General features: G+C 38.1%; 1 long non-coding RNA gene across 1 annotated transcript; it reads right to left on the bottom strand.

The window, feature by feature from the left end:
- Positions 1 to 3,042: 3,042 nt before the first annotated feature.
- On the bottom strand, positions 3,043 to 19,573 carry LOC137856107 (uncharacterized). Its single transcript, XR_011096202.1, has 3 exons — positions 19,206 to 19,573; positions 14,104 to 14,192; positions 3,043 to 4,129 (listed from the first exon to the last, which is right to left on the bottom strand). It is a non-coding gene; the product is annotated as an uncharacterized lncRNA (long non-coding RNA).
- Positions 19,574 to 60,948: the final 41,375 nt, after the last annotated feature.

Genomic DNA, 60,948 nt, shown 5'->3' with positions numbered 1-60,948 from the left:
TCTAGGTATTTGGCTAGCTTAGCAACCATTTGGTAAATGTCAAAGGGTGAACACCACAACTGGGTCAGCAGGGCAGATAGCTGACATGACGGAGCAGAAAACAATGTAATATTTGTAGCTTCACTCAAGTCCCCTCTACATATAGAGTTTTTTGTTTTGTATCAATTTTTTTTTTCATCAAATCCTGTAATTCCTTTGCTGTTCTTGTATTCTACCAAAGTGCATAACAGGTTGTGGTGGGGACAACTCCATTCAAAAAAATTCATTTAAAAGAAAAATATTAGCAACTTTTCATAGAGGTCACACTCTGTATGCAAAAATATGGAGCATTAAAATAATCAAAATAGAAATGCTTTTCACAAGTCAAAGTTTTCCTGTGTGTGGCTGGACACATCTGTTACAAATAAGAAGGTTCATAAATCATTGCAGACAAAAAAAAAGAAAAAAAAAAAGGAAAAAAAAAGAGCATTCTCAGATCTCTCATAACAGTCATATAATCTCTTTTCATTTAGTGAAAGATATAAATTTTCAAAATTCAGGGTCACTAACTCTGCATTGATACATGTTGTAAGGGGACAAAACCCATAGTGGTGCCTTATGCATGTCGCTTGCAAGCCTCTGTTTAGCTAATTTCACTTTAAGGAGCTAGACAACTTGGTAGAAAAATTTTAAACAAGAGGGAGGGATAATGGGACAATACTTCAGAACTGAAACAGAGGAGTCTTTCTCACATTGGTAATGCGCTGTGATCATGCTTCTACCTTTCACTTTTACAAAGCAGAAAATAAGTTTATCAACATAAGATACATACTTGAGTTTATACAAATTACACGGATTGAAAACTTGCTTATTACAATGCTTAGCTAGTTTTCAACTTAAAGAACAGTTTTGGGAGCATCTCGACCCTATATACTTAAGGGTAGTGATGCAAAAACTCTGTAATTATTTCAGTTCTTGGGTTACTTATGAGCTCTTTTCATCTCAGCAGAGCTTTTTGTTGCTGTCCTTCCCAGGACCTAGCTGTGCATAGTGAAGTGAAGCAGACAGTATTAATCCAGGATCAATTTTTTTAAGGGTACACACTAGCTGTTCCTGAAATCCCATTCTGTCTTACTATAGTGTATTAACAGCATTGCAAATGATGTGAGGACACAGGAAATTCTGCTGTAGCAGCACTGACACATTGAGTAGCTGCAATTTTGAAGGCACTAAAACCCGTGTGATCAGCTAGAAAGAAATTAAATTGATTCTCTGAAACTAATCCTAAGTGCTATTGCACATTGGTCTATGAAGGAAGACCTGCCTGAAAGCCTGCTGAGGCTGACAGAGATTGGCATTCAGCAAACTTGGATGAGGGCCGCTGAGGAAAACAGAAAATAACCACTTCTTGATTTTGCTTTGAGCCATTCTGGAGGACGTATTCCGATCTGTGAGAAAATTTTGTCTCTTCTGCAAGATATCAGGTGGTATAGGATGTCAAGCACTACAGGGGCTCCAGATGTAGTGTCCACAGGCTGCATTGCTATCATTCTCAATCCGCTTTGAAAAGACAAACTTGCCTAAAACATTGACACATTGACCTCTGTTCTAAAGGAAATGATGTACAGAGAAGGAAACTTTTGGAAAAGTTCATTACAAATTGGTTATCAGATAATTCTGGCCTGGTAGGTATACTGGTATGTTTTTTCACAACAGCTCTGAGAACGAAGCCTACAGTGTAGGCTTCAAGATACGGGAACAATTCCAGGTTTGTGGGGTATGGAAAATTCCAGGCAGTGGCATTACCTGGACACATTTATCCAAGCTCAGTAGATTATATGCCGTGCAGACCTCTAGTCCCACAGAATCTTAATGTAACATATACTTCATGCAACAAAAATTGTGCAAGAGATTTGTAGCCTTAGAGCCTGTTGACAAAAACAGGTGTTTTTGTCAGGTAAGGCTGTGGTAAGCACGTTGGAAGAGAAATCAGGAGGAATTTAATATAAGTCTTCCCTTTCCACCTAAAGAAACCAAACTGATGAAAGAATAAGATAAAGAAACAAAACTGATGGCAGAGATTGCCCCCATGTGCAATGTTGGCACTGTGTGCAAAGGCTGAAAAATATAGTCACAGCACAGGTAAGGAGTGAGCATGGTACTGGCTCTGAGGCACACATCTGAGCAAGTGAATCTGTGTTGTTTACTGCATTTTGTTTCATTTCCCTAAACTATCCTGTTGCAATACAAGTCCTACATACTTGACCCTCTATAGCTTGCTTGAATTCTGGAACTTTAAAAAACAAATTATACCATAAAACAAATTATACCATGCATCTGGAAACATGATTCAGAAATGTCAGCAATCTGCACTGAAACGTATTTATTGAATATCTTCAGTCTACCTATAAGGTATGCAGTGAATTTAATCTCAATATTTCATATTTGGTAATAGCTAAAGGTGATTTTAAAAATCATTTACTGATCACGAACTAAATATTTTCAGAAGACAGTGCCTCAGAATAAGCTCTATCTGCACTGAACACACCATCCAACGGTCCAAGTGCAACCTCTGACAAAAAGGTAGAAGTGTTCCAGAAGAGTGAACTCACTTTTTGCTGATGAATGAATAATAGTTGCTGCTGATATTTCTGTGATTTATGTGGAAGTCCTTTAGTTGTTGACTGTAACCTGTCAATACCATTCGAGAGAGAGAGACTGGAAATTATTTTAGAATTTAAGGTGCTCTTTTTAGAGAAATGTGACTAGTACAGAAAATGACAAGGTTGCCTCTGAAGTAATCAAAGCATACCAGTGCTATCTACAGGTAATTTGTCTTGCTATGACAATGAAGAATGTGTTTTTGTTACCCAAGATTCTATAACTAACCTTGATATATCTTGGTTGAGACTGAGATTTATGTAACACCAATAATATATTAGCTTATCTCTCAGATGAAGAAACAAAAATTGGCAGATAAAAATGTCTTCCTTTGTGGCCATTGGTGTCTTAAATCAAAGATTCACCAAAGTGTCTCAGTTTCCTAACTGTATAACTGAGGGAATAATCCATTACTCTGAAGACTTTTGTAAAGCTACGACAGAAACATACAAAAACGTAGGATATAGGAAGATTAACATTACATTGTTTGAATTCTCAAATGTTAGCTCTTGGACACCCATTTTTTTTTTACAAATTAATTGAAAATGAAAATGACAACCTGTCCATACTGATAACGCCTCCCATTTTTGAATTGCCCATATTGAATGATACTGCAAAAAGATGTCAGAGTAGTTATTACAGGCTATGAAATAAGATTGCTCATTTTTTTTTTCAAAGAGTTTCAGAATGCAAGGACTGCTTGACTATTAATAAAGACACTATTGACGATTAATAAAGACACTGAATATATTTGTATACTTCATTATGGCTTTATACAATAGGAATAATTCCATTGAAAACAGTTAATGCTTTGAGAGGTTCAACTTGTTTTTAACGTTTTGATGGTAGATACAACAGTTTCCAGATCTTGAACATAAGAATACACAGATTACTAGTAGCTTTAATTTTAAAAGTCATGTGGTTTACATTATTAGAGTAAAAGAGCCATTAATCTCACATTTATGTTCTGAAATATTTTCAAAGTAGATAGGAAGTTTTATGATATCTTCATAGGAAGCTGATGAGGTCAGATTCCTTAATATGTTAGGGAAGCTGGCAGAAATTAGGCAAGTGGCCAACGTCAGGTCTATGTTTGATCAAAGTGGTGTAACTGCAGGAGAGTATTATATTGGCCAATCAACAGTTTTAGGCCAGGTTGCTTGGAAAATTATTGGGAAGATAATGTTATGAAACCTGTAACTAAATACATTTTGCACAAAGTTTTTTTTGAGACATACCTAATCAGGCAGCAAATGAATTGAGACTGCTTACAGTACACAAACTACTGTCCTAAATCTGGACACCACTGCACTGTTTCCTATTCTGGTGTGGCTGGAAAGACTCAAGGAGGCATGAAGTGTACTCAGATTGTGTCCAAGCATATACACAGGATGGAAAAGCCCTGGGTTTTCTATTTTACGATCACTGTTCAGTTAATCAGACACTGGGAAAATACTCTGAAAGCAGTTCAGACCCTAGAAATGGACACCTGTGAAAGAAAAGATAGAAACGTAATTTAAAATTGCACTCATTTTATCCACTCCTTTGTCCCCTTCACTTTCAGCCCCCAAACAATCTTTTGTTTAGAAGTCTCAATGTTATTTTTAGATGCTTATGGCAAGACTTTAAAAAATGCTTTTTTCCCCCTTCAGCTAGCACATAAGAGCTCCAAGAAATTTTCTTCATGTACTATTGTCAGGCCCAGCAGGAGTCTGAATTGCTGATAAGCAATCTTCCCTATCAGACGTAATTCATCTTTTAACTACTAGAAAGAACTACTGATGGATTGACATGAGAAGAAAAAGCAAGAGCATGAACTATTAAATACTGAATTAGAAGCCTATAAGTATGAACTAACTTTGACAAATAAGTACTGAAAATTTATAAGAAAAAACAACCCGTCCTCATGAATTGTATCATAAGAGCTCACCTGCCTATGAAGATGATACATTTTTCATCGTGTTTATGAAATTTTCATAGTATTACTTTGCCAGGTCAGAACACTGCCTGAGAAACTGCCTGTAGGGCTTTAAATACACCAAACTTGCATGCAAGCCATTAGTGGAGGAAGGACAGCACTGATAATTGTATTGCAGATACATTTGGAGGCAGCCTAAGAGCCTGCTAAGGCACCTGCGAAAGTGCCTTAGGAGAGGAATGGTGAACTTGTGATACTGACTGAGAACTGATACAGAGCTCCCTGTGGTGCTTCCAGGGACAAAATAAGCACCCGCTTAAGGCAATAAGTTGGTGCTAGCCTTCCAACTATTCTGCTTTCCTGAAGCTGCGGAAAGTTATGAAGGCAGAAAGCCCTGGATCCGTGTGTGCTTGCATTTTGATGGATAAGCTTCTTGTCCATGGAAACCATAAAAGCAATTACCTCAGAGAAAAAAAAAAAAAAAGAAAAGCTGTCAGGATAGAGTCCTGCTGTAGGAAAAACTATACCAAGATTGTAGGAAGGGAAGTAAATAGAAAGGAGATGAATCACAGAATCACAGAATTTCTAGGTTGGAAGAGACCTCAAGATCATCGAGTCCAACCTCTGACCTAACACTAACAGTCCCCACTAAACCATATCCCTAAGCTCTACATCTAAACGTCTTTTGAAGACTTCCAGGGATGGTGACTCCACCACCTCCCTGGGCAGCCCGTTCCAGTACCTAACAACCCTTTCAGTAAAGAAATTCTTCCTAACATCTAACCTAAAACTCCCCTGGCGTAACTTTAGCCCATTCCCCCTCGTCCTGTCACCAGGCACATGGGAGAACAGGCCAACCCCCACCTCGCGACAGCCTCCTTTAATGTACTTATACAGAGCAATAAGGTCACCCCTGAGCCTCCTCTTCTCTAGGCTGAACAAGCCCAGCTCCTTCAGCCGCTCCTCATAGGACTTGCTCTCCAGGCCCCTCACCAGCTTCGTCGCCCTTCTTTGGACCCGCTCAAGCACCTCGATGTCCTTCTTGTAGCGAGGGGCCCAAAACTGAACACAGTACTCGAGGTGCGGCCTCACCAGAGCCGAGTACAGGGGGACGATCACCTCCCTAGCCCTGCTGGTCACAGTGTTTCTGATACAAGCCAGGATGCCGTTGGCCTTCTTGGCCACCAGAGCACACTGCTGGCTCATATTCAGCCGACTGTCCACCATCACTCCCAGGTCCTTCTCTGCCTGGCAGCTCTCCAACCATTCCTCACCCAGCCTGTAGTTCTGCTTGGGGTTATTGCGCCCCAATGAAGAATGAAAACATTTTATTTGCATGTTCTCCTCTTCTCAAACCATCTTCACCATCTTCTCCCCACCTCAAACATCACCTCAAAGTTGCCTTTCCTGATTCTTCAGTAGTGGTTTCAGCCTTACTGTCCATGACCACATAGCTAACCAGTACTGCTACTGACTTAAACGGTAAAAATGAAAGAATTAAGAGAGTAGCTTTTGTATTGAGTGTATGAGGCCTGTGAAGCAGAGCCTGTGACCCTGCCTCCTGGGCTCACACTTAGGAGGCTGCCAACAACTTTCTATTTTTCTGTCAGCTAGTTCCCAGGGTGTGGCCCACCCTTAATATAGGGCCCAGCTTTTGGATCTAAGCTCTAGGGACTGATGTAGCTCTTTTAGGCACGCATAAGGAAGAGAAAGCTTAGTTTTGTAAGATCCCAAGACTATGTTTAGATACTGAATGACTTCTGCCATCTGACAGCACATTCATTGTCTGTGAGTGATGACTGAAAAGACAGATCTGGAAATATTCATTTACTCATGGAAACACAATGTCCTTTTAAAAAAGGTGTTCTGCTGTGGTGGTGACATTTTAAGCCTTCATTGTACTCAGTAGTGGCCACAACGACACGTGTCACAAACCCTAACATGCAAAAGGCAACTTACAAACTTAATGCAATAATTCACAATTGATATAGCCGTTGAATAAATGCTTCTGTTCTTTATTCTTCATAAGCGCGTGTGAAGTAAAGGAGTTGTTAAATAGTCACTGAACAGCCATCAGAAGAGATGCTCTGGGTCTGTAATAGTGTTGTTATTCTATTCATATTAATTTCATATGTATATCCTATGGTAATTCAGCAACTTACATTAGTTTCCTTTTGTATGAGAGCAAGGAGATTTTCAATCAAATGAATCTTTTCAAACATCTTCAAACTCCATTGCTTGCCAACACAGATAAGAACTTCAGCTGATTTTTTAAAAAAATATAAACTTCAGACAAGCCATTGTAGATTAAAAATAACATGCTGAAACTTGTAGCTGATATTGAGTGTACAAATTATCAGAGTAAATTACTATTATTTGTATTAGAAGAGCTTAGTAAGAAGGACTATTCCATAAGTTCTCTTAAGCTCTTTTACTAATAACAGGAAGTGGAGACTCAAAAATCAAAATATTTCTCTGAAAAATGAATTAACATCTTTGATCTTTGATTTTGATATCTATTATCAGCTGAATTTGGCTATCAGAAGCCAGGCTGGAGAGCCAACATGAGTTCTGCTAAAAAGGATGAGAAATTTCTCATGATCATTGCAACATTTTTGTAATTGTCTCTTAAGTAACATGTGCAAAGTCATCATAGCTGCTTTATGTAATATCACAGAGGACCTAGTCTGAAAACTATATGCAATTAGAGCGGCATGAATTGAATTCCATTCTTTATTTGCCAAGCTACTAAGGTGGAATGAGAATCATCTTGTCATAAAAAGGAAACTGGGGGTAAAAACACTCATCTAACAAATAATAGTTATTAATAAAGTGAAGTAGTGGTTTCTGCTGTGACACTTTCAAAGCTATTTCTTCATGGAATTGAAACGTGTGGGCTGAACTGAGGAAAACTTCTGAATGTCTCTAATAGTTAAAAATACTGGTCTTAACACATATAAAAATGCCATGATGTTGAAGAGAATATTAAGCTTAAGGAAAAGGAAACATGTTCATTCACATCCCTCCTAAGGAAGCTGTACTATAATTGCAAATCATTACAAGAGTTGAGCTCAAAATAGTACTGACAATTGAAGTGTCCACCAGCATCACTTCTTCCCTTTAGCATGCAAAGGCTCTGAATGCCACATAAAGCAGGGCACTGAAAATAAACTTTAACCATGGGATTTTGTGAGCTTTCATCTATTCTTGTTTTCTTCCTGGCAAAACTTTAAAGAATTGACTAGTTCATGTCCACATTTATATGTGGATTAATAGGAAAAATGTGCAGGGACTTTGATAGCATAATTAAAAATAATGTGCATCTTATCAGTGAAATACTGTTTGTGCACATTTTGTGGTGGAGAAGGTACAGTGATTTCCTGCTGGTGCTTTCATTTTTTCCCAATAGCCAGTATGAAGGCTAGTTTGAGAAAGGTCAAATACTTGCTAAATCTTTGTATTCATGCACGCACATTTGGATCACCATGCATTGCACTGTTGATTTACCATATAGAATGCATAGATAAGTTCAGCTTTAATGCAGTATGTGATGTGGTTATAGCAATGTAATATTTGCACAGATCATCCTTTCCTGAAGCAATAAAAATAAATGCTTCTGAGGGCTCTCAAACATTGCTCAAAGCTTTTTTGGTGCATTCTTACAGTTGCCTTGGAAACCAACTGTATGTCATAAAATTCACCAAATCTGCTCTCTTCATTCCCTTAAATATCACTGAGTGATTGCTACTCCATTGGTACCAAGAACTGGAAGTTTCAAGTATACTTCAGTACAGAATTTATTCCTGATGTGGGCTTTCATGCCTTGGAAAACATGGATGCTTCCACTGAAAGTGGCACGAGTGTTAAGGGAGTTATCTATGAGCCAGTACTCTTGACCTTATCTCCAATGTATCTGTCAGCAAGACAGAAAGGATACTGACATTAGGAATACCCTGTTTATGTGTAAATTTGTTTCCCAAGTGGAAAAGCAAACAGGAGCAGTCTTGAAAAGGCAGGAAACAATTCATTGCTGAGAAGTACTCTGAAAAAAGAATTTAAGATCTAAACTTGAACTAACGTTCTCTGTTGCTTGCTAAAAATTAGAGGACTACAAAGGATTTTGTATTTCATTAAAAGAACTACCTGGCCCAAGAAAAACAATGAACTTCCAAAAAGCTCACGTGGACTCAAAAACATGTTTCTATTGGGTGGTATCACAGAAAAAAAAGGTCCCCAAGCAGAAATCATACATTTATAAAAGTATTTTTCTATGAAAGACTCATTTAAGAGTAGTAATAACTGTAAAACCCTTTTAATTACAGATATACCTCACTAATAAGACAGTTACCTTAAAAGTCAGAAATGATGAGCATCTGCTATTAGTTTCTCAAGTGTATTTTAAAAGGAGTGTTAAAGAGAAGTCTCTTTAAGATTCTATCTAAAAGATATTTTCATTATATATTGTAGCAAAAAAGATTTGGTTTTTAATTTGGAAGGATTTCCCTGTTCATACTAAGAAGTTCAACTCTGACCAACATGGAAGCCACCTACAGAAGTAACTGCTTAAAAATCCTATCAATATTAAAATGTCAGCAAGAACAGATTTTGCTTTTATTAGCTGTTTCAGAAAGTTATAAGATGGCTTTTCATATCAAGTCAATTAAACAGAAAAACAAGTAATTCATAAGCCTCAGCTTGTCTTTTTTTTGTAAAGATTAGACAGTAGCTTCTAAGTAGTGCAAAATACATAATAAGGCAATGCATTTCTTAGCTGTTTCAGGCCTTCTTGCACATTTCCATGACACAATGTCTGTAAGTACAATGGCATAATGCCCACTGGGGAAAAGATTGGAATGCTATTTGTTCCCAAAACCACATTTCCTTGTAAGGGAACAGTCTTAACTTGGCAAACAGTTTGCAACCTTTCACTACATTCAGATAAAATCAAGGTTGTCTTTTTTATTATTGCTACTTTTTTCCTCTTAACCAGAGGAGAAAAACATCTTTGGTTGGTAATGCTGAATATGAAATGGATTCTTCCTTTCACAGACCCTATAAAGTTCATTCATAATGGTTAACAAGCAAACCATGTAAAGAGTGTGACTTGAGTGCATCATGAACTATTTCTGTAAGCTACATTGGTACAGTGGAAGAACTGCAGCTATAAGGGAGCATACAGTCTAGTAATGGGTGTTACTCTATATACATATTTACAGGATAATATAAACGATACTTAATTGCATAGTCTGGCAAACTATTTTTGATTTGCTGCAGCTGACTAGCATTTCTTCCAAAACAGCAATTCCAGAAATAATGGACTTGCAGAAAAGGGCTGAAAAGTTGTATACTGCATTGATTGATATTGCCTCTGAATTCAGACCCAAAGCAACTGTTCAAACGTTTAATGAATGTTTGACGCTCCTTGAGCGCTATTCCCAAGGCCTAGATTAAGTCATAACATAACATGAAACATTGTCTTGTTTCTTTGGAGGTTAGGAGCTTTGGTAACTTCAACAAAATAATTTAACTAGACTTTTTTTAAACACCACCCCTTAGTCTCTTTTCATGAAGTACTCCTTTCTTCATGGAAAAGGGAATATTTCAGGATAAGATTTCAGTGAGGAGGAAAGAAAAATGATGGAAAATGCTTTGTATTATTTGATCTATTGCTTCTCAAACAACTGGAATGAGGGGAAGATTAACCCAAAAGGGAACAGTGTTAAGGAGCAGAATAAAGACCCATGAAAAAAAATATGAGATTGGAAAGCTAAAGAATAAGTTTGGGAAATAAAACTGAAGGGGAGAAAAGGCTCCCAACAGAATTGAACCGAGCAATGAAAAGCTGAAGTCTCAGCTGCCAGAAACATGGATGATGCTCCTGTGGAGTGGGAAAACAAGCCATTGAGCTCATACCTAGCCTCCTGGATCAGGTCTTACTCCTGCTGCCCATTTCTGTCCACCCTTTCTGCCCATTTCATAGGCCTACACTTTCTTAGGCTATATAAACTAAAGACTCCATTTTTACCTATTGAGAAGGCAATTAACATAAAACTCATGAAATAAAAGCCACCCAGACACAAGATTTGATATTCCATGGATTCACCTGTCTTCAATGGTGAAAGCTGAGCCTGAACACTTTTCTGCATACACTTGAGCAGTACAGTAGTGCAGTAGGCTGCAGTAATCTGTGTTCCAAGTCTGAAGTGAGTACGTACAGATTTAAAAGCTTTCTGTGGAACTGAGTTTGGATTATCTTTGTGTTGTTTCAATATCTGCCTGTATGCTAATGCACAAATTCCATCCCCATGAAGCAAGCAAAGTCTTCAAACATTTCAAGGTCTGCAAACAGTCACTCCTGTACCTTGCATGTCCTTAGTTTACAGCTGCACACACATAAAAATAGCCTCTGAGAAGTTTGCCTGATGAATCAGTTCAATGAAAGAGTAATTTACAAAGCCCCATACAAAACCTATATTATCCATTTTTTCTGAATAAAGAAAAAACAAATCTTTAGGAAACATCTGGCTTCCCAGAATCTGTAGGAAGTCTATGGTTAACTCCCTCTTCAGTAGCTTAAGTAGTATTTTGTTACTGTGAAGTAGGAGCATTTTGATAAAGCACTAGAAATCGTCTTGACCAGAAAACCTGCAGTGATGGATAAACATTTCTGGAAAAATGCCTGTGTTTACTCAGTGTGCCTAAATCTGCTGCAGTGGAGAAAATAGGGTGCTACATATATGTGATGATACCGAACAGCGTGAACTGATACTGAATGTGAAACAGGCATCAACCAGGCAAGTAGCACAAGTCACCACATCTGTTTACAGCTTAGTCTGTCAAGAGATAACATTTGAACTCAATCCTACTCAGTTATATATAATTTACACAAAATTAAGTATAGGCATATAATATGGAGGAAATAGGGTGGGGATGGAAGAGAATTTATTTCCATCCAGAAAGCAGTAGCAGCAAATAACCCATTTTAAATTTGTATTTAATGAGCTTGAGAAAACACGGGCTTCTTTGGTTAGGCCGCTGAACCATAGAAGAAGTCCCCAGAGACACCTACCGCATGGACGCCTACCTACATTTGTCAAATGTGGGACAGGCTACAGACAGAACTCAGTTCTAAGATGTTTGCTGCCACCTAGTGTCTTTATTTTGCTTCCCACCTGTAAAAATGACCATTTTAGCTGACAAATTGGTTTAGAAGATAAACTAAGGAAATATATGCACATTATTCTGCAGCAGACGCTGCAGAAGAAGATTAACTGAATGATGCTTTATATAAGTTCAGGAGCTTACTTGTTGTCACAGCAGGTCCTTTGAACGTGGTAACTGCAGGACTCTAATACTGAGTTTTGGGTTATTTCAGTGCACTAAGAAATACCATTTACTGTGGACTGGAAATGGATGTTAGAATGCAGTTTTTGTTTGTTTGTTTTCTGGTTATTTTAAACAGGGCTATTGGAAAAATATCTGTCATTTGGGAGCATCCCAAGATCTGGGGGACATGCAAATAGCAAACACCAAATATACTGCCTACTAGTTAAACTGAAATGAGGCTGTCTTGTCAGAAGACATTTTTAAATTTTAAGTTCACCTACTGTGATTAGTTTTGTTCATAAAACTCGAGGTACATCCCTCACATTCTGCTCTACAGTGTACTGTCTCTGCCTGTTGACTGACTACAAGCCATCCAGTCACACCAAAACTTTTGGAGATGGAAAATGCCTGACACCTTTCACACCATATAACCAGTTCACTATTTGGCAGCTATCAAGTCCTTTTGGACATGTATCAACATCTATTTTTGGAAAGTAAGAACAGACCACTATATGGAAGAGAACCCCTTTTACATCTAGAATAATTTTTGACTCAGGTCCCTAGCTAAAAAGATACAGTGGAGATGCTTAGCAAAACATTAAATATTTTTGTTAAAGAAAATAAAGAAATAGCCTAATTTTTAGAAGCAGTTGTCTGTCTTTTCAGAAGAGTCCATTAAATATATTTTTTCAGTTACCCTGATAGTAACAGCTTTCCTGCCACAGTAGAAGACCAGACAATGTCCATAAGTTTTAATTCCCATTATAAAGACTGGAATTATAAATCTTAAACCTTTCCAGACTCAAGTTTTGTATAAAAAGTTTTTTCTATTGGCAACTAATCTGAAGACTATAGATGTAACAATACACTTCATCACAACAGTATAAATCTAAAATATTTTGACTAAGAATTTTTCTGCAAAGTATTTTTGGTATCCAATAAAATGATTAATAATTTGGTATTACTATGCCAGAAGAGTCACTAAAGTAACCTTACTTTAAATTCAATGATTATGAAGTGAGCACAATAATCTGTCAGTACAATGGTGCTCAGGTATGTATGTGATTACCATAACTGTAACAATTCAGAACCAATCCTTCGATGTGCATCCTGGGATAAACAAACATACTTGACAAGGATGTTTGCAGCAGGAAAATGAGAGTGTCTGTGGAATATGCTACTGACAGAATAAGCATACCCTTTATTTATATTGCTATTCAAGCTCAATTAAAGATTTGAAAAAAAAAAAAATCTGCATTTGGGGAGCAGTCTTTCCTACTGAAACCTTTTCAGCTTTTATTTGTGCCTCACCAGCCATGTTGAGCCAGGGCTTGGTCTGCAAGGTAACTGAAACCATCCCTGAAAGTCTGGATCAGAGCAGACTTTAAGTTGACCAGTTGGTGCAGGCAAAGCCACATGAATGGTATTTTAAAACTGTAGCCAGAAGTCATTCTCCTGTAAACACCCATCAACTCTGTCAAAAATCACACATCTCCATATAAAGAATCTTAACAACTCAGCCCTGATGCAAGCTCCCAGCACCAAGGTGAGGCCATTTAACAGGAGAAGATGTTCTGGAGACTGGGGGATAACCCAGGTGCTAACCCAAATTAGAGGTTAGATGCTTTTTTTTTTCCTTCTTCTTGATTTATAAGTTTTGGGCCTGCCTAGCATAATTACTTGCTAAATATAGTTCATTACAAATCTCAAGCATCTGCTCCTAATCAGCTGTGAACACCAACATGCCCCTTTATGTTAGGCTCTCTTTAGGGTATTTAAGTCTGCTGAAACAAATGTGCCTTGAAAGCACAGTTACTTCTTCACATAAGAATCACTCAAATGTTGGGGAAAACAGTCTTAGTCCCCAAACCTATCAGTACTGATCTGATGACCAATAGTGATACTCAACTTCATATATTTGCTTTCAATTTCTGGTACAACTGCAGAGAGGAAAGTAATTTTTAAATCTTTCCCTGCAAAACTTTTACTTGACCCTTATTATTTGATCATAATATTACAAAATACTATTGAAAATACAAAATGCAGAGGAAGATTGAAGGTTGTAGTTTAAAAATGCAAAGCATTTAATAACCTCCCTTATCCTTTATCACTCCCGTGAGTATACATACTCATTTTCATCTCTGACCTCCTTTCTTCTAGTTATGTCCTTGTGCATACTTTCTCTGCCATCCCCTTTTCCTGTTTTTTATTTGACTCACCTCACACAGCAGAAAGCTGCATATTTGATCTGCATGTGGCTGTATTGACCCGAAGTTCATTGGTTTTGTGCTGGTCAGACACTTCACATCTGGAATGAAAAAAAAGTGGGAAGGACATCATTATATCATTATTTGTAATATTTAGCCCACCTGGCAGTTTCTCAGATGATGTCTTCTAGATTGAAAAATGCACTGAATGCCTAGTTGATTCACCCTGTTAAACTTAGTATATTCCAATATATATATATATATATATATATATTTTTTTTTTTTTGTGTGTGTGTGTGATCAACTCTTACTTAGCTTATCCAGGTGTCTGTTTTGAACTGCTCTGGAAGTACAGATTCTCTCACTTATTTTTAGGAAAACACTTGCCCTGCATTTAATAAATCTCTGCACTAGAAATATATAAGCATATAACTAACAGGATACAAGCCTGTGCTCTGCCTTGCTAACTCAACCTTAATCAGGATTTTTCATTAAAATAACCTGCAACCTCACATTTAGGAAAAAATTACTACTCTGAACATCATCCTTGAACTACAGTGTGCATCTCACTGTTAGTACTTTTGGTAGAAGAGCATTTTAACCTCTTTTGGAACGCATCACTTGCATGACAATAAGTCACCTCAGCTTTCTTTATGGTGGAAAGTATTTCAAGCATTAAAAGTGATGCCCTGGAAAAGAAAATCCATTACAAGCTGGTGGGTGGTAGTGCTGGTCGTGGCCCTGCAGGAAAGGCATATGCTCCAGGTCATCGAGACAAACCACATCCACTAGCCACAGAATGGCAGCCTTACTTTGTGGCTGCAGGTGGAGTCAGGACTGGCATCCCGTAGCTCCTAGAGCAGGTTTCTAATGAGGTCGCAGTTGTCATAGGTCATAGGTCGCAGCTAGGTTGGAAAAGACCACCCTCTCTGTGAAGAAATTGTCACTAATACCCAATCTAAACCTTACTTGGTGCAATTTGAGACCATTTCTTCCTTTCCTATCAGCTACCAACTCAGAAAAAGACTGACACCCTCCTCAGGAAGTTGATATGGCCTCCCATTAGCCCTCCTCTCCACATGAAACCACCTCAGTTCCTTCAGTCTCTTCTCACATCGTGTTTTCTAGTCCCTTCACCAGCTTTGTTGCTCTTCTCCACCCACACTGGAGCATTTCAATATCCTCTTGGAAGTGAGGGGCACAAAACCAAACACAGCATTTCTGAGAGTAGTTACTGTGGCTGGATCACAGTGACTGCAACACCAGGCAGAGGTAGATAGAGCTTCTGCGTTTTCTTTACGGTTTGGAAACCGATGCCGAGTTTAATCTGAAGTATCATGAAGAATTCAGCCTTGTTATAAGATATAAAATGGTGTCTCGTATCTTCTTGATTCCTGGTAATGGCAGCCACAGCATGTTCTCTGAGCACTGGAGGGCACTGCAGCACTGAGAAAGAAACGCACTTCTGAAGGCCTTTCCAGAAAATAATGAATGTTTGCAGATACAAGCAGGGGTTAGGGGGTCAGAAAGCAGCAGAGTACTTGATCATTCATTACCGTGCTGCTCAGTCCCCTTTCAGCTGGAAGGGTTACAGCTTTATACAGCCCTGTGAAGGTCTCAGCAAACCTCTACGTAGGCAGACTGTGTAGCTGCAAATGTGTGCTCAGTGTTTCCCTATTAAGTACACACACTTTCTTTGAATAAGCAAATGGATATTTTAAAAAAGATGTATTACAGTATGTTTGAGATTTTAGTGAATAGGCAGCTAGTTATGCACACCTGAAATATTGCAACCAGGTGGGCTGGGGAACAGGCCTCAGTTTTCTGCAATTATTCTGCAATAAAAACCTCAATTAGGTCATTCTTTATTTAGCTCAGTAATATTTTCCTGAAAGAATCTGGTACCACACTACTTTTTTCTCCCTCCTTCAGCGAAGTCTTCTAGCTCTTTATGAGCAGCTACATCTCCCCATAAAGAAGGGAAGGAGAGAATCTCATTAGGGGTGATAGCTCTTCTCTGTTTAAGAAACCAGCATAGAAGCAGAAACCAAGAAAAGCTTATCTGTAGTGAAAATGGAATATTTTTAAGGGAATATTTAAGATGATTAAGAGAAATCTTCACTGTGAATCTCAGAAGCAAATCAGAGATGGTGTGGTAGGTGTGATGGCATTCTACCTTTGCAGTCAGAACATATATCAAAAATATAGCTTTCTCTTGTTTTTCCTCCCACTCACAGCATTTCCACTTCTTTGCACCTCCAGTCTTCAATTATCTTCTTCTCAGATGTTAATATATTGCTATTCTGTCACTTTCCATATTATTGCTCTGTCTTGTTACATCGTATTCCCCTTGCATTACAGTTCTGTCCTTCATCCTCCATTTTGCTGGATTTCACCCTCCTTTACCCCTCAAATCCTTTTGCTTAGTAGTGTCTCACCATCACCTACCATTTCTAATTCTCCAGCTACATCAAGTCATTACTTTTGATCTCATCCTTGTGCCCTTCCCCATCCTTTTTTTTTTTTTTTTTTTTTAAATCCCCCCAAGGTCAGAGGCATCTTCCTTTGTTTAGGAGTTGCCTGTCTGCAGCTCTCCCCTGATAACTCTGCTTAGGTCTCTCAACAGTTATTAGGTAAGGGGTAGTCGACAGCAAGAGAAGTAAACATTCATAGGTGCTTGGAACTGTGGTGCAAAACAGGTTGCAGTGCTAATAGGAGGAACAGGCAGATAGACCTCCTAGGGTTTCTGTGAAATTGCTTCCAAATAACCATTTCATCCAAGGTAACAGGATCACATTTTAGCTTCCAGGTTGCAACAACCTCAGACCACGCACATCCCTGATTCTTAGGTCTGTCTCTGGGTGGCAAGCAGTGATTTTACTGAGCAGAAAAAGCTTTGCCACCTTGTGAGAAAAAGGGATGGCAAGTACGCTTACTTACAGCAGTGTTAGCTCCTGGGGCGAGGTATCAGGAAATAAATGCAGTTGTCTTACAAACCTATGATCTTCAGTTCCATTCACGCTGGGCTGTGTACCAAGTTAAGAAAGCAGTTATATGTGCTTTAAACTTGTGGCAAAGACCAAACCAAACTCTTACTGTGGCTGTAAATCACATTCTGTGAAAGGTTTCAGCAATATCTGCTACTTAGAACTGAATATGAAAAAAAAAAAGGTTATTTTGATTCAGCAGTATTTATATCAATATGAAATAAAATTTCATATTCAAAGCTGCATGAAATTATTTATCAGGATAAATAACCTTTCAAAATACCAGAATGAATTCTCTATTTGAACCTTATCTGAAAGGGATTTAGTTTCTCTGGTTCATCCACTTGCTTACTTCTATTTCAGAGTTAGGCATCTTTCCTGCCAATGAAAAAAATGTACTCAAGCTTATAAAATCTAAATAAAAACAGATTTCTTGCTGTCTATCTACTAATGTCTGAGCTAATCAGTGATAGAAGGGGAGAATAGGAAAAAAGCCAGAGCTATTTTGTGCTTGGAATCACAAACTCTGTCTTGTGATAACATTATTCTGGAACCATTTATTCATTGCCCCATCAAACTTGTTTAGACTAAAAAGGTCAACTAAAGATGCAGGAGAAAGATTTCCTTGTACTGAAGTGAAGAGATGTAGCAGCTGGAAAATGTAAAGTTCTGCTCAAATAAAATAGTCTTCAAGAAGATGGCAAGCCTGTATAGATCACTAGAAATTGAAGAATTTGTTTTGACATCATTTTGGTATAAAAATAAGCTTTTCATGCTCTTTTTTGATTATGCAGGGACCAAAGACCACCTATGACATCCTTCTTCACAACAGAGTGAATAACACTGCAGGGCATGGAAAGAGCAAGAGACAATATCCTTCAGAGTCAGTAGTGCTCCTCACATGTAAGGATGAGGGTAGGGAGAAGACATGCATTGCTTCTACCCATGAAATACGTTGCATTAAATGCAATTTGACAGTGCAAGTTTTCCCTTCATAGCAAGTCAATCGTATGGACTAGAGACCATGCTATGGACTGTTTGTGGAGGCGCTTGCTCAATTTTTATGACATGGACTTGTTTCCTGCCTAGGAGAATAATGTCATTTCTATGTGCTATAATGCAGTTCTCTGTATGCCAGATATCTAAGGTAGCATCTAGCATCAAATTATCTTCTTGTCTGTGCTGGTTAGCACAAGCATTCAGAGATGGTCTCCCGTCTCCTTGAGTGGTCAGGTTATTCAATCAATTCAATTTGACTATTTTATCTGGTTCTGGAGCTGTCTTAATTGCTACTAAACAGAGCATTTTAAATCCACTTTATGGGTCTTTGATAGATCAGAAGCAATTTTCCAGTTCAAAACAATGTCCGTGTACATAAAATATTTGTAATTGTCTCCAACTCAGAGTGTTAATGCTGCAGATAGCATAACAAGCTGATCTGATTTTGCCCAGCATTATTCAGCAAGGGAAATGCTTTCACTCAATGTTGCTAGGCTACCAGCTTTATTTACAGATAGTCAGAAGCTTTCAGGGCAGAGAGCTCTGAAAAGCTTCAAGAGCAGATGTAGGAAGGGGAAAACATAAATGCCACTGATGATGCACTAGAATTAATTTTGTTATACTTTGGGATCCCAGTGAGAGAACGGGTAAGCAGCAGACACTTCAGCGCTTAACTAACCTATCATACCACAAGCAATTCAGAGTTTAAGCAGAGAGCAAGGTGGATTGGAACCACTGGAATTGCACAGGAGTTAAGCCTGTCAACAAATTGATTTCATTTTTTAATTTTGGAAGTCAGCAGTTGAAAGATATGTATGAAGAAATTGAAAGATATATATGAAGAAGAATGTATATAAAAGCAGTAAAGGGCATCTGTGGAAGATTCTGTTAAGATGAAAAAAATCTGCTTTTAATGGATGTTTAGTTTGGCTAGCTTAACAAAATTGAGCTATTTTGCTTGAATTTTGCTGTCATCATTTCATCTGAACACAGACCTTCAGCACTTTGGCATACCACTTGTTTAGTTGTATGGCTATCCAGAAAAACAACTTTGCCTTCAAGGTTCACACAGCTTATTCTGAAGGATGGACAAGCACAGGCAGTGCTACAATTACAAAGCAAACCTACCTGCAACCCTTCACAGCCCGTCCCCAGGGTCCTTTGCCAGCTTTGTCTTTTTCAGGGTGCAGTAAGGGCCAGCTGCTTCCTAAGACACCAGGAAGCTGGGAACCTTCACCCATGTCATTGTCCCCCACACCTACAGGTGGCATACAGCACTAGGAGTCATAACATCACTCATCAGCTTCCTCAGACAAGCAGAGTGATTGGGCCATGCCCAGGGTCCTGCCAGGAACAACAAAAAAATAGAAAAGAGGCAGAACTAGAGGACAATACCACCAGCCCCATAGATTAGGGAGGGATGAGGGCCCAGGCCTGAGCTTAAATAGTGCCCAAGGCCTATGGCAGTGGGTGCATGGGTAGGAGCCACAGGTGAGGCTGTTCAGGGCAATCAGGGCCTCTTGCAGAGCTCAGGGCCTTTATTTTATCCATTAAACAACTACATCTGGGGGAGAATGAGTACACTCAAGTCTGGGCTTTGGTGATTGTATGTTGGAGATGTCATTTAAGTGCAGAGTTGGAATCCAAAACAGCAGTTTCCCCATGTTCTTGGTTTAAGCATACCTAATGTGTTTTTTTTTTAGTGATGAAGCAATTTGTGTAAACAGAAATCAGTCAGATCTCTGGAATACAACCCCATCAAATACAGGGCAGAAAATTGATCTTTGCCAGGATGGCTGTGATGGCTCTAAGTCCTGCCCCATGAGGAAGCAGATACCTGAATTTCCAAAACAAATCACTTCTACAAATGTGGCAGCTTCAAGTTTTCACATCTAACTGTTTTGGAAACACATTTATCTTGCTGTTGTCACTGAAAGATATGGAAACTTACAAGTGTTTGCACATGAGCAGGCTTAATGAAAAAATCCTGCAGATACACAATAGGGGCTTTTTCCAGCTGAAGGAATAACTGAGGAAATTTGCAATGGGTGAAATGCTGCTGTCTGGGTGCTCACCGTGGCTGCACCATAAGCTTGATAACTAAAACTTGCTGAACATTGTGAGTCATATTAGGCTGTACCTCTGTACCCTGCCTGGCTGGGCCTGTTCATGTCAGTGTGATACAATGCTGGGGAGGGGAGAGGATCTCAGCTGAGAAAAAACAAACACATTAAAAAAAAAAAAGAAAAGAAAAAAGAAAGAGAGAGAGAGAAACAAGTAAAATGTGTTTACAGCTTGCTATGTTGGTTTGCAGCTGGCATGCACTAACATCCATCACTTAAATGTTTAAGGCTCTATTACTTAAGCAGATGAGTAGCAGTAGCTGCAGGCACAGAAGCAAATTTTACTCTATTAGCCCTCAAATACCACCTGGAGTAACTTCTCATCATTTCTGGAGTTCCTTTGTTTTACCTTAGTATACCAAAGGACAGAATTTGACTCTAATTCAGACACATTGAGTGAGAGAAAAAGAGGCAAAACGTGTGAGTGGTGTCAAATGTGGGGGGACCATTAGTAACCATCCTTCTCACAGCAAGGGGGCTGCCTCTCACAGCCCATGGTTCCCAGATAACTGCTGGTACCCAGCCTCTCTGCCAGGGGAGCAGTGTTGGTTGGAGTGGGCCAGCAGTTTATTTGCAGTAAACTGATGCCATCTTTCAATGCTGCCCTCGGCAGCAGTAGGCACAGTGGTTATCCCAGGTTACCTTCTGCAAGGAGCCCCAGGGCAATAGCACCTGAGCGAGATGGGAGCTGAAGTGAAGGTCCTCACCCTACATATCCACATGGAAGGCAAATCTAGTTGTCCAATGCTTTGAAAAGATCAGTTGTTTCACAGTCTGTTTCAGAACCAATGCTTAAATCCTGGGAGAAATGGGACTTAAACCATGTCTCCAATCAGCAGTCTGTGTGGCTTAGCTGGCTCTTGTGAAAGTTGGTTAGCTTTACATGGGCAATGGTATTTTATGGGACTTCATCCTTTCTATGCATAGTGGTGGTAAAACAGGTACCTACTCAGGGTTGTAGATAGTGTGAGGTTCTGCAAAAGTGCATTGAGTAGCACTAAAAGTTACAGGGTACTTTCAGACCCATGCCATTTAAGGATTTTGGGGGGGGGTTAAAAACAAACAAACAAACAAAACATAGAAATCCAACAACCACAGGCCCCTCTAAAATATGATCTGGAGAGTTTGGATGAGTGACTTTTGGAGATGATTTACAGCTTATCTGTGTTAATACAGACCTTAATTTCTCTGTTTGTTTTTACTGTGGTGACTAATAGCACCCCCTGGCAGTGAACACGGATGCTTCAATTAGATATGCATTCTTCTTAAGCAAGTCTAATGCTTGTATCAGGTGCTTGAGGGGAAAATGGTCTTTCCTGGATACCTATATGGAATTGTTGCTGTATCGTATTTTTTATGGCATTAAAATTGAGTCTGTGATGAAAAATATGGGAAGGAAATGAATGTATCAAACTTTGTTTTCTACATGTATGGATTAAATGTCCCCAAAGAAATTAAATTTATATGAGACAGAGAGATTTTTTACTCTGCTTTTCTCTCTGAAAAACATCTCTGCATAAGAAAGACATTTTTTTTTCCTTATCCGACTATGATAGAAATGTTTAGCAGAAGTTCGGGGTTTCTGAATTTATTTAGAGGAAGCAAGTTGTAAATTAATTTACTCAGTTAAGCCAAATATGTTTTATTAGAAATTTATTACTTCCTAGGCTATTTATCACAGGAATTATAGAAAATATTAACTATTTGATTTAAATATAATTTCCTATTTTTTTTTAAGAAAATGCTTTCTTTAAGGTAAATCTAATTTTTAGTTAACAGTAGGGGAAAAAAAAAAGTGAACATTTAAAATGTTTATTGTCTGTGGCTGAACTTTTAAGAGGGTCTGGTTTACTTATTCAAAAGTGTCAATTAATCAATTTAATCCAGTTTGGGTCAAAACATAAACATTCCATAATCTTAATAGTCATATATGAAAACATCTGGCTTAGCTGTGATCCATTACTTGAATAAAGAAGGCAAATGCCTTGAATTTTCAGTGGATGTTATCTGTGAACTACCTGAAGCACAGAAAGAATTAGATGAATGTACTCATACTAAACTATTTGCCCTAGAGTCCATGCCTCCTTGTTCTGTACAATTCACATTCTTGTTGCATCCATCAGCCATATTAAATTGATTTTTGCATCTCACACTGTCTTGGGACAGACAAATTATCAGATTACTGTGAAAATACACTTATCTAGGAAAGAAATTATTTAAAAAAAATCAGAATAAATCTTTTTTCTCTTTCTGATAATGCTGCTCGTAAGTGATCTTAGTGTTAGCAGGGTAAAGAGATTTACGGCATGTATGTTTATTTCCTAGATGTTCTTTCAGGAATTAGGACTCAGTGCTTTGAAGAAGAAAACTTTGGCTATCCTTATGGTCTTCTTAAAGAAAACCTAGCATGAGGAGATAAATCATATTTATCGTAGGTGTTCAGTGCAGGTTGATGTAATTTTAGAATGTGAGCTTTTGTGGACTCCCCATGTGTAGTTATCATTTCTGAAGTTTCTGCATCTATCAACATTTTCTCTGGAATTTCTTGTATTTATTTCCCTAGACCTGGTGCAGGTAAGACTGTTGGAGTTAGAGAAGAAATTCTAGAATCCAGGTATTCTTCCTGAGGTACTTTAGGCTCTTGTTCTTTTGTGCCTTTTTTTTTTTTTTCTTCCACCTGCATGTGGAAGATGAAATTTTCCAGGAAAGAGATTCAATTTCCTTCCTATTTGGCCCTTTTTCTTTTAAAGTAGGCTACCCTTATCTGAAGTGGCTTTATAAGTAGGACAAAGTCAGAATTTCTTAGCATAAACTCATGCAAAATTACTGATTTTTTTTTTCTTCAAATTTTTAGTGGTATTGGTATTCTGTAATATACAATACAGGGCTAAATTTAAACAACTTCAAAAATGAAAGGTAGCATTTATTCTTTTATACCCCATCTGATTTTAAAATAATCAATTGTCATGCTTGATTTTTTTTTCCTGATATTTGCTGTGAACCCTGTGGCTTTGTAATACACTTCGAAATATCATTGGAACAGACTTTCTTGTTATGACAACAGAAGTGTTTTATTAAAAGTGAACTGTCTTATGGTGTCATTTCTCCTTTCCTTCTGTTCAGAAACAGCAGATGCACAGCTGTATAGGTACACTGCCCAAGTAAGAAGTAAACTGAAATTTTAACCCCAGAGGAAATTTAGGCTCTATGTTCTGGATGCAGCCAACCAGGTTAGGTGCTTTCCCCATTTTCCTTAGACAGTTTTTCTCGTTCAGTCTGATGTCTCACTGATGATATCATTCCCTTCTGTAAGAGAGAGACTTATTTTCCTCACAATTTTGTTGTACCTCTAGGCTACAAAAGAGTAGAGCTCTGGGCTCTACTTTGTCCCATTTTTCCCACAGCCTCGTGTTAGCATTTCTCAGTATCTTGACTGTCAAAAAAACACAGTTTAGTGGGAAAGCATGTGACGCAACCGGGTCAAAAGGAGGAGAGGTGATTTAAACAAAGCACTATGACAGATCTCCATCTGTGCAGTTCAGCTGTCACACACGGCCTCCCTGGATGGGAACTAAAAGTGTGCTAATAGGCTGTGATTTTCCAAAGGTGTGTAAATAGCAAATGCTTCTTTTGATATATAACATGGAAAATATGGTAGCAGCCTTAAAGATGTCACAACATGGCAAAGAAAGAGAAGTTCAATGTAAATTGGGGGGGTGGGAGTGGCGGGGAGGGAGGGAATAGAGGAGAAGTGGAGAGAGCCTTAAAGGGAAAAAGGAGGTGTCAGATTTGTCAGCCATCGAAGCTGCAGATGGATGACTAAGAAACACAGAAAATCAAATCAAATTGTTATATCTTCTAAAGTATAATCTAGAATTTCATTTGATTATCATATTTTTTTCTGCTTTGTAACTATGTCATCAGGAACCCCTTGCTTTGGTAGAGAGAGGCACAGTTAAGCCTGTCAGCTTTCAGAACAATCTAAATGAAAACAGATCTACTAGGGGTATGTACTACCTCAGGGGTTTGAAGACAAGTAAAAGTTTGTGTTTGGATAACTCTGGGCTCTGAGACATATTTAGAGGACTCTGGAACTGCTGTCCATGTCCTGCCAAGGCCAAAGGGCTAGGAAAACTTCTGTTCTCATGGATGTTAGGTCCTTGTAAACTTTCCCTGATGGGCACGAAACAGAACTTTTTCCACGAGTGCAGCAGGTGAAAATTATCTTATCAGAAGTGTTTTTAAAAGCAAGTGAGTTAAACATTTCTCCAGCTAACCAAAATCAGCTTTTGTATAGTATATACTTAAGGCAGAGAGAGCTTGTCGACAGAGTACTATCAAAGCAATGAATGAACTCTCTTACAGCTTCTGCCAGGCCTCAAGGCCCAGTTGCAAAACTGCTGCTGTAATCTGTGAATGGAGCTGGAGCTGAATGGAGCATATGTGGCCGTAGTCCTACATGAGGTATTCATGAGGAATGCCAAAGAACATGGGGATCACTAGAATTTGATAGACACCCTCTTGGTTTGGAGGTACAATGCTTAATTGAAGTGTTTTTGAAGTATTTACTCATGAGATAAAAGTTCTCTTTCTTATTTCAGACAATACCTAAACACGGTTTTATTTAACTCTCAAGAGACAGATTATATTGCTTGATATTTGCTCAACCAAGCGAACACTGTTAAGAACTATTTGAGAAATAGCATAGGCAGCTCATTCTTAGAAGAAAGGAACTGCGGTTGATATGGCAAGATCAGTGTCTGAATCTGAGATGTAAAGTTGCTGCTGCTAATGAGGCACACAATCTATCTTGTGCATGCATCACCAACAGTACAGCTCCAGGCAAAACAGGCTACAACAGGCAATAGAAAATGGCTTATGTTTTTGTTTGACAGCTATTAAAGCAGCTAAACTGCATTTTTAGAAAATATCACATTTTATTTAGATTTTATTTAGCTATTTTCTTATGCAAGTAAACAAGCACTATATTGCCAGAGTTGCTTAAGCATTCCTCTGATGATAAAATGACTTATGAAAATCTATGAGCCTGGAAAGATTTTGCAAAGACTTGCAACATTTCCCAGCACCTATATGTTTCATGCTGATTAACAAGGAAAGGCCAATACATTTTTCAGCAGTGTTGAAACTTGAACAAAAATTTGTTTTTATACCCCTTATTGAAATGCCATGTAATGGCAACAGTAAAATCATTGCAGTGGTAAGGCCCATGTTTTAAGCTAACTGTGGACAAATTGCTTATCTGAGGCAAAATGTTTTAAAAAGCAAGCACCCTCTTCCAGGAAAAAAAAAAAAAAGGAAATGATCTGTAAACCTAGGAAACTAGGAAACTCACTCTGATAGAGGAAGTTAAATTTGGCAGTAATACTTCTAAGTAAACAAGTAAATTTTCGTTCTATAAAAGCTCTGTACATGGGTATAGGGAATGATAGCAAATTATCCTAATGAGAAGTTGGATAGACTGCAGATTGTATAGTATAACACAAAATGCAGATCCAAATTTTTGGTCAGCCTGGCAACACTTCTTTGCACTCCGTATGTTTCGTAAATTATTGAATCAAACAGCAGTGGCTTATTGTACTGAATTTTGTATGCGTGGTTAAAATGTCTTCCCTCTAGAATCCAAGAGAATGAACTGACGTTTTAATAACTGCATGAGCTTTAAAACAGACTAGTCATTTAAAAACAATTAGTGTTAATGGGGTGCTCTTCCATGAATATCGGTGCCTTTTTAAAAAGAAAACTGCATTATAAGGAATTGAAAGTTGTAAATAGCTATAAATTCTTTCTGACAGAAAGAAAAGAGAGCTGAAAGTGCTGCTGTATTTTCAACTATATGTATGTATATGCAATACAGAGAAAAAATAGAGACAAGTACTTTGGGAGTGGAGCAAAACAAGAGTATGACATTACAAACAGGAAAGAATAAATTTAGAATTTAGACTACGCAATAAGAGAGCAGAGCAATGACATCAAGGCCTCTTTTCTTTCTTTTCCTTTCTTTTCTTTTCTTTTCTTTTCTTTTCTTTTCTTTTCTTTTCTTTTCTTTTCTTTTCTTTTCTTTTCTTTTCTTTTCTCTTCTCTTCTCTTCTCTTCTCTTCTCTTCTCTTCTCTTCTCTTCTCTTCTCTTCTCTTCTCTTCTCTTCTCTTCTCTTCTCTTCTCTTCTCTTCTCTTCTCTTCTCTTCTCTTCTCTCTTTTTTTTTTTTTTTTCTTCAGTGTACAGCGACAGCTATAAAGAGCCTTCCTTGCTGATCCTAATTTTTGTTTCTCTTTCTTCCTGTCCTTTAAGGAGCTTTAAACTCTGGGAACCAGGAATCTTCTCTGACATTGGCTGTGGCACAATGGTAACCCTCAAACTTCTCCAATCTGCATCAAGAAGGAAATTGTAACTAGCTGTCAGGAAAACACCAGTTTTTGTTTCTCTGCAGCATGAGAGCTGGTTGTAAGTGTGAAATTGGATTGATAATGAGAAAAATATCACGAATGTATGTTCTGCATGGAAATGAGTTTATTTCTTCTTGTATTCTTCTGTTGAGCAAAGAGAGCAAAACATATGTGGCAGTAAGGTATATCAAAGACACGTCAAACTCATTGTCAGCCAGCACTGTCCACATCCCAGAAAGCCAACTGTATCCTGGGCTGCATCTAAAGAAACATGACCAGCAGGTCAAGGGAGGTGATTCTCACCCTCTTCTATGCTCATGAGACCTCACTTAGAACATTGTTTTTCATCTCTGGGTCACCTGACATAAGAAGGACGCAGATCTGTTAGAGTGAGTCCAGGGGAGGACCATGAGGATGATCAGAGGGCTGGAGCACCTCTGCCATAAAGACAGACTGAGAGAATTGGATTGTTCAGCCTGGAGAAGAGAAGGCTGCATGGAGACCTCATAGCGGCCTTCCAGTACCTAAAAGGGGACTACAGGGAAGCTGGGGAGGTACTTTTTGTCAGGGACTGTAGGATAGGATAAGGAGTAATGACTTAAAACTAAAAGAGGGTAGATTTAAATTAGATATTAGGAAGAAATTCTTTACTGTGAGGGTGGTGAGGCCCTGGCACAGGCTGCCCAGAGAAGCTGTGGACGCCCCATCCCCGGAGGTGTTCAAGGCCAGGCTGGATGGGGCTTTGGGCAACCTGTTCTGGTGGGAGGTGTCCCTGCCCATGGCAGGGGTTTGGAATTTCACCTAATCTATAAGGTCCCTTCCAATGCAAGCCGTTTTATGATTCTACGATTCTATGTAGTATTCATTCATTTTGTATCTCATGCCATATTTTTGATTGGCAATTTTCATTGCCACTAGGAACTTCTCCTCCTCCCCCGCCCCCCTTTTTTTTTTCTTTTTTCTTTCTTTCTTTAACTGTAAGTATATCACTGAGGCTTTAGAAGCTTTTACAAAAGATGCTTCCACAAATTGGTGGTGTCTGCATCGCTGTGGAAGTCTTGTGCTGCAGAAGGTTGCTGGCCTAGATCACACAGGATGACATGCAATTGCCCAAAAGTTTTTCACATTTCTCTCAAGGTCTAGGGCTTTATCTAAAGTAGAAATGGGTTGTCAGTGGTGAGTAAGCTGTTCCCTGAGCTGGCCTGATGTACTTCTGAGTCAGACTGTGCTTATGAAGTACTGTGTTCTTTTACACTCCACCTGTCATTCAAAATGTTTGGAGGATTGAAAAATGATAGTTTAAATGAAATTATTGAATTCTATTTAAGTGAAGTACAATGACCTATGATCTACATGTCAAATAAGATGAATTAATGTTTCTTCTGTCCTGAAATGTTATGAAACTATGAAGTGAATAGCATATGCAGGCTGACATTGCTGTGCTCATCATGATAGTTGGAGCTGTTTTCCCATGTGGTAGAATTCATATTTCAGCCACTAAAAACAGCTACATCAAGCCTAATCTCAATAATAAAAAAAAAAAAAATCATTATACAGATTTTCTAGCCTGATACTTAGTGATAAGAGCTTTTAAATAATTTATTTATGTTTAAAATTAATAGATATTCATCTAATCAAAAAATCAACATGGTAAGTATCCAAGCTTCAAGTAACTGTTTAACAGACATCTTATTACAAATTGAACTGACAAAATGAAAGGATTTATTTTATTTTTCAATATAAGTTTCTTCTTTGGAACTCAGCTGATGACCCTGCTCAAACAAGAATTTTGATTTGTGATGGGCAGAGACAATCCTAGACCAACTAAAGGAAACTGTTTCAGAATTGATTTTGAATCTAATCAAACATAGAGACATGAGTTAGAGAGGTGCTGCCAGAAAAATTAGGCAAGTTCTTGCACAGTCATAGAAGTCACATATCAGCTTCTATATCTTCTTGAGCTGGCAACCGGAGGCTGTGCCCCCAGTTGTTTTTTTTCCATCACTTTGCCCCATGGGTGTGGGAATGGGCATTTCTCTCTCCACAGCAATATGCAAATTTAAAAAACTTTCAAAACAGTATACAAGTATGTAATATATTATTGCTAGAAAGAAACATTTCAGTGTGAGATACTGTAGGATTATTGCAAGCTGAGCACTTTCATACAATGCAGAAAATTATAAAAGTACAGTCCATTCCTTCTCTTCAGGCTACCATATATTACTATCGTTGTTATACATAATATGTATTACATATTATATATGTATATGTTGTTTTTATAAAACTGTGCTTAGAACAGTAAAAATTTGTTGTGTTTTAAGTGCAATATTGTTTTTCTTATAATTATGGACTGATATGTGTAATTTAGCAGACATTTACTGTACCCTTTCAAGGGAAAGAAAATGAAAATCCCTTAATTTTAATTTTTTTTTTGTTTTATTTTTATTTTTTTTCCCATTTCTGAAGATCTTAATTTCTTTGAATTATTTTTGGTTTGAGATTCTGCGTTTAATAATGCATTTTACTTTTGAATTTTCCATTCTGGTACAAATACTGTTGATTAATGCTGAAAAATTACCAGAGAAGCTTGCAGTAGGTGGGCTATGCAATGTTTAAATAACCTGCATAAATCTTCCTGAAGTGGGGTGCACACCTTCTCAGCAGGTCTTCCACTGAAGTTGCTGACCATCTGTGATGCTAATGTCAGAGGTGTATTGCAATGTATTCTTGGAAATAAAATTACCATTTTAAAAAATAGGGTCTGGAGTATTTTGAGCCTTTTTTTTTTTTCCTCTCTCTCTAATGAAAAACTGCACAACAGACATCAATGTAGTATTTTTGCAATGTACAGAACTTACGGTCTCAATTCACTAGGACTGCTGACAGGATGATAATTGCTAAATGTCTTCCGTTACTTCCTTCCTTTCCTCCTGTTAGTTTGCTTCAATTTAAAGGCAGTCCTAGTGATCTCTTGGCTGAAAATGACGTAAAATGTGATAAATTGCTATTCTGAATCAAATAGGTTTGTTTTCCTCAAAATTGTTAATGTAACTGCTGGCATATTCAAGAATTAGCTAACCCCATTAAAAGACCTGATATGCTTCTATAAAATTTTGGTTGAAAATACTCAGTGCAGAAACCAGGAGACATAGGAAGCAATTTAAACTATTGAATTAATAGAACCATCTGCTTTGTAATTCCTATGTGACCATTATTTTACAAACAAATCTTGGAAATTTTGTCCTTTAGTTTGAACAAAGTCAATTAGAATTAGGAACACTAGTTGATGGATATGTACCCATGCACCGACCGTAAGGGCAGCGTAACTCTGAAGTTAAAATATTTCCATATCTGTTTCTGTCCTTTTCATCTCACTTCATAAAACTAGGAGCTGTTCCCAGAAAAAAATAATGAACATCGTACAAGTAAGAACCTAATGTGCCTGCATGAATATTGTATTTTAAAACTCCAGATTTACATTTTTTTTGCCATCAGATGTCTGTAGTCTTAAACAATTGTTGTGAGTGAGAAAACGCAACAATTAAAATACCAATGACCAATAATATTGGCCAAATGCCAATACCAATAATTCATTTCAGCAATACCACTCTGGCCCGTGGTTTCATTGGTAAAAGCATCACAACTGATATTCACTGTGGGAATTTTGGTGAAAAATCTAGACAAAGTCCTTCATTGCTGACACCTGTTCAAAACTTCACAGCTATCTGACCCATTCCATACACTCTCTTCCTTGGTCTTTGCCTGTCTTTTAGGGTTAGGATTAACAGGTCTTTGCAGAAGAACACAGTGAGGTATGAAGAAATGACATGACAGGAATTGTAAAGATGAGGTCTCAGATGCGTTTGGGGAAGATTTCTGTCCACAGTGGTCAGTAGAAACCTCTGCAAAAGCTACAATACACCAGATGTTTAAGAGCAGTTGGCATTTATTCAATCATAGTTCTTTGTGGCCAAGCTCCAGAGGATTCTCAAAAGGGAACTTCTCCCCAAGAATTCCTCCCACATCTGTGTCTGAAGTACAGATAAAGAGAAGAGGATTTTTAGAAATTGGGAAAGATCTATATCTTGTCATTAAAATATTTTCCTGAATCTATGGGAAAATGCAAACAAACAAACAAAGCAAAAACCTCTGGTTTTCTGAACCCATAGGTTTTTTTGTTTGTTTGTTTGTTTGTTTGTTTGTTTGTTTTTTCTGTCCGTATTTGCAGCACAAATATGAACTCAGTTTTACATAACTGAATATAGTGCCCAAAAGACAGGCCAGTAAGTGTTAGAGGGAGTGTGCCCCTCTTCACAGTGGGATACCTGAAGGTTGGATATAAAATGCAGATGTCTGGCTGTCATCCCTGCTTGTGCTATAAAAAAAATTATCTATTCAGATCCTCAAAGTAAAACCTAAATTCAGGGCTAATGTATCTAAACCATAAAACTTAAGAGTAGTCTGGGGAGTGAAGACATAATGTCTGTTGGATCCGTCTCTTGTTGTAAGTGGTGGAATTAAAGGTGGGTTAGTGTTTTTTTTCCAAAGATCACATCACTTTGCAGGTTATTATTTTTTTTTTTTTTAAACTTTGGGAAAAATTAAAAGTCACTATTTTCTAAATGAAAATTTGAAAGAGTTCAATATAAAAAGTATAACATGAAATCTACAACCTTTTCCTGGACTATCTCTGATATGTTCTCCCCAAAACAACCTTGAGTAGGAAAGCTGTTGAAGCTCAAGTGGTTTCAAGAGGCTGTAATATCAAGCTTTCTTAAGCAATAATTAAACTTTTCTTACAAGAAAATGCTAATCGTGCTTATTTTTACTATTTAATATTTAGTATTTTACTATTTAATATTTACAGAAGATATGCTCAAGTGTTTCCAGCACCAAGCATATCCTATCACTCCATTGGTATCTACCGGTATGTTATCAAATGATGGCCTCTGAAACACTATGTTAGTGGAAGTTTTACTGTTATATTAAGAGAGTACCTCTGATGTTTTGGCTGTAAGAAAGAGGTAGCAAAGTGCTGTTCAAATGAGACAGATCAGAAAAGTGTGCAGACTTCACTTGTCATTTTAAGGAAAAATGGACAGACTTTAGCCATACTTTAGCCATACTTTTTAGCCAGACTTTAACCAGAAAGTGGACCACCAGAACATCTCAATGTAAGAGACAAAAATGCAGTGATTTCATTGGAAATGCAATAGGCGTAATTAAGGATGTCAAATGCCTTCTAAAAAGTATGATTATCATCAGGTCACCAGTAGGAACTCACACAAGGTGCTTTGGAATCAAGCTTGGTTTGAGGAGCACTGCATGTAGTTGTTTGAAGTGGCAATTGCAGGGGACTGGGGACCAGATTAAACCTCAAATGCATTCGGGAGACATACCAAGATATAATACCTATATTGTATACCATGATATCATACCAGGAAACGTAGAAAACTGCCTGTTGCTTCTCAGGTTTAAAGTTTTCCCTTAAAAGGTGTACGCAATGGTGTAATCAGCTGTTTGAGTACAATTCTCATGTATACATGAACATTTTCCTCTCCTCTTCCCAACTTGGAGTGCAACATTTTTCATCATACTGTTATAAATTCTGAGCCAACTTAGCTTTATGAGATTTATTTATGGGGTCAATAAAAGGCAAGTAAAGAGTGCTGGGTGTGTAGGGAGTCTGGGCTCCTCCAACACACAGACATGTTACATCAGATGGCTACTTTTTATGCTCCTAGGCTAATACATGTTTATTACTACTTCTAGAAAAGGCAGTGTTATTATAATTAGTTCTCGGATTCCAAACCCTCCCACTGGCACATGCGTATCAGTCCCCGGTGGTCCCTCTGGGGGTCTCTCATGCTGAAGGCTCGTAGTCTTCCTCCCAGGCTTTGTCCTTGTCCTTCTCCTTTGTCCGTCTTGGCCAGATATCAGAGACTTGCCTTGTGTCCCATGCAATAGTCACAATAGTTAGCAGTTATTCTGAGACCCCTTTGTTCTCTTATCCCCAGATATCAGGGACTCAAGGTTTACCCTTCAAGCCCTCTGTTGACACGAATTGCTGGAACATTACTTACAATACTCCTGAATACTACTGAAAGGGAAGAAGAAACAGTAGAAGGTACTTGCATGGCCTTAATTTACATGACAATGGACAACAAGGACAATCTGCAATGATTTATGAGTGCCTTACACCATTCACCCTTGAGACAGAAAAATGGGATTCCCATATGATGTAAGGGGAGTGCAATCCCTCTCAAAATACAAGAGTCTGGGGTATGCTACTGAGTACTGAAAATGTTAAGGCTAGGCAGCACCGAACTCAACAGAGAAGGGAGGCTGAGTCTCTCTGGCTGTTCACGTAACCGAAAAGAGCCTCAGCTTTTAGCCCTAAGCAACGATTTTATGTGCCAGGTGGGGAACTACTTATTTTTAAGCCAGGGACTATTTCAGCATCTTTAAAACTAAAGAAAGGCTTGAAGGCTCTGTGGAATCATGTTCCTGGCGCAAAAATCTGTGGACCAGGACTGGGGACCAGGACTAGTGCCTGTACACCAATGCACGGAGCATGGGAAATAAACAGGATGAGCTCAAGATCTGTGTTCGGTCGCGGGGCAACAATCTCGTTGCGATCACTGAGACATGGTGGGACAGCTCACATGACTGGAACGCTGTCCTGGAGGGCTATGTCCTCTTTAGCAAAGACAGGCTGGGGAAGTGAGGGGATGGGGTTGTCCTTTATGTGAGGGAGCAGTTAGAGTATACCCAGCTCCAGCTGGGGGGGGAGGGTGTAGGACAGTTGGAGAGCTTGTGGGTAAGACTTAAGACCTACTACAGGCAGAGATACTGAATGCTTTCTTTGCTTCAGTCTTTGCTTCAAGGACACTGCCCCGGGACTCCTCGCCCCTGGCAATAGGACAAAGGGTCTGGGAAATGGAGGGCTCCCCCCGGTGGACATGAGAGTGGTTCGGGAGTGTCTGAACCACTCAGCGCACACAAATCCATGGGTCCCGATGGGATGCATCTTCGTGTGCTAAGGGAACTGGCAGATGTGATCGCTGAACCGCTCTCTATCATCTTTGAAAGGTCCTAGAGAACGGGTGAGGTGCCTGAAGACTGGAGGAAAGCCAGTGTCATTCCGGTCTTCGAGAAGGGCAGGAAGGAGGATACGGGAAACTACAGGCCAGCCAGTCTCACCTCTGTCCCTGGAAAGGTATTGGAGCAGCTTGTTCGGGATGCCATTTCCAAGGGGGGACCAGGACTGGAGACCAAGATGGTTTAGTGGAGGACCTGTTAGTGTTAGGTCAGAGGTTGAACTCAGTGATCTTGGAGGTCTCTTCCAACCTAGATAATTCTGTGATTCTGTTGCAGTCGCCCAGCTCAGAGCCAACCACTTATTAGTCTGGCACAACAGATTTGTGTGTTCCTTGCACTAACTGTTCCTTCACCTCCTCTTCACATACAAGGACACACGTCTCTTTCACACTTCTTCAGGAGTAAACAAGCCAGGAGAGATTAAAGCCTCTTTTTTCAGGTCAGTAAGATCCCTGCCTTTGGTTTCAGTGAGAATTCAGGCCCTAACATCTCAAGTGTCTTCTGGACGGTGTTTCTTCTGAGTAGGATAATTTAATTTCCCTTTTGAAGACTTACAGGGATGTAGTAACAAAAGCAAAGGCATAAAACGGTACCTGAGGCACAGGCTACTTTACTTATCAATCTCATCTTTAAGTGAGGGCTGGAAACATCAGTTCGTAATACAGATTGGCAAACATTTTGTTTTGTTTTACAGGGAAAACATGATTTTGAAGCTTTTAAAAGATTGTATTGAGAAAATTTCCAAATGAAAGTGATTCTGGGAACTCAACCCTGTGATGCTGGACACCTGCCTGCCTTGGGAGAGAGAGGTAGGGAGGGAGGGATGAAAAAAGTGTTCCTCAGCTCTCTTGAAGAAGGAATAATTATTGTCACTTTGATTTCAGTCTGGGACCTTTAAAAATGACCAGTCAAAGTGTATGAAAAACTGTATTAATAAGGACATAAGAAAAAAGCAGGTATATAGAAAGAATAATCTTTCTCTTTGAAAAGTGGTATTTGCCAGATGAGCAGCTCTTTGAGGACAGTACTTACATATTTTTATAGCAAGTGCTCCACACCTATAAAAAGGGTATCTATATCTGATCCAAGCTTTTATTATTATAATCCTGAGCTAATTCAGATGAACCATACTTACTCTGTATTTAGGTTATTTAATAAAATTCAAGGTTGGGTGACTATGTGTGTGACACATAATAAGCCCCTACTAAATAGGCAGCCTGCCTTTACTGGAGAGACTCCCAAGATCAGTGGCATCCATTTCATTGCCTTTAGAGTCTATTTAGGATCAAATGAAATTCATCCCCACTTAAAGGCCCTGCACAGATATTTTTTTTGACATCAGTGTCTCTCTAGACCCCAGAGAACCAAAACAAAATGGAAGTCAGCTACCTACGTGTTTAACATCCTTCATATTTTGTTCACCAGCTGTACCAGGCCAAGTGCTTGGCTTTAATCAGTTACATGGAAAAGCAACTCCAGGATGCGCATTCTTCTGAAAAAGAAAAATGATGTATTCAGGTGTACAGTGCATGGCTTATTAGAAACAGGAATGCAGACTTTAAAACAAGTAAATAATTGTGCCTCTCTGTTGAGTTTTTCTTGCAAATTTTCAGAATCTGAACTTTGAGATAGAGAAACTTCAAGTTGATGTAGATGGTTGTCAATATAAGAAGGGAAAACAAAACAAAACAAAACAAAACAAAAAAACACCACCAACAAAAAACACTGCAAAAAGGAACATGCATTTGGGATTTAGCTTTACAGAACACACTGTTTATAGGAAGCTTTTCACTCTTTATCACTTGTTATGGAATGTTCTTATTTTTAAAACAAAGTTTTTTAAAAATTATAAGTCAGTATAAAGGACCTTAGCCCTCTAGGTTTCAAAGCTCCACTCTCTTCCTACACTTGTAACTCTGATGTGTGAATTCCATAGTATCAATTATCCCTTTCAAATATCTTTCTCAGTCCATGTTTCAGACATTACTTAACAGTCTATTCTGTATATTACCAGCTCTGCTTATCTTTGGGAAAGGTACTGTTTAAAAATATTAAAACAGATTGATGATGAGCTCTCTGAACTGCTGAAGCTAGCATTTAATACATGTTGCAACATGATTCTATGATAATTCCATGGGAAAATTCCCATGAAGTAAAAGGCGGGTAAAACTGCAGTGGTGGCTAAAAATGATGATGGCCTGAGTAGCTGTAGGATTGTTAGCTTGATATCAAGGTCAAGCTAAATAATTAGAAATGCTGCTGTGGGATGTGAGGATTACTAACTAAAGAATGTAAGCACAATTAATGACAGTCAATGTGCTTGTTTCTTTTAATTGAAAACCACTCATGTCAAATAAACCAGTCTATCAAGTAATCATGAGTCCACTAGGAGACTGAATAACCCCTTTTGTCTAACAAAAGGTCTTGTACTGTACACTGTATCTACAAATGGGTGAATCTTGGCTTCATGCGGTCATTAAAAATATTACAACTCAGCCTCACAGTGATCTATTATCCCATATGGTGATTAGCTTGCAGGTAGCTTGTGTGTTAGCGTTCCAGCTAGCAAATGTCAATGTGACTTTCAGCATTCCTAATTTCTGAAAATAAAGTTCACTCCTTGTCATCTCTTGCCAGCTAGCTTATGAGTCCACACAGATCTACTTCACTTTTGTGATCACTCGCCTTTGCACCCTGTGCAGATTCTGCCTACACTGCCAATACAGTCACCCTGAACCATTGCTCCAAAACACTGATGGTGATTTGCTCCCCATCTATAAGACTGAAGAGAGCTTTTGTTCTTCCTGTAGCTCTGAAATGGAGATTTCATAATGTTAAGTAAACATTTCAGAGGACCCTGTGAGGTGACTGCGAGTCAGGGTGCATCTACATGAGTGTAGATCAGACTAAGAGTGCACTTTGAAGGGAATCTCCTGAACGTTCCTGTTTATTGCTTTTTAGTTCATACTGTGAAATGGTTTTAGAATGTATTTAACAGGCTCCTTCCTGATGAAACAAAACTGAAAGGATGAACTAATGTGCATTCCAGTGCATTCCACTAACGTGCATTCAGTCAAAAGTTGTAGTTACAGTGTGAATGTCAGGTTGTCACCATCAGCTACCTTGCTCTGAAGACCCACTGCACTGATGCAGACATAGCCTCCAAATCTTCCTGAAGTGATGTTTTATGCTATTAAAAATTAGTGTATACATAGATCGTCATGGCTGCATTTTCCTATCTAATCTCTACAGATGACAGTGTAAGATTTATGTGGTTGCTTTAATGCAACAAATTAATTTAGCTGATAAGGCATCTGGGTGTAAAGGTACTACATTATCAGAAAAAGACAGTTAGATTAATAGTTTAGTTAATAAGAGACACCATCCTGAAGGTAACTAATTAACCAAGAATAGTCAGGAAAGCTGCATGACCTTGTTGGCAATTAAAGGCCCATGTCAGAAAATGAGATCTATGAACAACTCCTAGGGCGACTTGTATGTCTGAGTAGATGGTCTTTGGATGGAACACAGCAGTTTCCAGGAGAAAAAAACAGTTCCATAAGTCCCTTGAGAATAAGGGTGAGTGCATATCCCTAACTAGGCAGAAGTGACTTTGGTTGTCAGCCTGAGATTATTTATTTATTAGAAAGCAGCCTCTTCATGAGGGAATATGAGCATTCAAAAAAATGTTGCAACTAGTTTCTAGTTTTGAGCCTGGTCCTGTCTAGAATGTCTTAGAAATGGACTTTTTGGACTGCTGGAGTGCTACATAAATATTTATGGATGAATGTTGATAATGTAATTTCAGGGTATTGAAAAATAGTCAGTATTTTTTCTTTCTTGTTCTGTGCATTTTTGTATTTATGCCAAGAAAAGTAGTATTTTGAATGGGAGATTTTGAACTGAGGAAGTTGGACACAGAGCCTCCTGTGAAGGAGCAACATGGAGCAACATTTGATTAAAGCAATATTTACCTCAACTGTAAGCCTGGCCATTCATCTTTGATATGAAATCTGTAAGGACATTCAGGTCTATCTCTGCCTTACCATGATGCTGGATTTACCCACAATAAATTTTTGGAAACTTACAGTGAACCAAAATAACCTGTTGCTTATAGAAAGAAGCCTTATGCCCAGTGTGCTAGACAGGTAGATTAACTTCATCTGAACTGCTTTGATCTTTAAGATTTTCCAAGACTAGAAGCTGTGTTTTTAGCAGACAGCTACTGTCTTGTGGAATTTAATCTCCTTGGCAGACCTGGAATCCAAAATTTCTGTGTGGGTGTGTGACTTTCATTTGTAGTTTTTCTTTTAGTTACTTGAACAGCCCATCAACATGACTGGATACTACATTTTTTAGATCAGTTCCTGACTTCAAATCCACCAGGCTCTATCTTTTTAATGACAGCAATACCACTTTATCTAATAGAGCTCTTTGGGTCTAGTATGTAGCTTATATTTATAGTTATATTATATAAAAATTCATAGTAATAAGTTCCAAAATGATTAATGATCTACAGAATTAATCTAAAAAATAATCACAACTTTTCTGTGAGTTCTACAAAGCATTTTATTTCCTCCAAAAATCATGCAATATAACCATAATCATATTTGAAAAGCTGACAGTTATACTGGTGTTTGAAAGATTTCTGATCCAAATAGTAAGCTGTAATATACATGCCTACAGAAACCTGTGGCAATGTCATTAAAGTATCTTCTTGCAGTCTTCTATGTTTTTACATTTGCATTTTTGTTTTCCATTTACCCTCTCCTTCCTCAATCAGTGCATAAAAACATACATATATACATTTCAGGAAAGGAAAAATGAGCAAAAAGCTCTGCCAGCCAAGGTATTACAAGTCCAGATGCATAATAAATAGGCTAACTCATTAAAGCTTCTTCGGAGAACTTAAGAACAATTTCTTGCAAGCATTCATATATTTCATTCTCCTCCTCCCAGAAGGCTGAGTTTCATGCCCAAGAATTTGACATTGAAAGTGTGGGTGTGCGCTTATCAGCACGTTTTCTCTTTAATTCTGTTTCCTGTAGCATATTCTATATCCTTTGGGGTACAACCTCATTTTCAGTCAAGTTAAAAAAAAAAAAGCAAAAAAAAAAAAAAAAAGCAAAAAAAAAGCTTAGGGCTTTCTTGAAGGTTACTCTTGTACTTCTAGATGTTACATGTAGAGTTGTGTTAACCTTATCCCTAGCCTCTGGAAACTACATCTATCAAGGACAAACTTACTATTGCCTATGGTGAAAATCATTCCTTCTTAATTGTCAAAGTGTCAATTGGAACAGACAGGTATTGTAGCATAGTAGCTATTCCACTATTAGCGTATTTTCTTCTTGTTTATCTTTCTCTGTACTGCTCTTTACCTTACACCATATATAGCATAAGCATTTATATAAATTGATCATACATTCTTAAAAATAATGCCCAGCTAAAGCATCAGATGCCCTTAACAAAAAATATACAAGTAATCAAGATGGGATTCTGGCACCCACCCATGCATTTGCAAAACAGCAAAGGCATGCAATAAAAATATAGTGATCATAATAAGAATGTATTGTAAAGTGAAGTACAACACATATGACATAGAAAAAGCCTGCCAGTGCTGTATGTTTAGTAAGAGATCATGTCATGATATTAGCTGAGCTGAAACATTCCTCTTTAGTGATATGAATTCCATAGTTGCTTAAGGTAGACATGGTAAATATTCTAAGAAGTAGCTAATTCTTTATGTCCAGAGATAGAAAAGAGCAACCAAGGTTTAAGGATTAATTTTTCCTACCAGATGTTAAAAAAAATGCTGAGTCTTTGTGCATTAATGTGCAATGTCATTGCCATTTGACCCTGAAACAGATCTTAATAGCAAATTCAAAAGAACACACTGACACACCAGAGAAACAATTTGGTAGTTGCATACCCTAATTAACCATTTGTCTACTGCCGAACATATCACATATTTTTAGTAGACTTATACCTTGCACCCTACCACATCAAATGTAGCTGATATATTACAAATATGAAGTACTGATTCCAGCCATTTTTTTAAACCTTAAAATGGCAGTGAAGGACTTGGGATAACTTGGAGAGAGTTACCAACACTTCATGTATTTCATTTTCCTGGTGTCAAATCTGACACTTTAAAAGGCTCTCAGGAGTACAGATATGCCTCTGCTGGACCTTGAAATGGCCAGATGATTAATTCTGCATCTCATTTTGAGCTTTGACAAGCTTCACACCGGTTACAGAATGATCTACTTCATTGCACTGGCAACAAATTCTGGCTAGAATAAGCAAAATCACAATGTGAGTTTTTTGTACATGCCATTATATGCTCTGGCAAACACTTAGGCATAGCAGTCCTGGGGGTTCTGTTCCCACTACATAATGGTATCAGCTGCTCAGCTGTGGGATTTCAGGTTTAAAAGCAAGTTCTGCATTTCTTCTTCAGCTTCATGGCTTCAGCTCCTGTAAGCACTTACATAGAAGCAGAACTTGGCATGATTTAGGCAGAGCAATTTCAGGCTGGCACACTGCCTGCATTGCTGAGGAAGTCAGCAGTCTGCCAGCACACAAGGTTTCTGGAGTCTAGTGAGGGTTACGGCTCTGGGGTGTCTCCCCTCCTCGTTCCTCAACATGTCACCTTCAGTCAGGAGCAGAGGACACCGCACCCTGAGCTGCTGTGCAGCAGGGCACTGCTCTCTGGCACAGATAAATTCCAGCACCCATGCCAGTGGGGAACAGAGGCTTGTCTGCAGGAACACAGGGGGACTGAGTTCAGACCTGGTTGGGATACACTGAAAGCTGCTATATCCAACTTCTGAGTTCTCCACATCAGGGAACTCTTATCCCTTCTGCACGGACTTCCTCCTCACGTGGTCGACACAATGAAATCATCCAAGTGTGGCCAAATAAGTATGCGTTTCTTTTGTCACATAAAATAATGATGTTTACAACTGCAGATTTTCTCCCTGTAAATGCAGCTCAGCAAACTCAGTCCTGGCTATTAGAAGCTCTTGGCGCCTCTCCATGTTGCACATTATCACTTGTCATAAAAATGCTGCAAGTGAAATGATGCCCTTTTGTTAGGTTCATGATTCAATTACCTCAGTGTATTTGGCACTGACATGATTAAATAGATTAAATACCTCTATTGATATAGGAGAGGGAATGGTACCGCAGCTCATTCAGACTTAATTGTGTTGGTTTTGCCAAGGCTGTACAGTATAAAACTTTTCACCGCCACGAGCTGACATGATTCACAGCACACAGCAGGACCGGTTTTAGTGCACTGGCACAGACATTCACTTCCCTGAGCAGAGCTGTACGTTAGAGTCTGCCTCTTGCATCTGCTGGACCATATTTATCTAGAAATGGATTTTGAAAGAGTATATGTCTCTGTCCCTGTGACATTTGCAGAGATTCTTGGCCCTTTATCCTTGCCAAATCTGTCAAATCATGCAGCTTCTTTCAAAGGGCCAGCAGGACTTTTCTTCTCAACTGCATGAAGTGAATGTCAGGATGCTCATCACACCTAACAAGCATTGTGTGATAATTCACAGTGCAGAGCTTATGTACAAATTAGAAGGCTTGTTTTTAAAATCCATGTGTTTACATACAAAACAATTCATCAAAATGGGTGATAACAGCAAGATTTTGCTATTTCTACCCTAACGAGCTGAGCAGTTCACATTTTCCACTGTGAGGAGAGCAGCTTGTTCCTGCTTCTGGCAGCCCCAGGCCACAGGCTGACTCCCAGAAGGGCTGGCGGGGGATTCAGAGAAGGAGAGAAAAATGTCAGGCAGGTTCCCTCCCCCAGATGCTGTCTGTAGGACAACACCAGGCTTCAGGCATGTGACCTGCCGATGTTCCCATCCTTTTATCTCAAAAGCAATGCTAGTCGGTTTAGGACAGGGAATAGGGGTCAGACACAGTCAGGCTCAGATTGTGTGCATTTTTTTTTTTCCTTTCTCTCTTTTTGTATCCCAAGATATCCACGCTATCTTTAACATGCTGTTATGCTGCCAGGAATTGTCCTTCCACTGTGTACATGTATTCTTTACTGTTCTGGCCAGTCTGAATTTAAAACGAGTAGTGGATTGGAGGTTTCATTGCAGAGCAACCTGAATTCTGTAGGAGACTCCCCTCTGCACTGAAAAAAAAAAACCAAACCCTGCTCCCTGTTCTGCTTGAAATTTGCTTTTCTTTTTTTCTTTTTTCTTTTTTTTTGTTTTGCTTTTGTTTTTGTGACAAAATGATATATTCTCTGATGACCTTTGAGCAGAGAAAAAAGGAAGAATTTCAATTAATTATAGCTACTGAACACTAGGAAAAAAAACAAACAACACAAATACAATAACTAGGGCAACAGAATTTTATTTTAATTTATGTTAATCATGCCCTCATGTACTCCAGTGAAAGTGTGGCAGTGTAGCCTACAAGGCAAAGGTTCATTATTAAATTAACCATTCCTTGGGCATCACAGTAATACATGCATTAGGACTAAATATTGAGAAAAAAATGGGGGTGTAATCTAAATCTTCTTTTAACTGTAATGTAGTCAAAAGACAGTCACGGCTAAAGATACTTTAGATTTAAAAATATGCCTTTAATTTAAGTGAATGAGGATAGAAATGTCTGTAGTTAGGCAGTTCATACATCCAGTTAATAGAGGAGGAAAAGGGAAATTTTTAAAAGTAATTTTCTAGGTAATGGCACAACAGAACAGAATAAGAAATAAAAATTGCTTGCAGGATGGGAGCAATAATAGTTTGATTATTTCAAAAAATGAAAAGGAACAGCACAGAATCTATATAAATCAATTTATGCCAAGGCTGCAGGAAGCTACCTTGCCCATTTGTGATCTCTCTGCAACTGCAGTTAGTTGTGCTTGTCCTCTGCTGAATCACCTAGGAGCTCCATGTTGCAGGACTTTCTACAGATTGAATATTGAGCTTCTGATGCTACAGCTAGCACAAGTGCACTTGACTGAGATGGATGCAGCTGAATACTGCTGCGAAGGACGTTAGTTGCCTAAGGTTCAAACAGGAAGAGAGACTGCAAATGCTCAGGAATTTGCGACACGTCTTGCTGTGGAATAAGCAATGGAAAGATGTGAATTATTTGAAGATCATGTTTTTGTAAAAGGACCTCCAAAACAGTATGAAATTTGAAAAACAAAAGCAAACCAAACAAAAACCACAAACCAGACATCAAGAACATGTTTTCTTCCCATCAGGCATGGTATTCATTGCTGATTACTGTACTATTCTCATCCAGCGCAGGTGACATAACGTACAGTCTAGGCTATGACAGCTATGAACAGATAACACTGCAATAGCATAATAGTTAATGATAGACTATGGTAGGATTCTTGAAGAAGGAAATACACTCGGATATCCATATCACTGTTAAGTGAATTGGCTATAATTAATACTATATAGGCAGCCTGATAAAAAGTGCATGTTTATACTCTCCAAAAACATTTAAAGTAGAACAACAGTATACAATCGACAAATCTTAATAAACAGTTCATATTCAGTTAATATTCAGTTGAACTACCAAAACAAGTAAAATAGTGAACTTCATATTCACACAATATAAAGTTTTCAAACATGAATATAACTAGAACTGTTCTCAAAGCCAATGCCTGTGACTTGAGTTCTTGTACTATTTTCAAACATGCTCTTAAAAGTGGGCCAAAATTTTTTGGACCATTATAAATGGGATACTTAAAATTGATACTAAATATCAGCTCATGATGCCAGTGATCTTGGTTTCATTCCTAAAAGGACAAATTAGGGAAAAGAAAGTGTTTGGAAAATGATATCGTGACTGGAGATTAACTGGAAGGTAATGCTGTTTGCCTTTTTGCAATGATTCCTCTTAGAGGGTTAGAATTTTTCATGTGTTCCTTGAAACATCCTTTAGAAAGCTCAGTATCGAGTAAAAGCTCAAACATGCAGACAAATACCTGAGGCTGTTCACTTGAATCAAGTTGCATGTACTCACCAATGTTTTTAGGAGTGGCTTTTTCATTAGGAACAGACTGAGATAGTGAATAGTATTGGCAGCTATGGGTTCTTGCTATTAATTTCTTGTGTTGAAGGTGATTTAGAATACTACAATGGCTACATTGCTAGCCAGAACAGCATCCTGCCACTGCACACTACCACTGCACACTCTCAAGAAACAAAACAACAAAAGCAATTTCAGTAGCTCTGTAATATCCATTCTGGAGGAGGTGACAAAATGAACACATTCAGTTAGAGGATTATACGAAGCCATGGCTTGAAGTGTTCGATTTAAATATACTTATTCCTTGTTTCCCTTTTCATTGCTCATGATTGCTCAGGTACTCAATTTCTTTGACTTGCAATGCTGGCTACATTTTATCTTACTTCTTGCAAAAACTTAATGTATCTAACCATATCTTTCTTTTATCTTATGAAATATGTTTGTTCATATACAATGAAAAAATTGATTATCTGCTTTAAATCATGCTTCTGTTACATATAACCATATTTATAGTGAATACGATTACAATCAAATTGTTCTGATCCTTGCAAATCATATACACTCCTCCAAGGCTGTATGATAGAGCAGACAAGTAAGTTTAACTGTTCAAAACTGAGGAAACAAGATGCATTCCAGGATGTCATGGCACATACATTATCTGCTTGTTGTGTAGAAAATCATGTTATCTTTGAAAACTCACATCAATGCAACAATTAGAGCTGAGAAGGCATTTTCATCGTGCCCTGATTTCAGTTGTTTAAAGGCACTTTAATTAGATTTTAGGGTGGAAACTCTCATGCTCCTTTAGTACACACAAAATATTTCAGAGGATTTTGGTAAAATTGCATTTTAGGTTATGACATTTTTGCAATGCTATTGTTGGGAGCCTCTCAGCAACCCAACTCTCAACAGAGTACTAATGAAATAGGTATGACAGGAGAAGAGATCTCTTCAGCCAGAAATGTGATTCTGTAGGCACAAAGATCAAAGTTTATTTACAGAACAATAGATTAAAAATTCCACTGTCTTTCAATGTAAATGCCAGCAATACTTAAACTGATATCAGAATAATCTGAATAAGCCCTAAATTCATGGAACTTGGTTTTGGTTTTTCATTTGCTCTGAAAATACCATAAGAATTCCTAAGCATCTCTGATCTTCTAACCTTTCAGTTTATCAGTTTCCCCTTTTGAAATCAGTGTTTAGGTTTCTTAAGGTGTTCATGTAGGCATAGCCTACAAAGCTATTCACCTAGGAATAGCCTGGAGCTATTCACCAGCTCCTCATGTAGATGCTTTCACTGCATGCCACAATCTGCTCCCTGTGATTCAATTTGCTCCTTCGGCAATTTACTTAAGCTAACCTCCAAAATGGGAGCTCTTGTTACAGAATAACAGTGTTCCTACAGAGAACCAATGTGCATTCATTGTACAAGAAATGTCTGCTTTAGCGTATTTAATGAAGAAAACCTCTATGACCTGGTTCTTGACAAATTTCCCCTGTGTATTACCTTCTTATCCAAAGCAGAAGCAGATTCATGATTTTTCTCTGCTATAACATGGCTTATACAAAGAATGCCTTTTAAACTACCAGAAGCCTATGCATGTTGAGTGACAGAAGCACTAACACTACAACCTGTTTCTTTCTCCTTTGGTCTTTTGAAAGTATCACAATGCCTCTTTATTTGCTGACAAATTAATCTAAGCTATTTTGATTTGGATAGATTACATCTAAAGCCTATCTCATTGTTATTTTTCAAAAAGGTGGAGAAGTTATTATAAAATTAAGACTTGATAAAAAAAAACTCAATCATGCCATCTCTTCATTGCTTCAAAACATTGATATGATCTTTTGCCAGCCATTAGGAATTGTTGGTCCTGAGTCCAAAAGCAAATTGATTTGTTGTCAGTACACTGCATGTACAGACAGATCTGTTTTATCCGGAGAGTACAGAATCTGATTTTACTCTATTTTCCTTAGACTGGCTGCATTTCCAGAAAAAGAACAACAACAACAAAACAACACAACAACAAAAAACCCAACCCTTACGAACTCAGCACCCTGCCCAAATAATTGGACTCTCCTGGAGCAGCTGGCATATAATTTATACATGAAGAATAGGAATATCTCAGCAGTGCAGTAGTAATCAGTATTTCCACTGGGGCTGTGACTTAAAAATGTTGGGTTTTTATTTGTATACCCACATCCTTCCTTCATTTCTGCTAATCAAATGACAGTAATATTCAGAGCTTAGTTTTATATATATATATATATATATACAAAATTATATATAATTATTAGTCATGGTCAATTTATTATGAGTTACTTTTAACTTCAGTTTTCTCTCTTAGGTAATGACTCTACCCAAAAGGAAATCTCTGAAAGATATAAAATTTCTTCTGTCCCCAACTGCAGTAATTTTGAGCAGGATTTTGAGAAAAACAGTGCAAATGAGATCAGAATAACTTTCTATTTATACCTCTGAGTGTTTTGGTGTAGTTGAATAGATATAAAACCTGTTTTTACTGAGATTATCAATTCAAATTACAGTCAGGAATTCCCTTAGCAGTGGCACTGGAAAATTAGCCATAAACAGTCCTACATAAATGTCTCTGAAAATCCCTGGCACCACTTAGATGCCTTCTGTGTAGTTCACTATTCATGACTTGGGTGATGTGCTAGCAATACTGCGGAGGAAGAAAGCCCCCTCACAACATTTACACCATGGTAGTTAAACTGTGGGCTTAGGTTATCAGAGCTTAAGTTTGACATTTATCTACATAGTGAGAGGAGGGAGGATATACTAAGTGTTTTTTATCCTAGCTATTTAGGTTCCTTATCATTCTCAGGAATAGTGCTTGGAATCTTAATTTCTGCAGTAAGAGAATTTTGCAGCAACACGTTCTGCTGTCATGTCTTCACAAATGGCTGAACGAAATTGTATTTTGATAATGCTTTCCTTGGCATGTTAGCATTGATTTAGTGTGTGAAAGCTGATTCAATGGCATAATGAATAGTAAAATGTAAGACACCAATCTATGAGAAAAAGTGATGTCAGATCACTTCAGTTTCATGTTTTATTTTGGATACTTGTATCAGAGGTAAAGATTTGTTTCCAAGGAGATGAGGATGAATTAAACTTGTCATTAAAATAAATGTAAAAATGCTTGACTGACACATTGATGGAGATTAGTGAAAAGATGAAATGCAGTCCATTAGATTTTTGGGAAAAAAGAAAAAAAAAAAAGCTTTTAAATAAATAATTTGTAGCTGGAGGAGATCTAAGAAGAGGGGCAGTATGGGAGACAGTTAAAGAATAGAAAGAGGAGTAAGATTAAAGGGTCGATGAGGTATGACTTATTTGATGAAACTGGTAAGAGCCAGAAGTAGAGATTTAGCTGTTCATGGCTGTGGAACCTATAATGTGGATGGGAATTACAAACTCATATGAGAGGTGGAATTATTTTGTCTGCTGTATTTTGGGAAGATGGCAGAGAAGCAAGAGGGAAATTGCAGGGAAATTGCATCCAGAGAGTAGCATGGTAGAAAAGAGCTGCTACTGATCCCACTGTTAAAACTGAGAGAAGTGAAATTGCTATGATTTGATGAATTAATTGAGAGGATTCCCAAGTACAATGGAACAACTAAACTATGCTGTTGGAACACGTGGGCTGTTGCAGTGTTTCACCCACACATGCACAAAAAAAAAAAAAAAAAAAAAAGAAAATAAAAGACTGAACAGTGTGGCATGGAAAACCAGAGCTCAGACATGATGCAGGATAAGTTGCTGGAACAAAAAATCCTTTTTTTGGATCTGCTGGAGTGCAGAGCAAAAAATCCTTTCTCAAATCTGTTCACAACATAAAATGGAACTGAGCTATGGAGCTATGGAAACAAGATAGAAATGGTCATTGAAACAAGTTTAACTGTGTAAGGGGACCCTGGTTATAATATGTTATTTTACAAGAAAACAGATAGAATAAGCTGTAGTACTTTCACTGGCCAGGATCTCCAAATGCCCTCTTGCTGCAGGGAACAGAACACTGACTGTCAAAAGCTCTGTGACTTCCTCAGTCTGACCAAACCATATGAATCTGTCCCCACAGCCTTTTACAGTCAGGTCTTTCTTATTTTGTCTTTAACTGAATATCTGAATTCTTCTTTGCTGGAACCCATTGCTAATGGTTTAGAAGAAAAAGCTCAGTGTTAGCCATCTTCTTGTGAGATAAGCTTCCAAGAAATCCAGTTTTAATAAAAGATGGTAGCATATAAGCACATTAGATTGGGATCTTTACTCATTCCAGTTATATTCCAGTGATATTTGTAGTTTTAATAAAGCTATTATCATGGTAAGCAGATGTAGTTAGTATGCAAATGTATGTGGAATCTGCTGCTTTACCTGACTGAAAAATTCAAAAAAAGGTTTGAGGAAAAATCCTTTATATTTGAAAAACTTAGCAGAAACAAAAAAAAAATAATAATCCAGTTTTTGTTTTATTGACCTAAATGAATATTTTAACCTGAGTTGAAAAACATTTTTAATCAACATAGTTTTTCTAATTATTTTTTTCTTACTGTCACTGCTACACTACATCTATTTCCCAAAACCTTTTGAAGTCTGAAGTTATATAGAGATTTTAAAGGCATGATGCAACAAAGAAACTTAAGTACATGCAATATTTGTTCTAATGTTTCATTTATTAGGGTTATAAATAAATTACTTTTGATTCAGTGACTAGCCTTCCTTATTTTTAACACTAATGCTGTGGTCTTCATATTTATTTACAACTGTGTTTTTTTTTTTATTTCAAAAGAATAAGGTCAGTTTTAGAGAGCTGATGTGCATGTTACCTCACTGAGTTAGTTAACAGGTGGAGAGAGACCTATACATATCGTAGCTGTGCTTCCATTGTTTCTGAAAACATTATGGATCAATTTCAATGAAATTTTCAATTTCATTTGTATTCACATGCCCTATAAATTGAAACATCGAAGACAAAGAAATGTCCATCATTCATTCTGATTGATGGTCTCTCAAGGTGCAATTCTCAGGAGCACTTGCTTTGCTCTATTCCCATTGCAACTATTATAAAAATTGCAAAAAAAAAAGAAAAAGGACAAAGCTTAGAGATATCCCAGATGTGTGTTCTTAGCCCAGCTTTTGACTAACTTGTTAGAATATGCAATTGTGCCTTTTCTAAAAGAGGTACATTGCTTGAAACTGGTAACTAAATTACTTTTACATCTTTTAGACCTTACTAAGATCTTTCAAAACTGTCACTTAGGAACTTTTTTCCTACAGTGGTAGACTTCCAGGTTTATCCCACTTAAACTTGTTTTGAGCTTCCTTTCTTAAGTTTCTTTCATGGTAAATGAAACAACATTGGGGAAAAATATTTTTAACAATGTTTAGCTGTTTCCCCAAGGCTAGGAGACAAATCTGAAGAAACTAAGCATACATCTATATATCCGAGTGCTGTCACGCATCCCTGGTAACTTGAGTATCTGCAGCGTTATATCTATGTCAGTTTGAAGTGGTATCCAGGCTAATTTATCATATGTTAGTTCTCATAACTCTGCAAACTCATCAGCATTAATTTATGTGTCTTGAGATGGCACAGCATTTTGTCATGCAGACATAGTTCTCAGATATAAGGGAAAAAGATCTACCTAAAATTCTCTGATTATTATCAGAAGTGAACATAGAAAAAGTTTCTAGCAAAGAACAATTGCTGGACTGGAAAGAGTGTATTTGTTCATGTTTAAAGCAGAACAGTCACTCCATAATGCTGAAAAAAATCTACCACCACACAAAACAAATAGAGAAATGTGAATCTCTTATTTCAATGCATTTTCTTGCATGAGCAAGACCAGACTGTAGTAAAACCACTACCAACAGCAAAGCAACAACAACAAAAAACACAGAAAACATGTAATTACTTTCTCAAAAATTAAACAAAATATCCAACCACCATCTAACAGTCCAAACATAAAAAACTTTGCAGGATGACAAAGAAATTATGTAAGGAAATAAGTGAATGCTGTTCTGTGTATGTGTGTGTGTGTGTTTTTGGGGAGGCTCAGATTATTCTCTGATGCTTTCTGTGCACACCTCAGAGATTTTCAGCACAGCTCAGAAGTTTTTCTCTCACTTGCTATTTTTTTCCTGTGCTTCAAACTCAGTTTGTCAAGGGTGGCTTTATATTTAATCCATTAACTGATGTATTCACATACTTACTTCTCCTATATATTAAACTCCTTGGATGATATTACACTTTTTAGAAATGGACAATATTTAGTTTGAGGGAATTGTAATTTTGTGTATTCAAACATGTGCTGATTGCTAAAGCCAGACATGTTCTCAAGTGAAAGGCTTCAGCCTTTGCTTAGCAGGGTAGGCACTGGAGTCTTGCCAGCATGGCTTCATAAAACTTCTTGCCTTTGAGCGTAAAGACTAAATTCTCTCCACTTGCTCACAGGGTTGAGTTGATTTTTTTCAGCTTCTCAAGCTTTGTTGACAAAGAAAAGCAAATCTACACTGGTGCAAGCAAAATACCAGCTTCTGAATGCTTATGCTAGTCAAATAGCTCTGTAAGGCTTTTAAAATATTTAAATTACATGTAAATGTGCACCTCCACGATATTGCACAGAGGGCCAGTAACCTCTTTTATTAGTTTTCTTCTGCTTTGACTCTGGGGGTGAAGATATCTATACAAAGATAGGCAATGACCAGAGGTGATGCAATCTAATTAACTTTGGATTGCAGGGCAAAGAGCTTTGAGAGAACAGAAGCTTCCCAGCACCTCCAAAAACAAAACTGATGCAGAGGTTCACATTAACAAAGACAGAAGATCAGAGAGAGGAAGGGCACAGTCACAGTTGGTCAGTGACAGATGTCAAGAATAGATGGGATGTTTCTAATGTGTCCTCTTTTTGTCTGTTCATGGATTATCATCACTCTCAATACAGCTAAATTTCCCACTGTCAAATGTCTGGTTTCCTTAAAGAAGGCTTGCCTGAGAAGTCAGTATGTTTCCATATTCCTATACTCATGGAACTGTTAAGTGCTCATTTTTTGATAAAACTTTGAATGTTAATAAATTAATTTCTAAAAAAAAAAAAAGTGACAATTTCATGATTCCATATTTATTTTCCCTTTCTTCACCACACTGTTGTACTTCAAGAAGCAACTTTTGTGCATTTCTTTGCATGCCACAGAATTTCTGAATAGTGACTTGTCCAGAAGTAAGGAGACCTTTATTTCCTTGCTTTTGGGGGAGTGAGTTGTCTTCCCTTTCATTTTAAATGCACACAGAATCCTCTGGGCTGGCAACTCTGCAGGCTTTCCTACCACATCCTGCACATTCTGGAGCATCAAGACAAATGAGAATGACTGAATAAAGCCACAAGTACCCTCTGGAGGGTTTTAGGATGCTGTGTTAATGGGAAGAAGGTGAGTAGAAAGCAATGAGAAGAAACATTACCTTACTGCCAGAGACACGAAAGCCAAGTGTCCCCAGAGAATCATTCTGTTGTGCAGGTCAGGGACGGCTGAAGCTGGAGGCACATTGCCCTCTTGTTCCAAAGGCTTCTGCAGCTTGTACAGCTGATGCTGCAGGTTTCTAGTGTAGTTAAAAACTGTTCCTGCTTGCTCCACTAGCTCTGCGCCATATAGGTGCAAGCTGTACCTTCTCTAATGTTCTGTTATTAAAAAAAAAAAAAAAAAAAAAAAAAAAAAAAGCCTGCTCAGTAAACAGGTAAATCTATTATTGGAAATAGTTGTCTAGGTTGATTCTGAGTCTCACTGATATTCTTGGTGACTCAGAGTGGACCAGTAACAGCTATGACAGCCTACTGTCCTACTTGACACAGAAACCTAACAGTTTGATGATTTTGTTGAATTTGCTTTTCCATGCCCATACATTTAGCTGCAAAAGTGAGATTTGAGGTTACACTCCTATGGTGCCCACCTTTACTTTGCCCAGGGTTGGTTTTTCCCTCTTTCTGGAAATAATTACTCATAAAGAAACTGCAAACTGCTGCCAGCTCAGTGTGATAATGTGCACAGCAGCAAACCATCAAATACTCATATCAAAGGAGGTAATGAGAACAAGCTGAGTAATTGGACTGACCTGAGTAGAAAGAATCTAGTAAAATTTTGAAATGCCATTTCCATTTGCTGTAACTCTATATCATGCTCAGCAACATTCCTTCTGCAATTGGATTTTATTCAGTGTAATTGCTAGGGGGCATCCAGACTTACTAGTGAGGTAAGCATTTGTGACAGTGTTAGAGAATGTGATAATGGTAATGATCATCTATAAATGGAAAGTCAGACATTGGTTGTAATGATCTAAAGATTTTAAGTAAGAATCAGAAATAAAGCATTTCTGATATATTAGAAGAATTTGTAAGATAGAGATTAAAATCTACAGATTTCATCACAAAACCAGTGGTTGTATACAGAAATCATACACTGAGTTGGTAGAGATTGTTCCTGAATTTAGCAGCAATGAGCTGTCTGTTGAACAAACAAGTTAACTATGTTTTTTCTCTGTTATCTCTTGTTGATCTCCCTTTATTGTCTCACTAAATGGCATTTTAACAACCTTATCTGTTGCATGCTAAATTCCCAAATCTGTTGCTGACAAATGAAAAGCAAAGAAATACAAAAAAAGAAAGGGCATGGCAAGAGAAAAGCAAAGAATTAAAAGAACAGGAATCAAAAAGAAAGTAGAAAGGCCATGATAAAAATCGAGAGATGTAAGTAAGAAGCAAATCTAATTTCAGAAAGAATAGTCATATTGCTGAAATCTCCCAATTAGGAGTGCATGGGGCTGATGTATGTAGCTTAGAGAAATAATTTGAAATTTAGGAGCTGTTGTTCAATATGCGTAACCATAAAAGGAATTCCTTAGGGTTTCAGTACAAACTGCATTCCCCAATCTGCCTGAGTAACTATCAAAAGGTGCTGCACCTCTGTAACTCAAACCAGCTGAATTTCCACTGGGAAAAGACCATGGAGTAGGGTTGACACTGAAAACTTCAGGTCCTGAAGAGCTCACCACTTAGAGGCTTGGCAGTGGGCAGAGCACAGGCAGCTACTAAGTGCAGCTCCCACCCTTTGTGTCTGGGTGTTTGTTGTTGTTATAGGCAAAGTTGTCTGGCCAATGAAAAGTTGTTTTGAAAAGGACTGCTGTGGGAAAAAGGGTATAAGAGGGAAGCCTGTCCTCAAGATAAAAAAAAAAGGCAACACGATGAAGTTATGTCATGAATAAAGAAGCAGGAAAGAGGAATGAAAAGGAACAGGCTGGCAGAACGGAGACCAGGATAGGAACAGGCACATTGATCGCCTCATGAAGATAGGTTTGGCCAAAGTCATCAAACTGCTCAGAGCTCGTACAGAAAGTCGCTGGAAATGGGCGCACCGGAGCTGGGAAGAAGCTGAAGCTGAGAGAAGCGGAGCTGTGCACACAGCTGCCCCTTGCTGGTAAGCAGCTGCGCATTATGGGGAATCATACGTCCTTAGGAACAAAGACTGTCCTGGTAACCTTACAGCTTATTCTCCTTATTAACAATCGGACAGTTTATGAGCCTGAAACATTGGACCAAATTGATGTCAAGGTGTGGGACTCTGCAACTGAAAACGACAAGGTTGCAGTGGGATTGCTCGGCACCTGGCGAGCAGTCTCAGGCCTTAAAGAGCCCTGTGGGACCGCAGTCAGAAATGTGTGGTTTGCCAGACAGTGAGGGACCTTCGGGCTCCTTTACTGATCCGACTGCTACGCCATGGGCCCCTCTGCTGCTACAGCCATCGAAGGCTTTTGCTGTTCCGCCCCCTGCTGACCTGGCCGTGCCTTTTGACCCAGGCCTTACTGGCCTTGAAAAGGAGCTGGATATGCTTTTCTTCGATCCGGGAAGAACGGGATACATAAGGCCTGAAGACCAAGTTGCTTGACAACTTAAAGCGAGACATACTGTTCAAAAGGAATGGAAAATGGAAACTTGTTTGTAATCAATAAAAGGAATGGAAAATGGAGGCTGTTAAGTCATGGAACTTAAAGGATTGTTTGTTACCTTTTCTGATTGTACATATGTATAGGCGTACTCAGGTTTAGTATGTAAAGCAATGTTTTGTATTTTTAGAGTGGTTGATGTTCATGTGTGTGTGTTGGTAGAGCGTAGACTCCCCGCACACCCAGCGCTGTTTACTTGCCTTTTATACCTTTTATGAATATTCCTCTTATAAATATTACTAAATTCAGATTGAGACTTCATTTATAACAGCCTCATAGGCCTAATTAGCAAATGCTAATACAGTGCTTAAAAATACTTAAAGCTGGTACCTTGTACAAGCTGATCACTGTTTTATTCTTGCATGTAAGAATTCACTGTTCAGATTTCAGAGGTCAGATCTGTGTAGCTCTAGGCAAAATGGAAAACATCTGCCCCACAAACATTTGTAGTCAGCCATAAAATGACAGTCAAATGATATTTAGCTGCCTGTACTACCTTTGTCATGGCAGCCATATATATCTTATTCTGTAAGCTAGATCAAATATATATACTGAACTGCTTCAGACTGACTTCCACTCTCTCGTTTTCATGGATACACGAAATAAAGGCAATGGCTCCTGCACTTTCTTTTCAAATTCATGTTCTCTGCAGCAGAAGTGAGATTTTCTTAAAGGAAAAGAAAGGAACATCTGAACCCAGATTTATCCTCCTGTTTCATGAGTGAGAGTGGAAAACACTGAGAAACATAAATAACAAGGCAGGGTGCTGGAGGGAATGAAGCTCTCAAATATACAAGCTCAGAAAGAAATTAAATTCACAGACACTGCCTAAAAGGGGACAAGACTGCGAGTAATAGTTGTGAGGCTTCTTGATAGTTATCAGGGTGGTGGTGGGGGAAGCCATAAAAGAGTGGGGAAAGGACATATTACAACAAGACAATATCACTGTTTTAAAGAAACTAATTGGAAAACTCAAAACAACTTGGATGGTATTGCAAAAGAAGAGAGGGGCCTGAGGCACAACATTCAGTTTTGATCTAAAATCTCTCTTTTCATGCCTGCTTCCCAAAAAGGCAGTTCAGGAAGTGAATTCATCATTTGTATTATTTCTATGTATGTATTTTATCTAAAATGTTGTTTCAAAACATCTTTAGAGATATCACATATAAGGTTTGTTTATTTGCAGGCAGAATTATAAATGAAAGTTGAATTTAAAAGTTAAGTAGATAAATCTCTTATATTAAATAATATCTTTCTCATAGCAAAGACTGAGAGAGTGATAGGGATACTGAGAACCACCAGCAACTATCCCAGAACAACTATTGTAAATACTGAAAACTTCATATATAACATAACTTAAGACAGGCAACTTAATAAATATATATATGAAATAAAACTCTTGCATATTTCAGGCAAAATATTCCAAACCTGCTAAAACCTAAGATTATAAAAGAAGATGGACTTAGGCAACATTTAACTCCAAAATGTCCAATTTTCATTTAACATATACAGGGAAATCTAAGCACTCTAAAAGGAAGTTTATGCAAACTGGCCTCAAAACCCCAATAGGAAATGCTGAGAAGGTTATGTCCGTATGTGTGTTGGACCTAAACTGAATCTAGATGCTGTGAATCCTGAAGTGGATTATGTTTTTTTCTTGAAGTAATATGTTCTTCTAATATCAAATTTAAAGTCCCTAATTTGCAGAAACTTAGTATCTTCCCAAGAGCTGAGAATCATTGTAGACCAACTCTGGAATGGTGAGAAATTTTTAATCTAAAGTAAATACCGAGGACCACAGAATACTATCATTAAAAGTGGCACAGAAAAAAAGGATAAAAATCCCACTGAAGAAGTCTTGCACTACCTCTTTGCTGTATATGGGCCAGTGTATGTGTATATGGACCCTGGTGTAAAAATCCTTCAGGTGGAAGAAACTGATGAGGATTTAGGTGGTGGGAAAAAGGGTCTGTAGCAGGCTATTAAGCTGACAAATTAGAACAGGCTAAGAAACCCCCTGACTTGAAAACAATAGGACAAGGGAGCATTAGTCTCCATTAGGGATTTGTTTATAGTTGTTTTTGGGAACAGAATACTTAATGAGATGAACCCTTGAGCTAAACCAATAATGATATTCTCATGTTATTGAAAGAGATTTGAAAAAGAACAACAAAATTACACCACATACATTGACAGGAATCAAACTCTGGGATGGCATCCTTGCAGAGGAACTGACTCTTGTACTCAGTGACAGATGGCAGGAAAGGATTTGTCCTTCCTGGAAGACCTTCATTGCTGAAGACCTTCTGCAATGTAAGGAGTGTTTGACTTGAGGGGGAGTAGGCAAAAAGCAGGTAAAGAAGAGGGTGATAGGAAATGTAGATGTATCTGGAGTCTTTGTTTGTCTTTCTGCTGATCCCTTTTCCTTGTGGAAGTATTCTTTTCCACAATAAAGGAAGTAGAAATAGGATTAATATGCTGGGCTTACCTGATTCGGAACTTGAGTAATTCATAATTAAACACATTTTTCTGTCAAAATGTTATAGCTACTTCATCAGAAAATTACTTAACTCCAGCAGGTGGACCTTAACTGAACTTACTTCATGCAGAGACCTCTTGTACTATTTTTTACTTGGGACTGGATAATAGAATCAAAGTTTCTTGCTCATTTTGTTTTGTGTTCAGGTTTTGGATGGTTTGAAGTCCCTCAGATCTCTCTTCTATTCCCAGGACTGCTTCAGCTCTTGCTAAACCATAAATAGATTTTTTTTCTGAAGATGAAATCCAAGCTTTCATTCAATACGCCTGTAGCAGAAGGGCTAGAATTCATTCTTACGTCAAATAGGCAGGCTTGCATATGATCACTTTATGTGTTTGTAACACCTGGAAGAAATCTGTACATTTAGGAAACCCAAAAAAGGTTTCCTGTTTGAAAATGGTTTATTTTAGGGCAGAACTTTGATCATTTATTGTTGTCATTTACAAAATTTCAATTAGAATATTCATCCTGCCTATAAGGCTAAGAGCTTTAGGAGATGATTTGCATTGGTCCTTTTATATCTGTTTATTCATTTAGACTTTCCTCCTGAAGGAATCCGCAAGACAGGAAATAACGTGTTTCTTCATGAAGCAGAAAACATAGTGGATTAACAAGTGAAATTTCATTTGTTATCAATTGCACCTACAATCTATTTTTGCCTCTCAGTGGCATGAAATATAATCCTTTATTTCTTCATGAACTTTAATTCTTTATCTGCTCCAGTCAAGTTTAATTTATTAAATGTGAGAAACTACACCGTCTACAAGATATTAAATCAGGTTTCGATTTTTAATTGTTGAACTCATTTTAACTGGTGGTATATTATCTTGTGTAATGCTTTTTTTGGGGGAAAAAAATAGTGGTGTTCCAAATTGCCATAACAACAGGCTCCACTCCTTAAAACAAGATAAGCTGTGTGTCAAAGTACAGCTGTTGCCATGGTAACTGGTTGCATAGTTAAAGTGCAGCAGCCTGGTTTAATCAGTCAAATTGTCCCTTTTTCAAAAAAAAAAACCACACAACTATATAGGCATTCTTCTACCAGAAATAGCAAAAGAGAGGAATATGTAGAGGAAATAAAGAAATAGAATCACCCCTTTACCAAGTGATACCTTTTGACTCAGAAAGGTCACTTGCTCTGTTTCCTTCTTGCAAATGTGCAAATGCTGGATGCAGTCTTTTGTCTGAGGATTCTCAGAAATTCCTCTCAGCTATTCATGGTAGGCTTCCACTGAACAGGTTAATAAGATATTAGCATCTAAGCATGTAGTTGTGAGTTCATAAGATCACCTAGTGACAATTACACATATTTATAACCTCTGTGTGTGGGAAGACTCAAAAAATGGCAGCTGAACTTAAATCAATCCCTTAAATCAATATCTGCCATTTCTACGAACCCCATGATTAGACAGTCAAAGCTAAATAAGCTGTTTCATCCTTTTGTCTTTTTTTTTTTTTTTTTTTTTTTTTTTAAAGAAAATGTTTATGTACTGAAAAATAGATTGTTTGTCTCTGGAAGAGAAGAGTTATGATGCATAAGTGTCTTGTACCATGCTTAGCTGCATTGTGTCATGTCAGATTCCTGTACTTTTGGCCATGAAAGTCAATGAACCATAAAGAAAGTGACATTTAAGCCTCAGAAGAATGCTAAAAAACATAGCAAAAGCCATAGCATTTTAAAGGCTATACAATCACTATGCAGTTCTTCTGAGATATTACTTGATACAAAAGTGGGTGAATAGGGTGCATTACCTGTACACTGCTATTGTACAAATATTACCTCCTGATGTGTCTGAGAAGTGTCATTAGTTTACCTTTCCTAATAGGGATTTTGAGTGAGGGAGTCCAGCTCTCACTCTCAGAGGTGTAGTTGCCTGTCCTATTTCTTTTGAAGCCTAGAGAAAAAAGTGTTGCATACAGAATAAGACAAATTCTGCAGATTAGGAATGGCTTCCTTCTCCTCATGAAGTGACAGTTGGTGCTGGATTAGGAATTGCAGCAGAACTCTTGGCATGCAAATGGATTTGAAGACCAAAATTCATAATTTTAATAGACAAACAGAAAATCACAGATGTCTTACTGCTTTTTGAGGAAAACATATACATAAAAACAAACAAACAAACAAAAAAAAACTATGAATTTTAAAGCATTAAATTTTGTTTTGCATTCCCCACAGAGAAAATACATACTGTTTCTGTTGTGCTACCAGCTCTATTATGCCTTATTGAAAGAGAAAAAACAGGTTTTCAGGCTTTGCTTCTTCCTGATGCAGAATCTCTGTGTAAGGTGATATATATCCTGAAGGAAAACAGTGAAATCTTCCTTGAAAAGCTGCCAAAAAGTCATTAATTTCTAACACAGAACAAATGCAAAACACAACAAATATGAGTCCAGAAAATGTTTGGTTGTACTTCACACTTGCGTATCTCATTGCTACTGTGTTATAGTTATTTAAGGCTGACATTATAACTGAGATTCTCAGAAATTAAATATAGCTATCTGCTCTAAGTGGCTGTCAGAACATTTTTTCCTGCTCATGCTGATAAGCCTCCCTTTCTGCCACTTTTATAGCGCTACTGAGACATTGTCTTATTATTGATATATTATGGAAATTGGTTATGGTAGCAGGACAAAAACAAATTCAAAATATCAGAGTTAATCATCAGTTTATGATCAACTCTAAGGCCACTGAAACTTTTATGTTTTTAAGAGTCACCTCACATGATTAGTTCTAAAATATAAGTAACTTACTTTGCGCTATAACTAGACCTCAAGCTTCAAAGGTGTTTGAGATACATAGTCTGGAATCTTTTTCCCCCAACTACAAAAAGTATTCTTCTATTTGTTTTCTTGAGTGACCACGAGCTTCAGTGTATGAAAGAATCACAGCGTTGTCTGCCACACCATAGTAGATGTTAGATGTTAGGGCCTGTGGTTTAGCCATTGTGTTGAAGGAGAAACTGGACAAAAAGTAAAACTTTTTTTTTTTTTTTTTTTTGGAAGGGCAAGATATCTACAGCAGCCTGCAAACTGAAGTATTGAACTGAAGCAGTCACCACGGTGTGAAAATAGCTGCTCTTAAGAACCCCAATCCCAAACACTCGTTCTCCACTGCAGGAAGCAGATGGCTTCCGAAAGCCTACATTGAGGATATTTTTATACTGCAGCCAAACTACAAGTACAGCTCACGAAGACAAGAAATGAATCTGCGGTAATGCAGAGCTCAGTGCAGGCTCCAGACTGTGGGAGGGAGCCTTGGTAAGGATGCACACAGGTATTTTATCTTGACCTCTATGCCATAGATAATTTGCCTGAATGAAGCTGAATGTTACCCCACGCTATCCTTGTATTAATCCTGAATCAGAAATTTGAAACAAGTTTGGAAGCATTGAAACAAGTAGAGGCATGCTTTAGCTGCAGTGTAAATACATCTTGAGATGAAAAACAAACTTGGCATAGCATTCCCAAACAGAAAGAAGGACCACATTACAGACTTTTTTTTTTTTTTTTTTTTTTTTTTTCAGACTAAGTGCTGCTCAGGTGCACCTATTGTTAAACTATGAGTAGAGGACAAAACTCTTTGGCATGCCACCTCTAAACATATATGTGGAAGGCAACTTAGAAATAAGATTCAGCCTCTGCAGTCTGCAAGAAGCCAGGCAAAAAGGCTGCCCCATGCTGAGCAGCAAGACATGTTTCCAAAGACTCAGATGAAGACGTGTTCTTAGGAAGGGTGTCCTCCACAACTGCCTACTGCTAAATTGAGTGCCTAAATGGTTCATTTAGTCTGGACATCTAATGTGGATGGTGCCAGTCAGGAGAAGGCATCTCACACCTAGATGGGTGCTGTGGAGTGATGTTAATTATATCATGTTGTGAGACTGTCCTCTCCAGAGTTGCAGGCACCAGGGGCCAGGACCAGCCTTGAACCTGCATGGTAGTCAGGGAAGGCCCAGAGCCTGCTCAGGCAGGCGGCCATGGAGAGAGGCTGCCCCACAGCCTGGCAGGAGGCCACAGACAGGGCCAACCCCCAGGCCTTGCACACATGCAGTGTGAGGTGTCCCTCTCTGAGAGGGGAGACCTGCTGTTCAGCTTTGCAGATGAGAAAATGAATCTCATAGTTAAAATTTAGGCTGGGAGGAGCCTCTGTGGGCACAATCCTCCAGGGCAGCTGCCCGGCCCCGTGAGGCAGCCTCAGTGCCTGCAGCAGCCTAGCCGGGAGGAAATGGAGAGCAGGGCTGGAAACCCAGGCACCTCACCAGCAAGGGCGCTAGGCCAAGTCAGGGGCTGTGCCCTCCTGTCTTGATTGTTGTCCACATTATTTTGTTCCTGGCACTTTCCTGTTATTTATGTGTTTACACTATTCATGGTTTAAATGACAAAGATTAAATAGTGTAACACTTTAGTCTGACATTAAGTGTATGCTATTCTTTCCATATCTGTATGTTGAAGGAGTATTTTTGTAATAACAGTATGAACATAATCTCATCTTCTTAACAGAGGGATTTTTTTTTTCTGGTGTGATCAGAAATACATATTTGGCCTGAATGTTAATATTTATATTTCAGTAAAATACATTCGTGCTGAGATGAAAGGGCCGTTGTGGTTAGTGTTCTGTTCAAATCTCAATTAGCAGCTGAGCTTTGAAAAAATAATAATGAAA

This window comes from Anas acuta, chromosome 4 (assembly GCF_963932015.1).
Source record: "Anas acuta chromosome 4, bAnaAcu1.1, whole genome shotgun sequence".
NCBI classification, from domain to species: domain Eukaryota; kingdom Metazoa; phylum Chordata; class Aves; order Anseriformes; family Anatidae; genus Anas; species Anas acuta.
The sequence above is the reverse complement of the archived record's forward strand: the minus strand, read 5'-3'. Positions and strand labels throughout refer to the sequence as shown.